General features: G+C 34.0%; 1 pseudogene; it reads left to right on the forward strand.

Annotated features, from left to right (window-relative positions):
• The first annotated feature begins 42745 nt into the window (after positions 1-42745).
• Positions 42746-43576, forward strand: LOC100464954 (annotated as a pseudogene).
• The last annotated feature ends 28513 nt before the right edge of the window (positions 43577-72089 follow it).

Below are 72089 nucleotides of genomic sequence, written 5' to 3' on the forward strand. Positions count from 1 at the left end.
TGGGTGGCAAAGTCAGTTAAGCATCTGACTCTTGATTTTGGCTCAGGTCAGGCTCTCAGAATCCTGAGATGGAGCCCCTATGGGGCTCTGCACATAGTAGGGAGTCTGCTTGGGATTCTCTCTCTCCTTCTCCCTCTGCCACTCCCTCCCCTCACATATGTGCACACGCTCTCTCTCTCTCTCAAATAAATAAATCTTTAAAAAAATATATGTATATAAATACAAATTAATACCAATCACATTTATCATAAGTGAGGAACTATTTCAATGACGAGGTGGTTGGATGGGGAATGAAGGAAGAAAGAGAAGAACAAGTATTTGAAGAGTTCATTAGAAGTATGGAAGTAGAAACCTCAAGTAAAGAAGATAATTTCTGAAAGGAGATAGAGAGATAGGCTGGTACCTTGAGAGGAAGAAAGAATCTGTGTTTTCACAAAATTTGCAAGAACTTTTGTGTTTAAATGTTGAAGTGATGAGCCAACAAAAAGTGAAAGGTTGAAGAATAAGACATTTGGAATAATTTCTCAGATTTTTGTGGTGAAGAGCCTGGCATAGATGGTAGGTTTGATCTGGAGCAAATGGTGGGAGACAATTTTCATCTGTTAGGTAAGAAAAAAGGATGGGTGGACAGATGGAAGGATAGCGACAAGCTTCCACAAGACCACAAGAGCACAGAGGAATGACAAAGTGCCTGATAGATTCTATCTTTTGTGTCAACTGGGGATCATCTATCCAGGGTGAGTAGAAAGGTAATGCATAAAGGGAATTGAGTAAGTGAAGAAGGTTTGAAGTAGCCTTGGAAATAATGGGAGATTGGACTTATTGGGAAAACAATGATTATCTGGTAGCTCTAAAGGGCCATGAACCTTGGAGACTGAGAATTTTTGGAGCTAACAATGCAGTATATATTCAATGGCATGTTTCTCTGTTTAGGTTTAGCTACCTTAGTAAGGGGGGAAATGGCATATATCTTGGTTACTCTGTCTTTGCAGTTTTGCATATTGAGGTTGTGGGTATAGACAGGGGTTTGGTTGAAGTGGCCCACATGGAGAACAACATATATTTTAAAAAGAACATATGGCAGGGTTTATAGTTTGAGAGAAAGGAGAGGAGTTAAAAACTGGATGTCTAAAAGTTAAAGAACAACTGTAGAGTGAATAATTGGTAAGAATTCAAAGAACAGTGTTATTGCCAGATACCAATTTTAATTTTAAGATTTCTATATAAAAGATTCACTCAAAAATCTTTATTGAGCATCTCCTCTCCATGAGACACTGTTCTTAGCATTGTGGAAACGAAGATGGACAGGTTTTCTGCTCTTGTGGAGCTGAGATTCTAGCCAGGTGAATAACAACAAAATAAATTATAATTGGGTTTGATAGTCCCTACTGCAGAGGTGACTGAGTGAAAGAGAGGGCTTCCAAGCTTCCTCCGCCAGGGCAGGTATCTAACAATGCCTTACTGACAGGGTCAGCTTTTCTGTGCTGTCCAATTGGGAAAGTCAATCATTAGCTTCTAACACAGGGAAGTATGTTTCATTGCCGACTAGAATGAGAGTTAATCCCAACCATCGCCACAGCATAGGCAGGACACTGTGTCCTGACCCTGGGCTTAGAACTAAGATCGGAAAGCCACCAGGTCACAAAGCTACAAAGGAGGGCGCCTTCTAAAGCTAACTGGTAGTAAGTGGCCAGCTATTTCATAGAAAGTGGGAGGCAGTCAGTCTGCTTACAATTAATTGATTGAAACTGTATTTTAGTGAAATTTTGTGATGTTTAGTAACAAAGACTGAGAATATGGGTCTTAGAGATGGGAGGGATAGCCCAACATAAATTTACATGTGGTAAGAAAATCAAAGAATGGAGATAAAAAGAGGAACAAAACTTAGAAAATACTTGAATGTGATCAGAATAGAGACATTTTCCTTTGGTGTACTATATTAGGGATTCTTTGCTAATTCCTTATTGAGAAGATAACTATAAATTATTATTAGAACACAAAGGTTTTTTTTTTTAGGATTTAATTTTTTTTGTTTGACAGAGAGATAGAAACAATGGTGGTGGAGCAGCAGGCAGAGGGAGAGAGAGAGGGAGAAGCAGGCTCCCCACTGAGCAGAGAGCCTGAGGTGAGGCTCAATCCCAGGACCCTGAGATCATGACCTGGGCTGACGACAGACACTTAAGTGACTTAGCCACCCAGGCACCCCAGAACACAAAGGTTTTGACTGTGTTGATTTTGGATATGTTTATGCTTATGTTATCGATACTGTAATGTGTTTCTAGCCCAAGTCCATTGTCTGTGTTAGTCATTCTCAACTACACTCTTTACCAATCCCATATCGCTAATCTCTTCTTGATATTTAATAGGTATCTAAAGTATGTCAACCTACCTGGCTTTTTGTGTCTAAAATGGGTATATCAGTATTTCTGGCTACATAACAAATTATTCCAAAAGTTAGCGGCATAAANACCCCATGTAGCTAAAAATTAGGATGAGCAGTAATTCTTCCTTTCCAAATCCTAAGGACATCTTCCTGAATGAAACAAAGCAGCACAGGTGGCAAGCATGGTATGACCAACCATTCCTGGGTGAGCAGGATTGCCAAACCTGAAGTCTGGGTGGTGTGTTGAACTTTTAAAAGTATAGGGAATGAACCATGAGAGACAATGGACTCTGGGAAACAAACTGAGGGCTTCGGTGGGGGGGGGGGGGGGGGATTGGGATAGCCGGTGATGGGTATTAAGGGGGGCACATATTGCACGGTGCATAGGGTGTTATACGCAAATAATGAATCATGGAGCATTGCATCAAAAACTGGGGATGTACTGTATGGTGACTAATATAACAAAATAAAAATTATAAAAAACACACACACACAAAAACAACCTTTTCTAATGCTCAGATTTTTGAGGGTAAGGCATTCAGACGGGGGACAGCAATGTTGCTTGTCTCTGTTCCACAAGGTCTGGGGGCACAGATTGAACTTGAAGCCTGGAAGCTGGAATCATGTGACTTCAAGTTAAGTCACAGGTTCGGATGTTGATGCTATTGGCTAGAGGTCTTCAGTTTCTCTTTTCATGTGTTCTCTTTGGGAGGGCTACTTTGGGCTTTCTCTCAGAATGGTGGCTATTCTCCAGGGGCAAATGTTCTGAGAGAGAGATAAAGAGAATAAGGGAAGGAGAGGGAGAGATAGCGAGAGTGAGAGAGGGCAAGAGAGAGCGAGAGTGAGAGAGCGAGTAGCCATAGCATCTTTATGACCTAAATTAGGAAGTAATATAGCATCATTTCTGTGTATTTCTTGAGGCACAGAATTCGGCACAGATTCAAAGGGAAAACAGATTCTGCCCCATTTCTGTAAGATCATGTAAGGTCGCAATATTCCTGTGGCCATTTTTGAAAAATGTAATCGGCCCCAGTGGCTAATATTAAGCAGTATTCCTTAGAATGAGTTATTTTAAGAAGTTAATTTCTTTTTGGTTTTGCCACTAGTTACTTAAGCTTTGTGCTATAGGAGAAGAGTGTGGAAATGCATCATTTTACCTAATGCCGTTGAATGTTTTAGAGTAGGTAATAACTGAGTGACCGGTCTACTAAAGGGAAATTTCGAGTTCATCAAGTAAAGAAAATGAATTCATTCTATCATCCTGTACATGTGTGAGAGAGTGATGGCCTGTTCAGAGAAGGATGACTATTTACAGTAAAGAAAAATGAGGCGGGAAGGTCACATGTAAGTCCATTTAAGCACTGTTTAAAAGAATAATCAATGACTTCTGCTTTAGTCCGGATATGCTAGGATTCACATATACATGCATTTTAGGTGGATGTTGTTATCACTATCTGATAATCTGAAATTAAAAAAAAATACTTCTTAGTTTCAATTAAGCTTTTTAGAATTTAAATGCACTATAATTAGTAAAAAGTAAATGTTTATTAAGGGTTGTTTGCAATTATCATGCATATCTTGGTATATATATTTTAATGGTAGAGGTGTCTAGTTATCAGTTTGCAATCTCCCACTCATGGTATACAATTGTAGCTAAAAACAACCAAGGACTACATTAACAAGCTTACATTTCTCATGGTTAGTTCTCGACCATGTAACTAGTTCTTATCACTGTCATATGAATAGAAGTCATAATGTGCTCTTCCAGTCTAAGGCTTTTGAGGAATAGCTGTGTTTCTTCCCCACAGCTGCATGCTGATAATAAGGCACTGGGGAATAAAAAACTGCATGGAGAAAATCTATATCCATGTATGAGTCAACATGTGGAATAGAGCCACCTACTGATCAGTAATCCCAAAACTAGGTGGCAATATCAGTAAAAAATCAATATGTATTATGTTTAAGCCAATATGCATTTTGGGTCTGTTTGTTATCGTAACTTTATCTAACTAATATAACTGAACCATAACACAAACTGAAGATTGTTCTAACAATGGCTTTGTCAATTCATATTCAGTTTAATTCTTAACAGTCAATTTTTATCTAAATTGTTGATCTAACATTTTTCTTTCAAATAATATTTTCTTCCTTGTATGAACTATTTTTTCAAAAGTATTTCTTTTGAAGATAAAAGACATCATTAAGATAGCATTATTTCCATTAAACAAAACTGAATATCAGTGGTGATTTTTCAAATATAAGCCGTGGAATCCTTCATAAGCATGTGGGATTTTCATTCCATAAAGTGATAGATGTCAGGAACAATCATGGTATCTATGTAATCAAACATTAAAAATTAAAAATTAAAAATTCATATGTAACAAAAAGAAAAGAAAAAAATGTAGTGACCATTTCATTCTCTTGAATGTTCTTCAGGATTTTGAGTTAAAAATATGAATAAAGAGGGGCGCTGGTGTAGCGCAGTCATTAGGCGTCTGCCTTCGGCTCAGGGCATGATCCCTGTGTTCTGGGATCGAGTCCCACATCAGGCTCCTCTGCTGGGAGCCTGCTTCTTCCTCTCCCACTCCCCCTGTCTGTGTTCCTTCTCTCGCTGGCTATCTCTGTCAAATAAATAAATAAATAAATAATCTTTTAAAAAAATACGAATAAAGAAATATCATGAATGAGGTAAGCAAAAAGTTACGTTCGAATTAAACACATATGCAGATACATAATGTCTTCCTTATAATTGTTTTTGAATGAATTCTTTATACTCACCTTTTTTTCTTGCTTTCTTACCCGCCCCCGTGCCCCGCTATCTCTTGTTTATCTTGCAAGAAAGGCATTTCTACAGGATTAATATTTGAAATAGAATGATAGTCTTGTTATAATTCCTGAAGCCTGTAGCAAATATAATACTTTTTTTAAACAAAATTTAACTATTTGTCTAAGTATAATAAACCTTTTGGTGTGCCTTCAATTAAATATCCAGGATTTAGATTTTTTTGAACTATTAGAGCTGAGTACTAAGCATTGGACTGTATCTACAGACTATAAACCCTAGTTTAAAATCCTCTGGTCTGTGGGGCAGCTGGATGGCTCAGTTAAGCGTCTAACTCTAGATTTCAGCTCAGGTCATGATCTCAGGGTTATGAGATCAAGCCCAGTGTAGTGCTCCATGCTGGGGGTGGAGCTTGCTTGAGATTCTCATCCTCTGCCCCCCACCATTCTCTAAAAAAATAAAAATAAAAGCCTGTGTTCTAGTTCCTATTCCACCCCTGATAATGTAATCCCAGGGAGGGAACCTCATTCTTAGATTCAAGTTATCTCACCTATAAAATGAACAGCTTATAGTAATATTGCTAATACTACATCTTGTGCTACCAAAAAGTGTAATGAATGTTAAATGAATATAAATTTGGAAAACAGTTAAACAAAGTTAAAAATCTCCAATTTTTTAGTCCTTAAAATTCTAATGTAATTATAAATCTCTAAAGTTAAAGAATACTATGTGGTAATTCCTGAAGTGTTATATTATATAATAACAAAGCAGTGTTTTCAAGAACACTGATATTATACAGACTTAAGTAGAAGTTCCATTTTTTTTCTTTAACTATAATATTTTGTAATTCCAAAAACAATTCTATTACGATAAAGTTTGGATTAAAGAAATTTACATAAAATTTAAACAGAAGGTTTACAATGATTTTTAAGAGTGATTTAAGTTTAAGATGTTTTCCTGGTATTATATTTATGTGTTATAGATAATTGAGAAAGCATACACATTTTCAAAATACAGTAAAACTCACTCCAAAATCCTACAACACAGATATAAACACACTAACATTTTTCTCAACTTCAATATATATTATTTCTAGTCATTCTTTTAGAAAATTGAGGCCTGTTGCAAATACATTTTATATCACGGTTTTCTTAAATATAATGTCAATGGCACTTTTGTATTTATAAAAATGTTATGTTAATTATAATATCCTATTTAATAAACTATTACACTAACTTTAGACGTATTTTCTTAGGAAGAAAAATGAGAGCTATGGAAAACACTATCACTTAGCTAAGTATTGGTTTATTCCACAGAGCTTTGAAGAGATTTGGGGGTCTGCATGTGAAGGAATTAGGAAGGGCTGAAGAGGTGGGGCTTAGGACAACTACCAGTGCTTTTACCAGAACATAGTAGATTTCATCTATTTTATTATGAGTTTCAAGTGACATTTTCTTTGAATGAAGGATTCTAGGAAACAATTAGGGAAAAATAATCAATGATCTACATATGTTGATTCATAATAAAAATTCAGCATAATTTTATTTTTCTTGCTATTTAAATTTTCTTCTATTGGTTATATCCATAATTGTATAAATGACATGTTAGCCATACTACTATTTTTATATATAATAAACTTTTTTTGAACTTTTAAAAAAATCTATGTGAACCAATACCTATTTTAATTATGCTGCTTTCTAAAGCAGTACTTTCCAGTTAAAAACGATAAATATGTTTAAATATAACTATTGACAAAAATATTGGGCTGGCTTAACAAAGAGAACTTAAAGATGACCTGAAGTCAAATTCTCAGCCAGGTGCTAAAACCTAAGCTAAATAATGAGAGCTAGCATAGAGGGGTCAGCTTGTTCACTCATGGACACAATGTTGCCGATTTAGAAACATTGATTCTAAAAAGCAAATACAAGTATCCCCAAAAACTGCAAAGGAGGAACTGCCTGTGTTCTCTGATGTTTTCTCTCAGACACTAGAACAGAGAATCAAACAAAGAGGGTAAAGAGGGAATATGGGAGAGTTCTCCAATCCTCTACCTCACTCTTTTGGAGCCACAATCCTATATTGTCCTGCAGGCAGGAAGAAGCTTCGTTAAGTGGACAGCTGTAAAAACTAAAAGCAATTGAAAAGCTATGAACTAGACGGATGTCAATAAGTAAATTGGCTTTCCACTGGGAAACAAAGTGCACATTACACGCTGATAGCAGTTATTAGGGAAAGATGAAAATAACAAAACAAATAACCAAAAAGCAACAAAAAACCCATCTCGTCCAAGCTGCAGCTCAATGACCTGAAACCCCTCCATCAAATCAGGTTTTACTAGAAATCAGTTAATGCTTCTCATGCAGCTGGAGGAAAATCTAAGCCCAGACCATGCGCCGCAAAACCCTAGATGATCTGGTCCCTATTTATTTCCCCAAAGTCATCTTGGTTCTTCTCCATCTTGCCCAATCTTTCTCCTTCTATATTTAAAAACTCTTATGTGTTTGCCAATTTTGTTATTTTATTCCCAAATTTAAAGAACAGTTGCAAGAATAGTGCAAGAAGTTCCAATACCTCCTTTTCCTGATTCATTGTTGCACCATTTGGTTTTTATTCTCTCTATGGCTTTTTCTCTTTTGTTCTTTTCCTTGGCATGTGTGTATACACACACACACATTCACATTGTATCTGTTTCTGAAACACTTTATGGTATGCTATAAGCCTCAGGCTCAGCTGACAACACCCACACCATTTTAGGGTGGAAACTCTAAAATAACCTATTTTCAAACAACCTAAGTCAATTCCCTTTACTTGTTCCTTTTTATTCTCTCCCTGGGAGATCCTGGAAAACAGGCAGTGTCTTTATTCCAAAATGATTTATATCATTTTGATAGATTTGGGCTCATATAGAGCTCTCATGCAGGTAATAAGAGCATAGAATCCATATTAGGGTGGATTTTTTGGTGGGCAAATGCCAAGTTATTTTTTTAATTATTCAACTGGCATGTTTGTAGTCACCTAGAAGATCAGGTACATTTCTACAACCCTGATTGAATTCTAGCTCCTACGAGACAAGTACATTATCCTCATACTATTTTCACTAAATTATCACTCAAAAATTCCAGCAATAATACCAGTACTATACCACTCTTTTTTTTATTTTTTTATTTTTTTTTAATTTTATTTTATTATATTATGTTAATCACCATACAGTACATCCCCAGATTCCGATGTAAAGTTTGATGCTTCATTAGTTGCGTATAACACCCAGTGCACCATGCAATACGTGCCCTCCTTACTACCCATCACCAGTCTATCCCCTTCCCCCACCCCCTCCCCTCTGAAGTCTTCAGTTTTATACCACTCTTTTTAGGATATATGCTCTTTTTTATTTTGGCGGCCGGGGGGGGGGCGGAGAAGATGGAAAAATGAGAGAGAACAAAAGGGAAAGATTTAAATCTGCTTCTTATTCATATGGAATATATAAACACTGGTAAGAATAAAGCTGATCAACTATTTTGATCAACCTTAGATCAGAATATGAAACACTGAGTGAGATAGAAGCATCTACTGTAAATATAGCAAAGAACTAGGAAAATACAGTGTACCCAAAGCCAAAGTAATGACAAATTCCATGGGAGAGAGGCTGTTGGATTTCTTGGACAATTATACAGGGGAAAAAGAAAAGGAATTGAAAGAAGAATGGAGATATTTAAAATAAACCACATTTCCCCCAAAACTATTAGCAGTGAGAAAAGAAAAACTATACCTTCAGCAATGGGATTAAGTATATTCCTTCTTTTCCTTCTTTCCTTCTCTTCCCTCTCTCACTTTTTCCTTTACCTCTTTTCTTCCCCACCTCCCCCTTGCTTCTCTACTTCCCCCTTCTCCTTTGTTCTCTCCTTCTTTCTTCTTCTCCACCTCCTTCTTCCTTTTCCTCTTCTTTTTCTTTCATATTTGTGCATTTATGAAGGCTAGTGGCTCAGGAAAGGGAGGGATTAAACATACGGATAGAACAAACTCCAGCACTGCTGAGAGGGACAGATATTGTTTGTTGCCTTCTGCCTGCTGGCCTCATATATAGATAATGCTATGGTCCCAGAAAACTGATTTATGGTTGTTATAATATTTTAAGGAGAGATCAATAACATATCACTGTAACCCAACATCATACTGATTTTAAATATGTATGAAAATTGATTTTCTACAACTGCTTATGACAGTATATGCTCCTGTCTTTAGTGTCAACATTGACACAGGTCCACAAAAATTAATATTCCCATATTAGCAAATTTTTTATAGGAACATGCACCTTTTAGGCACCTTTTTTTATACAGAACATAAAGAAATAGAAGATATTTATCAAGATATGAAAAAACAAATTCATACTTGACCGCTCCACAAAAAAATTACATTTTTAAAAAAATTACATTTTTTAAAAAATTACATTCTTTTAAAGTTTGGAAACTAAAGTTTCAAGAATTTGGGTTTTAAATAGGCTATTTAAAAATGTTATTTGGGGGGTGTCAGGATGGCTCAGTCGGTTACACGTCTGATTCTTGTTTTGGCTCAGGTCATGATCTCAGGTTTCTGAGATCAAGCCTGGCATTGGACAACACGCTCAGCACAATCTGCTTAAGATTCCTTCCCCTTCCTTCTCCCTCCTCCTCTGCTACTGCCCCCATCTCTCTTTCTCTCTCTCTCTCTCAAATAAATAAATAAATAAATAAATAAATAAAATCTTTTAAAAAATAAATAAATAAAAATGTTACTTGTGGTTGTGCTATATGCTTAAATATCAGCATTTTTCTCATGAAATTGAAACCTCTTTGGCTTTATCATATCCATATGAAGTTGGAAAATAGCCAGTTTTTATTCCTTTTTGTCTCTGTATTTTAAATTATATCATTCAGATATTATATACTATGCCTATTTTCTTCACTCTTGGTTTAGGCTCTTTCATAACTCTGCCATAATAAGACAGTACTAGAATTCAGGGCTTCTCCTCCTGTTCAGAATGGACTATGCTCTCACACAGACAAACGAATAAGCAAAATGACTGAATGAATTCCAAGTTGGTTTTTCATTTAATCTTCTCTGTGCTTTAGCCATAAAATACAGTTCATTTAAAGGCCTCTTTGTTGTTTCACTTCATTTATTTGTCATAATAGCAATAAATGTTCTACTTCGTGTGTTTCACAATAGTGAAACAGCTCCCGGCTTTACAATAAAACTGGAGGGGTTTATTATATAAGAGTAGCTTATTGTGCCACTGGAACATGTACTAAAGGTGTCATTGTTTAATATATTAGTGTTTGATAATAGCACACTACCATTACCTACCAGCGGGAAATATTTTATAAGCTCACAATAGAGACTTCAAGTGGTACAATATATATATTTGCGACTTGATTTCATATCATAACTTGTAGTAATTTTCCCAGAGGTGTTAGCACTTAATTAATTTATGGTTGAGTATATTTATGAAAAATGTTATAGAATAATAATAATAAGTCATTCTTTGAGATTATATGCCACAATATGAATAAAACATCTAGTGGTGTCTGGCATATATTTAGTTTCCACCTTTCTCACCTTCTTTGTGTTTTATAATGTTCAAGTTTTCTGTGTTTTCAAGAGTAACAAAAGCTAAAATAAACAAATGGGATTACATCAAGTAAAAAGATTTGCACAGAAAAGGAAACCATCAACAAAATAGAAAAGCAACCTATTGAATGAGAGAAGTTATTTGCAAATCATCCGTCTGGTAAGGAGTTAATACCTAAAATATAGAAACAATTTACCTAACTTGCTATTGAAAAACAACCTGATTACAAAATGGACAAAAAGGACTTGAATAGACATTTTTCCAGAGAGGGTATAGTCATGGTCAAAAACACATGAAAGATGCTCAACATCACTGATTATCAGGAAGATGCATATCAAAACCACAATGAGATATCACTTCATACCTGTCAGGTTGGCCATTTTCAAAATGACAAAAAAATAGCAAGTGTTGGTGAGGATGTAGAGAAAGGGGAGTCCTTGTACACTATTGGTGGAAATATAAATGAACAGTCCAGCCACTATAGAGAATAGTATGCAGGTTCCACAGAAATATAAGAATAGAAGTACTATATGATCCAGCAATTACACTTCTGGACATTTATCCAAAGAAAATGAAAACCACTTCAGAGAGATACATGCATACGTATGTTCATTGCAGCATTATTTAATCGCAGCAATAGTCAAGATATGGAAGCAACCTAAGTGTCCATCAATAGTTGAATGAATAAAGAAGATGTGGTATGTATTTTTATAATATTAGTCAAGTATAAAAAGAATGAAATCTTGGGGTGGCTGGGATGCTCAGTTGGTTAAGTGTGCAACTCTTGGTTTTGGTTCAGGTCATAATCTCAGCGTCATGGAATCAAGCCCTGCATCAGGCTTCCTGCTCAGCACAGAGTCTGCTTGGGATTCTCTGCCTCTCCCTCTGCCCCTCCCCCAGTTCAAGCACACTCTCTTTCCCTCCCAAATAAATAAATAAATAAATAATCTTTTAAAGAATTACATCTTGTCATTTATGACATGGATGGACCTAGAGAGTATTATGCTAAGTGAAATAAGTCAGAAATAGAAAGATGAACACTGTATGATTTCACTTATATGTGGAATTTTAAAAACAAAACAAATAAATACACAAGACAATAAAGAAACAGACACATAGTTACAAAAAAACCAAACTGTTGTTTACCATGTGGGAGAAGGGCTCAGGGTCAAGTGAAATAGGCAAAGGGAATTAAGAGGTACAAAGTTCCAGTTGTAAATTAAATAAGTCATGGGCATATAATGTACAACATAGAAAATATAGTAATAACTTTGCACCATGACAGATGGTAACTAGACTTATTGTGGGTTCATTTCATAATGTATAAAGTATCAAATCACTATAGTGTATACCTGATACTAATAGGATATTCTGTATCATTATACTTCAATAATAAAAAACACTTTATGTGTTTCATTTTTATTTATAATAATCAGGCAAATTAATGGATCAGTTGGTTTATGCCCCAATTTATGAGACATTTAACACATTTATTATAGAAAAAAAAGTATTTTAAAATGACGAATACTACAAAGAAAAAGAAATATTTCTAGTGACTATTATAATGATATATTTGCTTTATTATTTCTGTATCTTACTAAATTTTTTTTTAATTTTTGACCACTTAATACCCACCTGTAGTTGAGATGCGTCCCAGACTTCACTAACTTTTTTTAGAATTGAGATATAATTGACATTCTCTTAGTTTCAGGTGTACAACATAATGAATTGATATTTGTATATATTGCAAAATGATCACTACAATCAGTTTTCTAAACATCCACCAACACACATAGCTACATTTTTTCCTCTGATGATGAGAACTTTTAAGATCTACTCTCTTAGCAACTTTCAAATACACAATACAGTACTTTTTTTTTTCAAAGATTGTTTATTTATTTATTTGACACGGGGAGAGAGAGAGAGTGAGAAAGAGAGCACAAGCAGAGGTAGCTGCAGGCAGAGGGAGAGGGAGAAGCAGGCTCTCCGCTGAGCAAGGAGCCTGATGCAGGACCCTGGAATTGTGACCTGAGCTGAAGGCAGATGCTTAAGCAACTGAGCCACGCAGGCGACCCCACAATACAGTACTATTAACTATAGTCATCATACTACATATTACAACCCCAGAATTTATTTAGTTTATAACTGGAAGTTTGTAGTTTTGACCCCCTTCACTTATTTCGCCCACCACCACCTCCACCTCCGGAAACCATTAATCTGTTCTCTGTATCTGTAAGTTCAATGATAAATTTTAAATAAGATAACGAGAATTTTTAAAATATTTTATCAGTAGCTTAACTTTAAGTTACCTTTGCTACCTTTCCTTACATTGGTTATAGTAACTTATTTACTGATTTATGACAAATACACTGGATTAGCTTGTACCTTCATTAATTACAGCTTTATGTAATTCCTGCTTACCTGAACCCATGCCCCGATTCTCTGCCTGCCATCCTCGTGACTCGCAGCCTGTATAACCTTTTGGATGCTGGAGCTTTCTACTTGAGTTCAGGTTCTCTAAGCAATTGCTAATTCCTTGTTGTTAAAAACACATACGGTTCCTCACTTTTACTACCCAAACACTGTTATGGACATAATTATAAAGATTAAAATTGTTCAAGGAATTTCATCACTATTCTTCCTGCTAACTAATCTTTTTAAACCATTTTCTAGAATTTTTAAATTATCTTTTGTATTCTTATAGGTATAAATGCTCAATCATCATAGAGACTTTCTCAACTTAGTTCATTCCATAAAAACAAAGATAAAGATAGGCCATCTGACGTTTATGGAAGAGGTTACCTTACCTTACTGCAATTTTGATATGTAACGGTCTCTGTATAATGCATTAAATTTAAATTCAGCAGTTATTATATAAATCTTTAAACATATATTACACACTGTTTTCTTACAAAAAATCATTTGAATAATGTAACTCTTAAGAAGTAAGGGTTATAATTAGGAAATTTTGAGTAGGAATATAGATGCTGAAGAAACATTTTGGAAACGTGCAAAAAAGGCAATCCACATAATACAGTGGCAAAACATTTTATTAAACTATTACTTGAGAGAATTTTAAAGAATTTAAAAGTCATAACTCTGTAACTATAGGAAAAGAGTTAAGAAAACAGAATACCAGTGATATTTTTATTTTTGGTTATACTTGGGAAGGTGTTAGAGAAATAAAAATAAGTAAAGGAAAGAATTGGTAGGTTTGAAAGAAGAAATTAAATGGGATAGAAAAATGCAGAAATTGAGAGCTTTTCAAAGCTGAAAAAGCCAACTGATTTGAGACCCCTATGTTCCCCGAAAATTATTGAGAAAATTTTTGAGACAAACACCCAGTAAAATTTTAAACAAATAAAGTTGAATCAGGGCTAGTATCAGACCAAAAGTGTGATATCTGTTAGATCTTTTTAACCGAAAAAAAATATTTCAGGGCAAAGCCCTGATTAAACCTCTTCCACAGAATCCCACAGCTTTAAGATAGTCCTATTCATACTGAGAAAGAATAAACTGCCCCAAGAAAATAGGAGGAGAACCACAGCATGCATATTCAAGAACTAAGGTGTAAAAACAACTGTAAGGGTAGTTCCTGGCAAATGGAGATGCCAGGCATCAAAGAGACATAAATTCCACAGTATTTGTGTGAGAGTTGCACTTCCAGGAAAAAACAGGCTAGAGGTTGTGGTTATGACTTTGAGACTTAGAATTTTGGACCTCAGATCTCCTTTAGGTTGAAGTAATCTTAAAAATATGCAGGCCATTTCAAGAGTATATTTCCCAGTGCCTACGTCATCCTGAGTTTTAGAAAGCTAATGGAAAAAGGATTTCTCCCAAAGAAACCACAGAGAAAAATGAACAAAGCAGTGCAGAAAGCAGAAGTTGGATGGAATCAAAGATCGCTCTCTGCCACAGGGTTGCAGCCTTCACAGTATTTTCCCACTAGGAGGATTTCAGAACTGTCCCATTTCCCATAAAAGAGAGTGTTATGGTTATTCTGTCCTTGTCTGCTACCTTTGTGTGGGTGTGTATGAACTGGGAGCAGACTATTTATAGGTCTCACATCCACACCAGATATACAAATTATCACCACATAAAAATCTCTCCTTACTACAGCTGAAATCTTTATCACCTGAGAGTATCCCTTTTTGCTGAGAACACAATAGTACGTAATTCCATACACTGCAGTCTTTCTACATACTAAGTCCTATGTTCCTTACTTCCCAATCTTACCAAAACTTTTGCTACAAATATTTTTGCATCCCAAACAGTAAATATGGAATACTGTATGTTACTATTAAAAAGAGAGGGAAAAAATTAAAGGTACATAAAAAAGATGCTCAACATCACTAATCATCAGGCAATTATATATCATTTTTTTTTCTTTTGTAAGTAGGATCCACGCTCAGCGTGGAACCCAACATGAGGTTTGAACTCATGACCCTGAGATCAAGCCCTGAGCTGGGATCAAGAATTGGACACTTAACCAACTGAGGCACCCAGGTGTCTCTATATCATATTTTCTTTATCCATTCATCCTTGATGGTCATTTAGGTTGTTTCCATGTCTTGGCTATTGTAAATAATGCTGCAGTGAACATAAGGATGCAGATATGTTTTTGAGATAGTGATATTATTTCTTTCAGACAAATACCCAGAAGTGGAATTGCGGGGTCACGTGGTATAGTTATACTTTCAATTTTTTGAGGAAACTTCACACTTCTTTCCATAGTGATGGTACCAATTTTCATTCCTACCAATAGTGCACAAGAGTTCCCTTTTCTCTACATCCTTGCTAACACCTGTTATGGTTATATGGTTATAATGATATGGTTATATGGTTATAATGATAACCATTCTAAAAGGTGTGATGTGAAATCTCACTTTGGTTTTATTTTGCATTTCCCTGATGATTAGCGATGATATGTGTCAATTATATTTCAATAAAGCTGGAAAAAATTAAGCCAAATCACAAGATTGAGTTGGTAAATCCATGATTGTATTAAAACATTTACCATGCCTTTATTGTTATATATTAATAGAAAATCATGAAAAGTATAGGAAATTTAAATGACATATTATCATGTTTGCTCATGAATCTACATTTATTAAATTGATTTTATATTCCTGATTACACGTACATTGACAATTTTCCAAAACAGTCATATCTTAGGTGAATAAACACTTTCCATGTTTTGAAGTTTTAGAAGTAATAATTACCATAATTATCAAGGACCTAAAAAAAATGAAAATAAATAATAAAATATTCAATTAAATTGAAAAGAATGTTAAACACTGAAGTAAAATTTTGAAAATAACAAAATCAATGATGGATAGAAAAAATATATCATAATGGAAATTAAAACTATTAAAACTAAATAACAAAAAGTGCCTAATAACCAAACTCAAGGGATATCAGAAATATTTAGAGGCAAATGTGTAAATTTGATTTAAAAATGTATGTTGAAAAATAAATGACAAATCAATTAATTAGTAAAACAATAGAATTAACAAACATAATCACTGATTTTTTTGTTTGTTTAATAACCATAGATTATGCAAACCTGGATATATATAATTAGAAACAAACAAAAAGTCAAGTTAACTACTTAATAGTGAATACTTTGTAACTATTAGAATCTGTAGTTTACTCCAGCTATACCACATTGAAATTAATTTTTGTGAAAGTATAAGCTGCCTTCCATATCATATCATTCTTATTCTTGAATACGGACTCCAGTTTTCTTTCCCATTACCATTTGTTGAAAAAGTGTCCTTTCTCCATTGAATTATCTTTGTACCTTTGCCAAGGATCAAGTAACTAAATTTGTGCCACTCAATTTTTGGGTTATTTATTTGATTCTATTGATCTGTATGTCTATTTTTTCACCAACTCCAACTTGTATTGATACACTATGGCTTTGTAAATATTGAAAGCAGGTAGTGTAAGTAATCTTAGTTCTTCTTCAGTATTGTGTCGGTCATTCTCAATCTTTTGTGTTTTCATATAAATTTTGAAACCATTGTCAATATCTACAAAATAACAGAGGTTTTGATTTAGGAAACCCCCCCCCTTTTTAAATTACATTCCTTTTGTTTGAAATGAAAGGGAACTTAAGAAACGTGATTTAGAGTAAAGAGAAAGGTTTTCTCGCAATTTGGTTTGATCAGAACAGGCTATCTATGTTCTTTGAATATTCTAATACAGAACAAATTATAGTTATGCTTGTCATGTGCATGAGCCAAACTAAGAAAAATTAGTATAAAAAACAGCAAGTTGAAAACACTAAAAATAGGAATGTATAAAAAATGTTTTAAAACATCAAATCATGTGAAGATGTTTTTGCTTTTAACATTAAAGTATATATTTTGATTCGTTGCCATGGACGACACAGTTTTCAGATTCAGTAGCTAAGTAAAGTTAAAATGGATTACTTTTATCAATCTGAATGCATTCTGATACAATTACATGGCAAAACTAAAGAGCTGTCACTTATCTTGGATGGGTAACATTCATTATCTCCATGAAAACATTTGTAACTCATGACAACACACTTGCTTCCTAATTAGGATCACAAATTTGGTTAAGGAAAAAAGAAACCTTAAGTATCGGAATCTCAAATTTATAGATGCTAAACATCTCAGCTGCAACTATTTACTATTTAAATAATGTAGTCCCTCTTCAAAAAAAAATCTTGCTAAGTATAATTATCAAGTCAGATTTATTATCTTCATGTTATTTGGAAATTAATTTACCTCAAAATTCTCTTGAAGCTGCTTGTTTTCCTATATCTTTTTACCGTGTTTTTTTTTTATTGCTTATTCTTATTTCTATTTCCTAATAGCGGTAATAAAACTTTTTTAATGAAACAATTTTCTAAAATATCATGTTGATACTTCCAGTGAATATCAGTTGTAGCAATTTAGAGGAAAACAGTAACAATTCAACATTGCATTTATTATCATCATTAAAACATTTGACATTTTGCACATATAAACTATGTGAACATCAAATTAAATATTTTAATTCAGATCATTTCCATAGTATCCTTAGGCTACCACCCACTATTCAGAAAATACATTTTAGATTTCTGCCATTTGTGATCTATTCTCCTCTCCAAAGCAAAAATTGAAGTTGTGTATTAAATTCAGTCTTAGCTAACCTATTTTATGTAGGCATATTTGAAAATGCTACAATGAAATTGGAAGCAAATATCACATTGGAATGCTTACAGGCTCAACATGTGAAATATCTTTGGAAAATCGTTCAGAAACTGCTAGAAGATAATGACTTTGCTATGAAAGTGACTATAAAATTAGTCATAGCAGAGGTTATAGACGATTTGGCAACCATCCTAAAAGGAAAGCGAGGTCAAATATTAAACTGCATGAAGCTAGGAAATCTCACCAATAAACATTTTCACGGATATGAAAATATAGTATTAAAATAGACTCCTACTATTGCAATGGCTGAATATTCCAGTACATATTCATAGTAAAAGCCCAATATAAATGCTGAATTGTGCTCCCCCCCCCACCATTCATCTGTTGAAACCATAACCTCCATGTGACCATATTTGGAGATAGGTCTTTTAAGAAGTAATTAAGGTTAGATGAGGTCATAAGGGTGGAGCTCTAATCTTTTAGGTGGTCTTGTAGGAAGAGAGAGAGATCTCTCTCTCTCTCTGCCCCTGCAGAAAGAAAAGCCTGTGTGAGCACAATGCAAGATGGCAGCCATCTACAAACCAAGAGAACAGGCCTCAGAGGAAACCTATTTGCCAGCATCTTTATCTTGAACTTCCCAGTCTCCAGAGCTGTGAGACAATATTTCTGTTGTTTAAGTCACCTCATCTATGGTATTCTGTTATGGCAGGCTGAGCAGAATAATAGAATAAATTATACTAAACTTGAGTTTTAAAAATTAAACACATTAGTATGTAAAACAAAAACAAAGCCTTGATTTCCAGCGAGGATAAATGTATTCAGAATTTTTGGCTACCCATTCTAGAAAATTAAACAAATGTTGCTTAATGTATTATATGCACTTCGAAAAGTATTTCAAACAAAGTTTTGCTCTTTTCACTGCAAATATGTTACATGATTTATCTATATATATAGATGTTATGGATCCATGAATCTAGAAAGAAAATGAGATATTTTCTTTCTCGTTAGTAATAAAAATGGCAACAAGATGAAAGAGCAAGAAATTTAAAAGATTGTTAGAGTTCTAGAAAGAAACTGAGAGGTACTGTTTCTGGAAATCCAGACTGTGTGGTTCTGAGCTGAATGACATTATGAAAGCAACAAGTAGAAAGAAATAAGAATTTGCCATAAAAATTGCCAGATACATCTGATCCCAGGACTAAGGACTGTCTTCTTGCTTGTTTCTCTCAGGGTGACTCTTCTTCTCTACTAGTAAGGCACTGAGTGGAGATGGTAGTCCTGATTTCAGCTTTCCCCTCCTGGATCGGAACTCCCATCCTAAGAGTCAGATAGACTGAGAGCAAGCAAAGCCTGGTGTCCTTGGCCTGCCATGTCTAGGTTAGGGCTTCTACCTTACAAGTAGAAGTTGAGTGAAAGAAGAAAGCCTAATACATCTCAGCTGTACTTCCCTAAAATAATGCTTCTGCAACATGGGGCTGAGGGTCATAAGACATGCTGTTCACCTGTCCCTTCCACAAGAACCATCTCTGTACACTGGGAGCTGTGGGGGAAGGGAGCCTCACATTCTTGGCTATGTGGGCCTGGGTAAAGCTTCCATCACACTGAGATGAGGACAGTGTAAATCAAAGAGCATGCAAGATGGACTTAAGGCAGGAAAAAGCAGAGAATGTTTTTTAGTATGTCTGAAAGTATATTGGCAGAGGAAAAGGAGCTTAAATATTCAGGTATGGTAGGTAGGTCTGGTGGTTCAGATGAATGTAGGCCCTGTTAACAATGTTTGAGCAAAGATGTGACTGACTAAAACTCCCTTCCTACCCAGAATTTTAAAAATATTAATAAACTCCAACTAATTGAACAGTATAGTAAGAGTGAATTCTAGGTCAATAATAGCAGCTAATAAATAATTTGAGTAAAAGAAAGGCCTTTGACCATTCTAAAATAGAACAGAAAAAATTTCTCATTCCACAAAAATACTAGCTAGTTTTTTTACAATCAAATATAGTGATCAGTCCAAAGGATGGGAAAAAGAACCCTGGAAAGGGCTGAAGATAAATTTTAAATGATTTGTTCCAAATGGGAATTTAGATTCAGAATATATTCTATCTAGTGGAAAACATGTAGATTTATATGGATTGCCATATGTCTTGCCTCAAAAGATGATGGCAGAGCTACATACCTACTACTATATGGCAACCTTACATTATGCTGCTTTCCAGAGGACAATAATTTTTTCTATTTGTTCACTAAATCCCTTTTTTACTTTCTAATGTGATATTCATTCAATAAACATGTATTCACTGCTTAACTAGTGCAAATGTTACATAGGATAAAAAGATCTCTCTGATATGCATAAAGAAATTTCTAAATAACATATTAAGAAAATCTCATAAAGATCCAATTTGAGCAGTTTTGCCTAGGTACAATTACATGTTTGAAAACAGTAAATACATTCCAAGATATTCAGAGACAGAAAAAAATTAGTTAAGTTGTGATACTTTGTGCTAACAAAAATGGACATGAGTCCCTGTATTTGCATTTTTATCATGTCCTTTTCACCTCAATATCATTTTGAGATAAATTAGGCATGCCACACATGTGCAAGTATTAAGAATTATAATAAAGGTGATATAGGACAGTGAGTTGCCGTTGTAACTATGAGGTGGTGAATGTAGACCTTCAGTTGTTATGGCAACCTTCAATTAATGAAAGTATCATCAAAGTCATCTCTCTACAATATTTAATAAGCTATTTCCATTAAACATGATTGAATGTTCCTTTCTGAATCCAATGACACAGTGGAAGTTAAAAGCCATATTTTAAAAAATGAAAATAGATATATCCTCAATTGTTTAATGGAGAAAAATCTATCAAAAACTTTTCTTAAAATCAAATTTTTGTAAAGACAGCTACAGCTATGTTGCTAATAAAATATTAATGGCTTCTACATAGTTAGGCTTTCATGTAGATTTAGGGATCATTATGGATTTTCCATTAGGCTAGTGGGGACAGATTTGATGATGATGTAGGTTACTGGCAGAAAATTATTCCAATATTAGAAATGTTAATTGAGATATAAAATACTAACAGATAATTTTATTTTTATAAAAATAATCCTCTCCAACTCTCTCACAAGCCCATTAACATAAACAACAAGTTGAAAATCCGAAGGCTATTATTAACAATGGATGTAGTGTTAGGAAATAAAACTAGAATTTATAATTACTAATTATGGAATGACTTTTCATATATTACCTCAAATCCTTAACATATGTAGGGTAGATTTTATTAATCCCATTTTATCGATTGGAAAAATGAGACACCAAGAGCTAAAATTAAAGTATTATTTTAAAGGTCACATAGTGAGTATGTGGGTAAGACCAAGTCTGTCTAATGCCAAAATCTGTCCTCTTTCCATCAGATTATCCTCTCTTCTTATGTCCTACAATCTACTATCATAAAATTCCAGTGTTTTTATTTCACTACCTGCTGAATGATAAAAATGAACATTTGAGTTTATTAGCTGTAAGCTAATAATGTTTCAAGTTTAAGGCTCAATTCCTAAAATCTCCTTGAAGCACAGCCCAGGATGATGTAAAAAGTAACTGGAGCATGATTAGAGAAGAAAATATTCTGTGATTCAGTGATCAGCAATGTGAACCTTGGGAAAGAAATTAAAAGCTACAACTTGAAATAATAGGATTGTTTAGTGGCACAGATGTAAATAAAGTCTAGGAGGAAAGTTCTTGCAAATGATGGCAATTGGGACAGACTCCTCTTCCATCTGGGACTCCCAGAGATTCCAAAGTATCACACCAGTCCACTCAGCCCTCAAAAACTTGCTAAATTTTTAGTTATTTTATTCTTACATACTTTTTATGGTAACTACTTCTTCCTTCCATGATCTTCCCGAAGTGAAACAGTATGCATGTCTCTTTCCATACAGAGAGGCTTTGTCACCATTTGGAATTCAGTTCACCTTGTAAACTTGTGACTTTAGCACTCTGATGGGCTCAAAATATTATGAATTTGAAGAAAATTATGGTTTTCTTGTTTTTTAAATCAATTTTAGGATAGGACTGATGTTCCCTTGTGCCCTTCTAAACCCTAAACAAAAGCAAAACCACTTGATTTCTTATATTGTATTTTTAGTATTACATCCCTTCAACATACATGAACTAAGGAACTCCTAAAACCAGTAAGTCACACTACATCTGAAGCAGTTAAGTCTAAGAGTTTCAATCAAGAATTATTACATCAAACAGAGGGCAATATAATGGCTTAATCAGAGAAAACATTAGGAAATCAGATTTTAGATGGCTTTTAAACCTTCAGCTTACAGTATGTTACATTAAATTCTATTATTCTACTGCATAAAGATGGCAGCATGTCCAGATATACTTAGTTAAAATTGAAGTGAGATTTGTTGAATGATTGCTATGTCTAAGGAATACTTTCTTTTAAATTTTTAGTACAAATAGATAGTTTAGATAACGTTATATATCACTTCTGTAGATGTGAAAACGGAAGCAACAAGAATGTAAATAATACCCCAAATTTTATAGCTAGAAAGTTGTGAAGAAAATATTCAAATTCATACATTTTGATTCTATAGATGATTATAGCACTCTGCTCTACTACAATTGGCAGATAAATATGTTTCCTGTATATATGTGTGTGTATCTACAATATATAATCACATATATAGTCCACACATATAGTCACATATATATATGATATATATTGCTTACTCATATCCATGTATTATAAAATATATCCATAAAGGAATCTGGAAAAATTAATTTAAAATTTTTATCAGTATAAACTTCTGGCTTGGGTTACACTTTAATTACTTTTATAAGAGCAATTATTTCTCCCCAAACCAATATCCCATTTTCTTTTATCACAGTCCCTTATCATTCAAACTCTCCCAATCTCTTACTTCTCATACTTCTATTCCCCAAATCCATCTTCATTGTTTGTGTGTGTCTCCTGCTGACTACCTACTGTACCTACCATTGGTGGTCTCTTTAGCATGGAACATGAATCACTTTATCAAGTGAGCCTTTTTTCAGCCCTTTGCTTCTCTGTGTTCTAAGTGAGCAAAAGATTTAAGAAAGAAACAAAAGGAGAGGAGGGCAAGAAAGAGACAAATATAAAGACTTAAGAAAGCAAAGATGAATCAGTTTTCTAAAATACTTCTATCTTTACCAGGGAAAAAATTACTTTTGCTAGTAGGAACTTCTTATTCCACAAGAAATGTAGATTACTCAGCTAAAAAGTTAAGAAGAGAAGAGTTATCATAAGGATTTATATGGAGCAATAAATAAGCTTGGGCTAATTCAACATGAACTTTATGCCCCAGAGAGTATGAGATTAAAGGGTCATTCTAAAATCTGAAGAAATTTTGGAACCTCAGTAATTAGACTCTGCCAATGTTCATTCAAGCAATAGTGCTCTTAATCTGATCCAGCTGTTCTTTTCACATCTATCTCTAGTTTGGTCTTTCTGTTCACCCTTCAACTAACATGTGACTTTACCTCTCTCTACTGTGAATTTGTTATTTACTGTGATGTAACTTATTTAAAATTTTTTCTTAGTTATTACTTCAGCTAATGTGTGATTGGATTAAGTGACCACTTAATATTACTTCATCTTAATTTAATTAATTACATCTTCAACAACTCTATTTTCAAATGAGATCACATTCTAAGGCCTTAGGGTTTTAGGACTTCAACTTATCTTTTTGGGGAGAGACACAATTTAACCTAAAACACCACAGAAGTTTGTACATTATGGCCTCTCACAGAAGGAACCATAGTATTGGTAAGATCAATAAGTGAATCATGTTAGTAGTTCATTGTTCATAGCGTCATGAAATATTTGCTATGATTACTTCAATAAAACTGGACTCCCCATAAGCCTTAATTTATACCATCATTCTTCTTGGTGTAATTAAAAAAAATAATTCCAGGATTTTTAAAGTTTAATAATATGGGACCTTTTATATACTTACTTTTTAAGTGCATCTTTTTGATGGGCATTGAGCTACATTCTTTATATTCATTAATTTTATTTAATTATCAAAATGAGCTTATAACTACATAATGCTATTTTCCTTGTTTTGATATATTTACCCATTAAGTACCTGAACAAACATCACAATGCTGATAAACAGTAGGGCAAGATTTATAACATATATTTTGTATTCTATTGTTCATGATTCCTTTTGCCTAATGAATTCTTACTTATATTTTAAAATCTAAATTAATGTGTGTATCTTGTTTGTAGCTAGCTTCAACTATAATAACCAGAGTCCATTGTTCTGAGAAACAGTACATATCAGTGCTACAAGAATTGGCTTTAATGTCAGATAAAGTTGTGTTTTAGTTCCATATTCAACCACTTAATAATTTTGCAATGTTAGACAAATTACATAATCTTTCTGAGCATAGATTTTCTAGTTTATAAAACAGAAATAAAATCTCATAGAATTAAAGAGAGATTTGCAAGTGCTAATAAAGTGTCTGTAATGGAGAAAATATAAAATACATAAGAGCTCTTACTATTATTATTGGTGTTACTATTATTCCCTGTCCGTGCATTATGAATTACACATAACTTATCAATGTCGTTGTAATCTTATTTACATGATTTTCATTCCCAGAGAACAAGTTGAGTGTTAAATGGTCTGGACAATAATCAATAAGTTAAGCCCAGTATAATGAAAGTTAATTTTAATAGTTATTAATGTGTGTCACTCAGATTCAAATTCCGCCATGAATTACAACCATCTCAAAACATGATTGCAAATTTTGTGGTAGCTTGAGCCATCTTGCTCTAAAAAGTTTTAGTATAAATGAATGAGCAAAAGTAAATACATTATAAGTATATAAACTACATAAATATACATATGTAGAGATATTCATTATATATATAAAGCCATTTGGAAGCATATAATAGAAAATAATAATTTTTAAATTTTTTCTATATTCTAGTTTCTCAGTAAGCTGTTACTAATATAGGAATTAAAAATGCCTTACTGCCAATTTAAATAGATTTTATTTTTTCACTTTTAGATGGAAAATAAAGGATTTTATACCAATTTCAGTATCTTTGGTACAGGAGGCACGCACCACATCTGATGGCATTATTGGAAAATATTGAGATTATTAAAAGCAGAGTCTGGGAAATTTTGCCACAGCCTCATGGAGTGGTAGCATAGGAATGTTTCCATGACAACACTCTAACTACTCTTTCAAAATGTACTTGTAGACGTTCATATTTTGTGATGAGAAAATATAACATCTTTACCTTGAAAATTGTTTAAAAATTGTCAGTTTTATCCATTTTCACTATTATGGCTTGAAATTAAAAAAAAAACTCTACATTTAAGATACCTTCCTTAAAATAAATATACTTTAATAATAAATATACTGGGATGCCTACAAAAAACTGTGCCTAATGTGGGTTCATTTTTGCAGCTAATAATAAATAGATTGCACATAATTCTAGTTATTTCTGATAGCTTTAAATGTTATTATTCAAGCAATAAATGTTATTCCAGAGCCTAAATTAGGGCTTGAAACCTATAATCCAATTATTGGAGAGATGCTGTTTTTTCAAGTTACAATTTAAATGTCATATTTGTTAATATTTTGCTGTATCATCAAATTTTAACTAATCAGGCATTCTGTTTAAAAATCTAAATAGGATTGTTTCAAAAAAAATAGCAGTATAGCCTGAACTCACCAAATCCCATGGACAAACCACAACTACTGTTACTTAAGGAATAATTCCCTCTGAAAAAGACTACAAAACTAGTTAAATAGCTAGCAGGCTTCATGTTTACCACATATCCAGAGGCTACAAAGGTTCTCTTAGGGTATGCAGGCTGAGGGATGCCATCACTGTGCTGTCCCTCGGCCTTGCTGCAGCTCACTGGTACCTCCCAAAAGGGGCTTATATACTTGTCTGGAGCTTGTTTTGATATATTTACCCACACAATTTTTGCATCTATTATCCAGAGGTCACTTTCAGATTGCCTGGTCTGGAGACCAGCAGAGTTTATGATCCCATAGGACTCTATACATTTGTATACTTTAAAAGCTTTAGCCTGAAGTTCTGGCTTCCAATCAGCCTGAAATGAGATGCTGACTGAGATCCTTCTCTTTAGAACACTGACAGGTCTTGGCACACCTTCAAGAATTAGGGCCTAACAAAAATAAATCAGGCTACTTAGACAATCATGAAGGTTTGAGAGACAACAAAGAACTAGGGCAGTCTTGAATAATAACTTCCATCTCCTACATGAGGCCATTCTTTCATGACTGGAAGACATAACTTTCATTTCCTACATAAAAACAAACACAGAATCAAGCAATATGAAAAACAAAACAAAACAAAACAAAACAAAAAACACAGAGGAATATATGCCAAACAAAAGATAAAACCTCAGAAAAAATACCTTCATGAAACAGAGATAAGTAAGTTACCTAACAAAGAGTTCAATGAAATGGTCATAAAGATGATCACTGAACTCAGGAGAAAAATGGATGAGCACAGTGAGAACTTCAATTAAGAGATATAAAATATAAGCAAATGCCAAACGGAGGTCACATAGCTGAAGAATACAATAATTGAACTGAAAGATACAGTAGAGGGGTTCAACAGCAGACTAGGTGAAGCAGATAAAAAGGATCAGTGGTCCAGAACACAGAGAAATGGAACTCATCTGAACAAAGTAGAAAAAAGAGAGAGAGAGAGAGAACATTAAAAAGTGAAGATAGCTTAAGGCACCTACAGAATATCATCAAGTGGAATAGCAGTCACATTATAGGGATCCCAGGATGCAAAGAGAGAGAAAAGGGGCAGAAAACTTGTTTGAAGAAATAATGACTGAAAACTTTCCTAACCTGAGGAAGGACACAGATATCCAGATCAGGAAGCTCAGAGAGTTTCAATTAAGATGGACCCTAAGAGATCCACACTAAGACACGTTATAATTAAAATGTCAAAAGCTAAAATAAAGAGGGAATCTTAAAAGCAGCAAGAGAAAAACATGTTACATACAAGGAAACCCCCTTTAGACAGATGTTTCAGCAGAAACTTCTGAAGTCAGAAAGAAGTAGAATGGTATATTCAAAGTTCTGAAAGGAAAAAAAAAAATCCATCAAGAATACCTGGCAAGATTACCATTCAGAATTGAGTGAGGGATAACTAGTTTTCCAGAAAACCTAAAGCTAAAGGAATTTATTGCCACTAAGCCTATTTTATAGAAAATATTAGATATTATTCCATGTTCATAGATTAAATGAATTAATATTTTTAAAATGTTCATGCTCTTGAAAACAATTTACAGAATCAATGCAATCCTTATCAAAAGTCAAAGGGCATTTTTCACAGAACTAGAAAAAACAATTCTGAGAGAACAAAGCTGGAGACATCATACTTAATGATTTCAAAGGGTATTACAAAGCTATAGTACTCAAAACAGTATAGTATTGGCATAAAAACAGACACATAAATTAATGGAACAGAGTAGAGACCCCAGAAATAGATGCACACATATATGGTCAATTAATTTATGACAAAGGAGTCAAAAATACACAATGAGGAAAGGGCAGTATTTCAATAAATGGTGTTGGGAAAACTGGACACCCACATGCAAAAGAATGAACCTAAAATACTATCTTATACCATACATAAACACTAACTCAAAATGGATTAAAGACTTGAAAGTAAGCCCTGAAACCACAACACTTCTAGAAGAAAACATAGGCAGTAATCTCCTTGACATTGGTCTTGACAATGAATTTTTGGATTTGATTCCAAAAGCAAAAGTAACAAAAGCAAAAATCAACAGGCGAGACTACATCACGCTAAAAAGTTTCTGGAGAACAAAGGAAGCCATCAATAAAATGAAAATGTAATCTACTAGATGGGAAAAAGTATTTGCAAATCATATATCTGATACGGGGGTGGAGAGTGGGGGGAGGTTAATATACAAAATATATGAAGAACTTATACAAATCATAACAAAAATCCAAACATTCTTCTTTCTTTCTTTCTTTCTTTCTTTCTTTCTTTCTTTCTTTCTTTCTTTCTTTCTTTCTTTCTTTTCTTAAGATTTTATTTATTTATTTGACAGAGAGAGAGAGACAGCCAGTGAGGGAGGGTACACAAGCAGGGGGAGTGGGAGACAAAGAAGCAGGCTCCCAGCAGAGCATGGAGCCCAATGTGGGACTCGATCCCAGAACGCTGGGATCATGCCCTGAGCCAAAGGCAGAGGCTTAATGATTGAGCCTCCCAGGCGCCCCTGATACTACTTTCTAAATTCAGCTGGAAGTAATGGGTGAGTGCAGAACAGTAAGAAATTATATTAGTTTCCTACGGTTGCCGTAAGGAAGAATCACATATTAGGTGGCTAAAACAACAGAACTTTATTGTTCCTACAGCTCTGTAAGCTAAAAGTCCAAAATCAAGGCTTTTGGCAGGCCTCGTTCCTTTATTTATTTATTTATTTATTTATTTATTTATTTATTTTTATGCCTCGTTCCTTTATTTATTTATTTATTTATTTATTTATTTTTAAGATTTTATTTATTTATTTGATAGAGAGGCAGTCAGGGAGGGAACACAAGCAGGGGGAGTGGGAGAGGGAGACGCAGGCATCCCGCTGAGCAGGGAGCCCTATGTGGGGTTTGATCCCAGAATGCTGGGATCCTGACCTGAGCCGAACGCAGACACTTTACGACTGAGCCACCCAGGCGCCCCAGGCCTGGTTCCTTCTGAGGACTATGCTGTTCCATGCCTTTCTCCTACCGTCTGGTAGCCTTGGGTATTCCTTGGTTTGTAGATGACATTCTTCTTGTACTCTTTATATCATCTTTCTTGTATGACTCTTTTTCTTCATGTGGCATTCTTTTTTTTTTTTTTAAAGTACAAATCATTTTTTTTTTTTTTTTTTTTNCAGTGAGAGAGGGAACACAAGCAGGGGGAGTGGGAGAGGAAGAAGCAGGCTCATAGCAGAGGAGCCCTGATGTGGGGCTCGATCCCACAACGCCGGGATCACGCCCTGAGCCGAAGGCAGACGCCCAACCGCTGTGCCACCCAGGCCCCCCTTCATGTGGCCTTCTTGATATGAGGACAGGAGTGACACAAACTAGGGGTCTATTTACTTTAATATGGTTTCATTTTAACTAATTCTTTATGCAGTATTTCCAAGGTACTGGTGGTTAGAACTTCAACATATAAATTCAAACCACACAAATCAATCCATAACAGGAATCTGATTTCATTTCAGTTGATATTTTCTAATCAAATGTTACAATTAATAAAGCTGATATTTTCATCCTTATATACCCTCTTTGACTACTTTACAATTATATCACGACTTGTAGAGGTAGAAGGGATATGATTAGTATCCACAGCACCAACTATAGATAACTAAGTTCATGAAGATCTGAAGACCTGCAATTGTTCAAGTCCAACAAACATTACCATGGTCTTGATATATGTGATATTTCAAACTTTGTATATAACTGATAGTTTCATTATATCAAATGTGGCTGTTAGAAAAAGGCTATTATAAAATTGGTAATGGGGCCTGTTTTCAAATAGATGTTCTATATATTCGAATGCATCTTGAGTAAGGATTATTATTTTTTCCAGTGGGGGGAATCTGTTGGCAGTTTTTTTGTATTCATTAAAGATGCCTTCCAAATGCCAGAAGTATGGCTGATTTGTTCTCTGCACAGTAAAAAATTTACCTTTCAATGGCAAACACTTTGGCCACCATTTTCCAATTGTTTTGAAAATATATCACTTTTGAAATTGTATACTGCACTAGCCTACTACTATTCCTACTAAAATGAGAAATAAAAGATACTGCTTATTGTACTTTTCATAGTACACTGTTAAGTCTCAGATTTGAAATGTGATGATGATTTGAAATAGATATATTTTTGCACAGAAACATTTGTCTTCAACTTGTTGTTTCCTGTAACAAAAATATTTCATGTTTTTAACTGTCTTTTCAAAGTTTATTACAATTTTCATATTGTCTTAAATTATCTGCTAACTTAATATGGTGTATTATAATAATAGCTTCATGATACAGTCTTTCCTTAATTCTAAAATGTGCATTTTTAGCATTTTTAAGTTTCAACTTTACGGATATATCTTATAATTGATACAGAATTGCAATAGGGATCTTTATTTTCTTTCTTTCTCCTTGTTCTTATAACTGATGATATTGTTAAATGAATCCTGTATCTCACAAATAACAGTTTAGTTGAATCGGGGTATTATAAAATTATTCTTGTAGTCCTGGCTTGGAAGTGATGAATTCATCCATTCAGTTAATATTCTAACACTTCAAGATTACATAAGTATGGTGATCATATGTTCTGTTTTGTTCAGAAACCCTGAATTTTATGACTGTTTTCCTATCATAATCATTAATAGCACATAATTTTATTCTCAAATGTATCACAGTTTGGATGAGAAGTATATGTTTACCCTACACATAAGTAAGATTAATCTATAGTTGTTATTCAGTATTATCTTTGTCAGGTTACATCATAAACTTATACTTTGAACTGGGTCACTTTCAGTTTTCAGAAGATGATAAATATGTTTTTCAAATATATAACTTCTCATTGTTTATACAATGTAGACTGAATTAGAAAATCTTTAGCTCTTCTGTCAGAAAAGCTTAAGATTGTCACCAAGAACATTATAAGTTTGAAAATATCATGTAAAACTGGTACTTAAAATACAATTCTGAAAAGGACATTTTAGAATATAGTCTTCTGTTAAAAATCTGTGACAAATTGTTCATTTTGAAAAGATATACTAAGCTGTAACTATATCAGACTATTTTATTTGGCTATATCTCCAAATTCAGAGAATGATTTACCAAAGAAAATGTCTAATAAATCTCTCCTTTATAAATTCATACAATCTAAAACAAGAAACTTGTAAATGGAGATTCAAAAAAAAGAAAAAAAAACAGAAAAAAAATGTCCCTTATCTAGTTTTTCTCAAGGAAGAAATAAAGTATTATTAAATAGATTGTTGCATAAACTAAAGTTTTTATGAGGTGAAAAACATGTCAGTCTCATTAGAGAGAGTGGCAAGTAGAGAGGACTGGAAGAATGTAAAGCATAACATTAATCAACATGTTTATTTCAGGACTCAGAAACTGCAATCAAGGTATGCCACTGTAGGGGAGGAAAAAATAATTTTCCTTTTACTTTTCTAGGCTCCTGGCTGAGACCACCCTGTGATAGAAGACAGATTATAGGAGAAATATAAACAGAAGTTTAATAACATGTATACTTCCTGTATACATGGGAGACACCCAGGAAAACTGATTAACTCCCTGAAATGGTGTAAGCCTAAATACCACTCTAAATACCATCTTCTGCTAAAATCAAAAGAAAGATATTGGGGATGGTGGCCAGGGCAGTTATGAGAAGTTACTGGGAAAAGCAAGTAAATAAGATTATGGTTGTTATGCAGATTTATGTTGGTGCCTTCTCCATTGATGAGAGATTCTAGATTTAATCATCTTCCTTTTCCTAGTACAGAGAGAGACAGCCTCACAAATGGAGATTTCCTTCTAAATGTAAATGTGCCTTACAAAAGAGTAATTTCTACTAGGTTTTCAGAGCTTCTCCTCTGTCTGCTGTTTCTTAAAAATAAACAGTTCGAGGGGCACCTGGGTGGCTCAGTCAGCTAAGGGGCTGCCTTTGGCTAAATTCATTATCCCAAGGTCCTGGGATTGAGCTCCGAGTCAGGCTCCCAGCTCAGGGGAGAGCCCGCCCCTCTCTCTCCTTCCCACTCCTGCTTTCACTATCTCTGTCTCTCTTTCAAATAAATAAATAAAACGTTTTAAAAAAAAATAACCAGCTCAAGATAATCCTTATGCCAAAGAGTCATATATTGGGATGGCAAATTCTCCTCCCCTTCACCACCAGGAGACTTGTTTGCACCAACATCTGGGACCTTAGTGACAAATGTTGACAAGTGCATTTTCCAGTATCATGGGGAGTAAAACACACAAAGGAGAAGAACATAATTGCATAGTCTCTCAGAGGGTAGCAAAGAAACTACTTTGAGTATTAGGCAGCCCAAATTCATGTGACTCAACCTGGGACATCATTTAAGAACAAAGAGGAATCTGTGGGACAGTACTAACAGGTGCACCTTAAATATCCTAGGGAAAATCTTCTATGTATCCTGATAAACAGAATTTTAAACTGAAAAGAAAAGCTTACTTACTGAAAATAAGACTCACTCCCCTCAGTAGGGAGTTATCTGTTATCACAAGAAAAACTCAATTCAGATTTGATTAAAAGTCCTGCAATCATTAGAGCTAATGACTTCCCCCCAGTTCTAAGGCATTGCAGATAGGACAGTAAGGAGTGGCAAGAGGCATGGGTGTTCTGTGCTTCTGAGCAGAGGAAGCAAAGTTATATACCTATATTGGTACACATTCTGTCATCAGCAGAAAATGGAGCAGCGGCAGTAAAATGTCAGTGATAAGCAAGGAGAAGATGTTAGTTAGGACCCACTGTGAAGAGAAATTAGCTGGAGGGCTAGCAGGAATATTAGGGGGGTAGAAAACCAAGTAGGTGGGGACTGGGGATTAGATCCCAAATAGTATTGCAATACTATTCATATAGTTGACCAGGTTCCCTGAGGCCAAACTATATAGTTGTCTTGGGACTATAAACCATATATATGCTTTCAAAATTCTAAGAAATGCTCTAATTTCAAAGTTCTAATGCCTATTAACTTACTACAATAAGATTTAAACATAGCTAAATCAGGGAACTCATTAACATTTTAATTTACCTACATGAAAATACTTTAAACCCAATTTTTCTTAATGAATTCTCTTATGTTAACAATTTATCCTTGTTAAAAAGAAACAGGTCCAAAATGTAGTCGGTCCACCAAGACTTAATACCTAACCTAATCTCAGTGTCAGCCTCTCCTAGGAGTGGAATTTTAAACCAATTAGTCTAGAATTTGTGATCAGCACTTGTGAGGTAATCACAGGATAAGACCTCTGCCCTTCCCTCCAATGGTAGGTGACCTCTCTTTTCTTTAGCTAATAACTTCTTTGTCCTACCCCATTTGCGCTTATAAAAGCCTGCACGTTATACACCTCCTCAGAGTACCTTTCTGTTGCTGCCCAATTCATAAATCATTGACTAAAGCCGGTCAGATCTTTAAATTTACTAGGTTGAATTTTTATTCTTTAACATGTTTCAATGCACAGAACAATTTTAATTTTCTTTAATTTGCATTTATATCTAATATATATCTTTTAATTTTATCTGACACACTAACTTCATCTTATTTTTTGTTTTTTACTTGAATTTTCCAAACTGCTAAATTGGGACCCTCAGATTTTTTTAGTCAGTTATATTAATATATACTACCATATGTAGCTTAAATTTTTTGAGGTTTTTATTTGACAAGATCGTGCTGATAATAGTTTTAATCATTAGTAAACTACTATAAAATTTTGGGTTCTACAGAAAGGAAATTTGTGGAGTAGCTTTCCAGAAATATGCCTGATTCAATTAATAATATTTATTACTTAGCAAAATACCAATCCCTATACCAGTTATTAGAGATTATTTAAATATCTAAGTTCTAATTTAGCAGTTTAGCAACTGTGTTTATAGAAAAGTTTATCTTAGAATGGAAGCAAAAGTTACCACCCCAAAATATGTCTCTTGGGCATATGGATTATTATAGGCTGCCCACTTAAATAGCAGACAGGAAAAATTCTGAAAACTGTGTATAAGCTATCCTTTTGTAAGAGACATTTACATTTAGAAGGGAACTCTCCATGTGTAAGTGTGTCTTCCACTCTGTACCAAAATGAGAATCTATAGAAACTCTCATCAGTGGAGAAGGCAATGGCCTGAATCTAGGTAACAACCTTACCTCTTTTATTGTGCTTTTTCTGATAGCTTGCCATAATTGGCTCACCTGCCGCTCCCCCGCCCCCAACATCTTTTGCCTTTAGCTGGAGATAGTTTTTAAAGTGATAGTTTGGGCCATTTCGGGGACTAACTCAGTTTTTCTGGGTCTGTCGAATGTATACAGGAGGTATACCTGTTATTAAACTTCTGTTTGTCTTTCTCCTATTAATGGTCTTTTACTGTAGGGGTGGAACTTAGCCAAGAACCCAGAAGAGTAAAAGAAAAATTATTTTCCTCCCCCACACCTATATAAACAGGTTGATTTATTATTAGAAGTGTCCATATGCCTGATGGAAATCCTGTGAACAACCTGAGTTAATTATGATGGAACAAACGGTATAAGGAGCAATATCATATGAGTTCTAGAAGTAATATACTTTCCCAAATCAGTGTGACATTTTCTGCTGTCTTTTCACTGCTACAGTTTCAGGTCATATTTTTTTTTTTTTACCTTAAATTCAACTAATTTACACATAGTATATTATTGGTTTCATAGGTAGAGTTCAGTGATTCATCAGTCTTATAAAACACCCAGTGTTTATTACATCACATGCCCTCCTTAATGCCCATCACCCAGTTACCTCATCCCCCCGCCCCAGCAACCCTCAGTTTGTTTCCTATGATTAAGAGTCTCTTATGGTTTGTCTCCCTTTCTGACTTTGTCTTGTCTTATTCTGTCCTTCCTGCCCCCACAATCCTCTGTTTTGTCTCTTAAATTCCACATATGAGTGAGATCATATGATAATTGTCTTTCTCTGATTGCCTTATTTCACTTAGCATAAAACCCTCTAGTTCCATCCACATCATTGCAAATGGCAAGATTTCATTCTTTGGATGGCTGAGTATATATATATATATATATAAAATGTCTTATCACATAAAGGGCTAATATCCAAAATCTCTAGAGATCTAAAGATCCAATCTAGAGATCCAAATCTAGAGATCCAAAATCTATAAAGAACTTATCAAACTCAACACCTGGAAAACCAAATAATCCAATCAAGAAATGGGCAGAAGACATGAACAGATATTTCTCCAAAGAAGACATACAAATGGCCAACAGACACAAGAAAAAAAGCTCAACGTCACTTGGCATCAGGGAAATACAAATCAAAACCACAATGAGATACCACCTCACATGAGTCAGAATGGCTAAAATTAACAAGTCAGGAAATGACAGATGTTGGTGAGGTTGCAAAGGAAGCGGAACCCTCATACACTGCTGGTGGGAATGCAAGTTGGTGCAGCAACTCTGGAAAACAGTATGGAGGTTCCTCAAAAAGTTGAAAATAGAGCTATTCTATGACCCAGCAATTGCACTACTAGGGATTTACCCCAAAGATACAAATGTAGTGATCCGAAGGGGCACCTCCACCCCAATGTTTATAGCAGCAATGTCCACAATAGCCAGACTATGAAAAGAGCCCAGATGTCCATCGACGGATGAATGGATAAAGAAGATGTGGTATATATATATACACCAATTACTTCTTAATTCCAAAACTGAATTATTTTTCTTTAATCCTCAGCTTTCTTGATTTCTTGTAGCTTTTGAATATGTTAAATATTACCATTTTCCTTAAATATTTTCTTAACTTTTCCTTCACCTTATACTAAAAGGCTGCTTCCTTTTATTTTTTTTCATCAATGATTTTTTTTTTTCTTTTGTAACCAAATGTAGCCATTGTCCTAGATTTTCCCCTTACCTTCTTCTAAAGAGAAAAGTCTCTCCAGGTTCTCTCCAGGTTTCAGATATGATCACTATGGAAAGACACTTGGTTTCTCCGAATTTGAAATTCACTCTTGCTGGTAACTGTTTTCTATTTGTTTTTTTATCAGTTACTACGCCTTTTAAAAGGTGTTGGCTCCATCCCCCTCTCTCTGAGGATTAATCATCAGTCTTTCACTTCTCTACTTCTGTCCTTTTTCCTCACACTGACATTTCCTAATTAGTGGTCTTATTTTAGCTGCATTATTCTTCAATTTCTCAGTGTTACTCTATACTTTAATTCTATATTCCTTTTTGCATGATGAAGTTAAATTATTTTCCCAGTCGGCCTAAGAATAATAAGATTATACAATATTAGAGATCCAAAGCACATTAAAGCAAATATTGGCCAATCCCCTTACTGTTTGATAAGGCAATAAAAATAGCATTTATTAGCTTTATAATACAAATACACATTAGTGGCTTAGTCAGAGTTAGAAGCCAGAGTTACAATCATTCCAGGCTAGTATCTTTTTATTCCTACAAACTAGAAACTATATTTTTCTATTTATTTCTATTTATTTCTATTTATTATTTATTTATTTATTTACTTACTTTCTTATAGATGGGGGAGGGTTAGAGGAAGAGGGAGAGAGAGAATCTTAAGCAGGCTCCACACCCAGTGCAGAGCCCAACATGGGGCTTAATCTCACAACCCTGAGATCATGACCTGAACTGAAATAAAGAGTTGGCTGCTTAACCGACTGAGCCTCCAGGTACCCCTGAAACTATGTTTTTCTAAAATAGTCAAATGAAAAATTCTAAATCCAGCATTATAAAGCTGACCTATTTGATAGGTTGACCAGTAGCTACATTTGGGTTTTGTGCATGTGAAAGGTGTGTTGTCTGAATTGAAATGAGCCAAGATCATACCCTATTTAAAATTCTTATTACAAACTGAAAAAAGCAAATGTCTCTAAGACTTTAAAGGCTTTGATTACCCACTTAAATAATAATATATGAATATTAATGTGGGGTGAAGAAAAATATTTTTCACCTACTTTTTTTACTTTTTTTAATAATTGAAAATTTTATATTTGGCTCATTTTTGTAGCTTAGAATATAATTCTATCAGATAGTGTTTTTCTAGAAACTCCATTAGTTAATACTTTAACTCAAGACTCCACACACAAATTTCTAGTCTAAGCAGACCAGCCTGCCTTAACATTTCAACATGCAGTAGTTCATATCATTGTCATGTATGCTCCTCTTTCCTGTCATCTGCAATATCCCTGTGGATACGCTTTCTTCCCATCTCTATATAGGTGTATTTATTTCTTCAATGAGGCTTTGTTGCTTTTTCCCTTCAAGAAATAGAACCCATTTCTACATTCTCTTGCATTACGTCTTTCTTTGACCAGTGAAATTCAGAGGAAGCAAAGTTGTGGGAATACTAAACCTAGGTCTTTAAAAGTCTTACAGATTCTATTTTCTCTTTCTTGGAATGCTGCCCCAAACACTAGCTGGGCAGATGCGGATCTAGTGTACTAGAGGGTAAGGAACTGAGTGGAGCAGAGACAAACCAACCCAGATAAACTTCCTTATATTAACCATCTGACAGCAAGTCCCAAGCATCGGACATGTGACTGGGAATATTTTGGACAATCCCATTGCAATCAAGCCTTCGTATGTCTGCAGCCACACAAGTGACTCTAGATGATATCAGGAAAGAACCATCCAGGTGAACTCAATCCAAACTGGCAACTCACTGAATCATGGAGAATTTGAATGAATTCTTTTTAGCATGGGGCTGTTTTGTTATTCAGTAATTGATAATAGGTACCACTGCATTCCTTTTAATACTCCAAACATGGCACTCCATTTAACGCTATTTGAACAGATAAACTTCATACAGACTTTTCTAATTTCTGTAGACTTGTAGACCTCTGACTACTTTCCTTTAAATGGATTGATACAGGGGCGCCTGGCTGGCTCACCTGGTAGAACATGTGACTTTTGATCTCAGGGTTACAGTTTCAAGCCCCGTGTTGGGTGTAGAGGTTACTTAAAAATAAAATCTTAAAAAAATAATAAAAATAAATGGATTAGCATAATCTTTGAATATGTAGTTTTTCTATAATTTTAAAATTATTTCACAAATATAATACTTGTCTTCATAACAGTTAGTAGGGCCAAGGTCTGAGAATGGCCAAGTTACCTGATGCTAGAACTCATATGCTCTTAACCATTTCAGGCTAATGCTTTCTTGTAAAACTACTGCATAGCAAAGATCTTGCCTAAGGGAAACAATGTATTCCAAATTAAATAGTTGACATTGTCTATATTCCTAACCAAAGTTTTGTAGTTTTCCCTTCCCCACGCCCTCCACTATTTTTCTTTGTCATCTCTTTGCATAGTGGGAATTAGCAAGGCTAATTCTAAATTCCCAGATTTCCTCAATCAATATTATATTTCTGAAGGAGACCATACCTATAATCTTAATTACTTACTAATGTCAGTATTTCTCAAATTTCTATCTCCTAATTAGGCTTCTCTAAGTTCCATCATCTTGCCAACTAAATCAATCATAACTCCATGTGCTTCTGTCAATTTTCATTATACCAATCAAATAAAAGTGATTATCATCCTGAGCTTGACTGCCTTATTCACCAACAACATTTTTAATCTATTATCCATACTGTAACAAGATATAGCTTTCAAAAATACTGATCTAATAATGACATCATAACATTTAGCTGCTGAAACCCTTGTAAATATTTAATACATTGACTGTGTAGACTGGTTACTGTGTATTTCTCCAACTTCAACATTTGCATTTCACCCATGCTGTCTTTTTCTTTGCTTCCTATCCACACTGGACTTTTATTTACTCAAATAAGCCATGGTCCTCACCAGTTGAATGACTCTGGGCAAGCTGCTGCTTTTGCAATAATAGAAATTACCATAAAGTAAAACAAAAAAAATAATAACAGTAGTCTAAAACAAAAGTGACCTAAGTTTTGTCTATTTCCTGTAATTCTAGTTGCAAAGAGAATGGGAAAAGTAGCTGAAAGAAGATAGGTGAATTAGAGGACTGGACTGGTTGTCCCTGGCTGACGTAAAAGCTTATTGTTGCATTCACTATTTATGCATACTCCAGTACTCCAAAACACAATGGTTTTCCCAAGGGACTCTGGCAGTTGAGAGAAGAGTAAAATAAGCATATATGCCCCCTATCCTCTGACCTGATATCCCTTAGCTATGTAGGAAGGAAACACAGAGGGGGGCCTGGGTGGCTCAGTCAGTTAAGCATCTGCCTTTGGCTGAGGTCATGATTCTAGGGTCCTGGGATCAAGCCCCACATTGGGCTCCCTGCCCAGTGGGAGTCTGCTTCTCTCTCTCTTCTGCCTACCCACCCCCTTCTTGTAAAACTACTGCAACTCCCCCCGCCCTCCCGCTCATGCTTGCTTGCTCGCTGTCTCTCAAAATCTCAAAAAAACAAAACAAAACAAAAAAACAAAAAACAAACAACAAAAAAACCCCATAATAAAGCCCATCAGCCCACAGTCTTCAAACTGGTACTTTGAAGTAATTGTACAAAAACAACTTGTTATGGTAGTAAACACAAAGAGAATACACCAAAGATATATTTGGTGAGAAAAAATATTGAATTAAATAAAAAATTACCAGAAAAAAGTAGCAAACACACAGAAACAGTACAAAATATTAAAAAGTAAAAAGTAACATAAACTAAACAAGACAGATCAACAACTTTTTTTTTACGTACAGAAACAAATAACAATAAATATACTCTCTTAGGAACATTAAAGGTTAAGAAGATAACAAATATAAGATTATTTAAGGGCTAGGAAATGTGACATTGATGAGTAAGATCCAAGTTGAGGAATAGCTAAACTGAAGGAAAACTATTATAGAACTTAGAAATAAATTTAAAAAAATAAAAAGAAAACCAGGAAGAATAGAAGAAAATCTAATAGTGAATCAATGACATGAAGAAAAGGTCTGAAATAAACAAGGAGACTATGGAGACAAAAATCATGTAGATGAGAAGATTAAGGTATAGGGATGGTTGTGACAAAAGCAATACCACAAGAACTCATTTAACTCAAGTAAAGAAGGAAAAGATGACCAATTGACAGGCTCAAAACCGAAACAGAGAAAAGATATTTCCTTTTCTTTTCTTTTCCTAAATTTATATGTGATAACGAGAGAAAGAAATCTGTTGAGAAAAAAAAAAAATAAATGATCCAAGAAAAAACTACACAGAAAATCAGCAATATGTAGGTTTATTTGGGTGAAGTTATAAAGCTTTGAAACATTGGGACAAAATAAAACTATCAGGGCAAGAAAGACCATGAAGCATACCAATGACAACAGGTAATAAAATTGATTGACCTCAGACTTCTCCACAATTATATTTAAAGCTAGGAAATAGTGGATCCATTATATGTATTTTTTGAGGGGTAGAATGTGTACTCTAAGAAATTAATATTTATCCAACTTATAATTCATAGAAAAATATTCTAATGTGTTTAGCACCTCAGGGAATACAGGTAGAACTCATAAGGATTTCTTGGAAATAGTAAAGATCTTAATAAAGACATAGAATCTGCCTTATTTGTTTTATACATAATGTAAAGGATGTTTCAGGAATCCAAGAGATGGGCTTTCTGTTTGTAGTAATTTAAACAGACCATTTGTTTCCTTTTCAGGTAAATGCTAATTAGATGTTATTAGCACTGCTTTTGGCCCTCTACCACAGGAGAGAATTTCCAAGTACTCATGGCAACCAAACTATCAGAGCTAACTTTAATAAATAAGTGGACAAAGAGGGATTTATCTACATTTACTCGACAAGCTCTCAAGGTAAGTCTGGGAACTTCTTTCAAATTGGGTACGTTTTTTGATACATTCTTATAAAATTCTTGAGACAGAAATGGCAGACCCCAGGCATCACATACTTCCATTAACATTTGGAATGGATTTATTAGTGAAATCCTATCACAATTTGCCTATCTCGTTTGCAAGATTAAGTGGAACATCCTATTCTATAGTAATACACACACACACAAACACACACACACAATCACATACATATTTACACCAGAATTGTGACATTATTATCATTCTTTCCCTTGCCACACAATTATTTGTATATTTTACTTAATATGTATCAGTTATTAATCCTATATTTCCCTCAAGGATAACAAATTAAAAGTCATTATTTGAATGGCAAGTGATAAGATATAGATGCCCACAGCCACAAAATGAAATTTTCCCATCTATCTCCAGTAAAACTCACAAATTTGATATCTAGACTTTTTTCTGAGTTCTATCCATAAATATCAAACCATCTACTCAAAATCTCCACCTACATCTCACAAAGATACCTCAAATTAAACATGTTAAACTAGACTTACTACCTTCTTCTAAATCTTCCCCACTTCCAGTGTTCAGTTTAAATAAATGTCATCATTATTTACCCAGTTGCTCAAGCTTGAAACTTGTGAGCCACGCATGATTCCTTCTACTCCATCAACCCCAAATCTCACAAATCTGCTTAATACAGTCCATCTTTATTGCCACAACCATGGTCTAGGTTACCATCATTCTCAATTTATTGGCAATCTTCTAACATCCATTTGCTAGTAACATCTTTCCTCCTTCAATCCAGTCTCTACAATGCAGAGCAAATAAACGTCAAAAAAATATAATAATAATGGAATTTCTCTATTAAAAACTAGGCAGTGGCTTCTCATTGTCCCCAGAATAAAAGACAACCTGTTTCAGATGGTAGAAGACACTGCTTGAATAGGGCTTAGATACCTTTCCAGGAACACCTTGCATTACTCTGTCAGTGTCATCTTCATTCCAATGCTGGGATTTTACACTTTTTTAAATGCATATTATTCCAGTTTTGCATCTTAGCCAAAGCTATTGTCTGTTCAAAATGCTATTTTATTCTCTATCTATTCATTTTTTGTCTCAGCTTAAATGTTTTTCTCTGAGAAGTCTTCACAAAATAGACCCTTCCTTCCATATATGGGTAGGTATACTTGTTATGAGTTGTTCTGTACTTGAAACTATTTGATAATACTCTGAATACTTGAAAATACCTTTAAACTAAAAAATGTCTACTCTTCACCATAGTACATAACCTATGGGATATACCTGTTTTTTCTTTTTTCTTTTCTTTTTTTAAATAACCACTGAATTCTTACCTCTGGCATGTTACTGAAAATTGATATTTCCATGGGTAGTATTGAATTTGACTGAGTATATTTTAATATTCTGAAACTTTGTACCTAATCATTATCTAAAAAATTGTGCAATCTCTTAATTTCTAAGTCAAAACTTTACAGATCTGCTGGTCTCATACTGTCATTTACACAATTCATATAATACTAAATTGGCATAATAGAAATACTTTGATTATTGTACAAGCTGTTGACAGGTCAAACTATGTTCTGTTATTCAGTTTTTAAAACAACAGCAATTATTTGTATTTTTGCTAATGCTTATGATAGAAAATTCTAAAAGATAGGGCTCTTGGGTGGCTCAGTCAGTTAAGCATCTGCGTTTGGCTCAGGTCATGATTCTGGGGCCCTGGGATTGAAACCCCCGTATGGGTATCATCTCTCTGCTCAGGAGGGAGTCAGTTTATCTCTCTCCATATGCCCCTTCCCCCCCACTCGTGCTCACTGTCTTGTACTCTTTCTCAAATAAATAAATATCTTAAAAAAAAGAAAATTTTAAAAGATAGAAATGTGCAAAGAGTGAGATATACCTACCTATATCCTCTTCTCAGAAATAAACACTATTAACATTTTGCTTTACATACATCAGCGACAGATTTCATTTGTGTATGTGTGTCAGTGTGTGTTTGTGTATTCTCATTGTGCACTTGAGTGGGAGGTGATATTTCATAACCTTTAAATATTGTTGTTGTAATTTAATTACTCATTACAGTGTAAACATTTTTGTGGTGTGATTCTATCCTGCACTGCCGCTCTCTAGAACAGTAGTCATTTTATCTCTGCCCACCTTCTATCTCACCTGTGTGCCACTACCGCATGGAAGATTCGATGGATGTGGACATGAGCCCCCTGAGGCCCCAGAACTATCTTTTTGGTTGTGAACTAAAGGCTGGCAAAGATGATCACTTTAAGGTGGATAATGATGAAAATAAGCACCAGTTATCTTTAAGACCAGTCAGTTTGCGGGCTGGTGCAAAGGATGAATTGCACGTTGTTGAATCAGAGGCAATGAATTAGGAAGACAGTCCAATTAAAGTCACACTGGCAACTTTGAAAATGTCTGAATGGTTTTCCTTGGAGGCTTGAAATAACCCCACCCATGGCCTAAGGTTGAAATATGGTTCAGGGCCCCTGCCTATCAGTGGACAGCACTTAGTAGCTCTGGAGGAAGATGCAGAGTCAGAAGATGAAGAGGAAGAGGATGTGAAACTCCTTAGCTTACATGGAAGTGGTAGCAGGTTTCCACACAAAAAAGTAAATCTTGCTGCTGATGAAGATGATGTGAAGATGACGACGACGACAATGACTATGATGATGATGATTTTGATGATGAGGAATCTGAAGAAAAGTCTTCAATAAAGAACTTTGTACGAGATACTCCAGCCAAAAATGCACGAAAATCAAACAAGAATGGAAAAGATTCAAAACTATCAACACCAAGATCAAAAGCTCAAGAATCCTTCAAAAAACAGGAAAAGACTCCCCAAACACCAAAAGGACAGAATTCTGTAGAAGACATTAAAGACAATATAGAAAAAGGTGGTTTTCTTCCCAAAGTGGAAGCTAAGTTCATCAATTATGTGAAGAATTGCTTCCAATTCTTAAAGATATCTTAAAGATATCTGGCAGTGGAGGAAGTCTCTTTAAGAAAATAGTTTAAACAGTTTGTTAAAATTTTCTCTTATTTCATTTCTGTAACAGTTGATATCTGGCTGTCCTTTTTACAATGCAGAGAGAGAACTTCCCCTACCATGTCTGATAAGTATTGTCCAGGTTCCATTGCCAAGAATGTGTTGTCCAAAATGCCTGTTTAGTTTTTAAAGATGGAATTCCTCCACTCTTTGGTTTTGAACATGTATTAAATGTTAAGATAGGACATAGTAGTAGTGGTAGTTAGACAAATGGAAATGGTGGGGACACATAAATATACCTGTGACATAAACTCAGTATTTTAATAAAGTAAAAAAAAATAACAAAAAACAATGTAAACATTTTCTCTATGTGATTTAATAGTCTCTTCTAAAACACACATGGACACATGGTGTGTTATATGGATAACTGTATTTAACCATTTGGCTTCTTTACAATTTTTCACTATTAGGAAAATCGTCAACATGTGACTCACCATATTTGTATATAAATCTTGTACATCTCTGATTATGTCCTTAGGATAAGATCCTAAGAATTGAAATATCTGGATCAGAGTATGATTTTATTTTATTTTATTTATTTTAATATTTTTAAGAGGAATATGATTTTATTTTTAAGGCAGTAATTGATTAATAAATGGACTAAATTTCATCTAAATAATTTCAAAGTAATTTTACACAAAGTTTAAGTATTTTAAAAGAATTTTAAGTACATACAATAACCGAATTCTCAAAAAAATTAATATTGGTAATCCTATGAATGTATGAAGGAAAAAATCCATTAATAATTACCACCTTACTTGAACTAGTGATAAAATTTAGTTTGTAATTTTAATATCTCATCAGAAAGAGATGTGAGCAGATCTGTAATAACACACATATAGATGTGGTATTTAATTTTTATTCTGTAAAATATCTGTGATTATCACTGTTGTCTACAACTTATATTTGCAAGTATGACACATGATGGCAATGCTTCAGTGAGCTTTGAAATGTTTCCTCTATTACACCAATGATCTAGAGTGCACATTTAATAGGAATCTTTTTCTAAGTGGGTATGCATAAAGCATGAAAATGTCTGAATGTTCAAAGGAAGCAAAACGATCTCTCTTCCAATTCTTGAAATATATTCGTGGGTTTTTGCTCTAGCAACTGCAAAGTCAGGCATCTGTTACTGTTTGGTGTGGTGTTGAATTTCATGGTTTGTTAATTTTGCAGTTATGTCTACAAAGCTAATAAAAGGAGAATGGATCTTTTATACTGCAAAATTCGGACTATCCCTTGGGTAATTTTTCTTCATGAAATTCATTTCACATTTCTCTTTTAAGTGAATGAGATAAGTTTCTTGCTTTTTAAGTTATCGAAAACTATTATGGGTTACTCAAACTTTAGACCTGTTAAAAATAATAAAACTATGGCTGCACACCATTAATTCCCCAATATTATTGGTTACGGATTCTTTTACTATATAGAGGGCAGGATAATATAAAATTTTATGTAAAACATATCTCTATACTTCCCCAGTCCATGTGGATACTGTCATAACATCCTTTTTTATTATTTTCAAAATATATAGCATAATAGTTGACCCCTGGGTAAAAATAAATTCACTTAATGCTATAAACATTTCAATAATCATTCAATAGACACTAAATGAGCATTTACTGGTGCCAGGCAGAAGCCCAGCAGTTCCAGAGACTGAGATCCAAAGGTAAAGATCTCTGTGTTTAAAAATTGTGGGTTTAATAAAAGGAACTATATATGTAAATATATAGAGGTGTGGGGAAACACAGTAAAAACCTATGGATGCACCTGAAGTAGTCTTACATAGTCTGATAAAATCTGAAAGTAGATCTCGAATTGGGGCTCCACCAGGAGGAGCAGAAAATATTATTTGCATTTCAAGTATACAGATTGCATACAGGGGATTAGAAACTTAACTCACCCATTATATGGGTTGGATGGAGTACAGATCAAGGAAGCCAGAGGCTATCATTAAAGGATTCTTCCTGTAGAAACAAATCAGGTGGTTTCACAAGAGGTCTTCCACAGCAGCTGTTTTAAATATCAAAAAAAGGGGCGCCTGGGTGGCTCAGTCGTTAAGCATCTGCCCTTGGCTCAGGTCATGATCCCAGGGTCCTGGGATCGAGCCCCGCATCGGGCTCAGGCTCCCTGTTCGGCAGGCAGGAAGCCTGCTTCTCCCTCTCACACTCCCCCTGCTTGTGTTCCCTCTCTCTCTGTCTCTCTCTGTCAAATAAATAAATAAAATCTAAAAAAACAAAACAAAACCTCTCAATGTTAAATAAATAAATAAATAAAAATCAAAAATACATTTTCTTAGCCACGTAGTATGAATAATGTAGGATCTTAATATAACTTAAATTAATTCTAATGATAGAGTTGAGATTAAGTAGTATTTAGAGACTATAACTTTAATATATTCAAAGACACCTGCCAAAATTGAAAAAATGTAATTAATTTTCTTATTAATAATTTTATTTTCTCTAAACAATGAAAATACTTTCTCAAGTTCTCAGTCACTAGGATATGTATGAGTGAGATTTCTTACAAATAGACTTTGGCAATGTCCATTTATCTTCATTTCCACTGTTCTAGTCCAGACTGTAATCGTTTGCTGGATAAAATACTGAAATTAGCCTGCTATCTGGTCCTTTTACAACTATCTGTTCCCAAACATCCCTTCAACCTGCTTTCCAAATTAAAGTTAGAATGATATTTTCTTCTTTTTTTTTTTTTAAAGATTTATTTATTTATTTGAGAGAGAGAGTAAAAGTGGGGGTAGGTGCAGGGAGAGGGAGAGAATCTCAGGAAGATTCCCTGCTGAGTGGAGAGCCCAACACGGGGCTCCATCTCAGGACCCTGAGATCATGACCTGAGCTGAAATCAAGAGTCACATGATTAACCGACTGAGCCATCCAGGTGCCCCTAAAGTGATATTTTCAAATTGCACATCTGATGGTGTCATATCCAGACATATCAAGTACATTCTTAGAGAGATACACATTTTATTAGAGAAGTTTAGTTCAGCATTTTCAAAAACTTTCCTCTAACATTGTTTTGTAATTTGCAGTGCTGCCTGCAATTTACAAATTTCTCTGCACTTCTGACTCTATTTCTAAAATAAAGTTACTGCCTCAAAGGGTAGTAGTAAGGATTAAGTTGAATAAGCACTAATACACTGCCTGACAGATATTTGTTCAATAACCGTCTTTTAAAAAAATGTCTTTTGTATGCTTAAATATCTCTTTAAAAAATTGGTGATTATTGGATGCCATAAATCAAAATAACAACATGAAGTATGCTTTTTTGCCATTATTATTTTAAAATTTTTATAGATCGAAGTATAATTGACATGCAATAAACTGTACATATGTCCCAAGAAACCATGCCCCAAAATATCAAACACATATCTTTGCCCAAAGATGTGATCTTTCTTTCTTATCTCCTAATTATAAGACAATGATTGATTTCTTTTCGGGCACTCTAGATTAGTTTGTAATTTCTAGAATTTTATATAAATGGAATCAGCAGTACTTGTTAAAAATATTATACCTTCTCTATTGTTACGCTTTTGCACTTTTGCTAAAGACCAACTGACCACATTTGTGTGGATTAATTTTTGGACACTATTTTTTTCCCATCTACTTTTTGACCATACTTTTGCCACTACCACACTTTCTCGATTACTATAGCATGTAGCACTATCGGTTGTTTAATATTGGTTAGTGTGAGTCATTTGACTATATTTTTATTTTTCAAAAATGTTTTAGTAATTTTGGTTCTAATGAATTCCATATAAAATTTGGCATTAGCATGTAGATACTTAAAAAAAAATACCTAGCTAATTTTTATTGTGATTCCACTGTATTTATAGATTAATTTGGGGACAACTGACTTATTCAGTATTCTGAATCTCCCAATCAATGTACATAGTATATATACCTATTTATTTGGGTCTTTGATTCCTTCTTTTTGGCCCACATTTCCTGCACATGTTTTGTAAGATTTGTAATTTAGCACTTCAATTTTTTAACCTATTATAATTAGTATCTATTTAAATTGTGGTTTCTACATTTTCAGTGTGAGATATAGAAATAAGATTTTAAAATGTGTTTGTAAGTTGTATTTTATGACTTTCCTAAACTCATATATTAATTTCAAGAACTTTGTAGATTATTTAGAATTTTTAAGATAAATCTTAACCATCTGTGAATAGGGACAATTTTATTTCTTTCCTTCCAATTTGCTTGCATTTATTTTTTATTTCTTGCCTTAAAGCACTGTTAAAACTTTTAATACAATGTGGAATAGAAGTGATGAAAATGAACATTTGTACTTTGCTGCTGATCTTAGAGTTAAAACATTCAGTCTTTAATCATACAGTATGATGTTGAGTGTGAGTATTTTTTAGATACCCTTTATCAGGATAAGAATGTTTCTTCTATTTCAAGTTTGCTGAGAATTTTTAACATGAATATGTGTTGAATATTGTCAAATTTTCTTCTAGACCAAATGATATGATCATAGTTTGAGATATACAGAAATATTATGAAGATAATGTAGAGTTTCTAGATGGCTACACTCATTTTCCTTTATTAACATCTTACATTAGTTTGCTAAATTTGCCACAGCTAATGAATCAATATAAATACAATTATTATTTAATAAAGTCCATCTGTTTACAAATTTCCTTAATTTTTATCTGATATCCTTTTTTGGTTACAGGATCTTATCTCCATATTACATTTAGTTATCGTATCTCCTAAAGCTCCATTTGGCTATGACTTTTTCTTTTTGATGATCTTGATAATGTTGAAGAGTACTGATCAGACATTTTCTAGTATGTCCTTCAACTGGGATTTGTCTTATGTTTCCTCATAAGTAAATGGAGAGAAGACAAAAAGACTAATTTCTATTCTCATCATATCACATTAATGTACATGTTATCATGATTTTTCAGGTTGAATTAGTTTTGTTAGATTTCTCCATTGTAAAATTATTCTCTCCCTCACCCCCTTCTATAAATGGGAAGATATGCTACACCTGCTTGTGGGAGGGATATTTACATAAATTATTTGGAATTTTTCTGCACAAAAGATTTGTGTATTTTTCAGACTTTTATTTATTTAATCATTTTTATATCAATATCAATATATTTATTTTATAGTAATATAGTAATGTAATGTAGTGTAATACAATAACACATTATTGATATTGTTGCTAAAATTGTTCCAGATTGGTATCTCTATCAATTGGCCCTTGTGTCTCTTTGGCATAATCTGGTCATTGTGTTTTATTTTGTTTTGCTTTTGTGAGGGGTGGGGACACTTCTTTATTTTCTGGCATTGTGCAAGAAGTCCAAACTCATCTTGTATATTCCATACCCTAGTCCTAGAATAAGCCATTTATTCAAAGGCCCGTGTTTCCTTTTATTGAAGAATGATTTTTTAATTTTAATTTTTGAACATTGAACCAGGCTTGCTTTCTATTATGAGTCCTACTTACATGTGAGGTTTTTTTATACTGCTAGATTTGATGGACTAATTTTCTTTTTCAGAATTGTTGGTCTATACTTGTGATGAATATGGGTCTATGTTTTTCTTTTCTTATGCGTTCTTTGTCTGAATTTAGTATCAGGGTAAGTCTGGCCCCACAAAATGAATTAAGAAGTATTCCCTTCTTTCTATTTTTCTGGTGAATCTTGTAAAGAAGTGGTGTATTATCTATATTTTAGTGCTTTGTGGAATTCACCAGTGAAAAATCTGGACCTAGAATTTTTTGGAGTGGAAGGATTGTAACTGTGAATTTTATTTCCTTAATACATATAGGCCCAGGGGTGCCTGGATGGCTCAGTCAGGTAAGCATCTGACCCTTAATTTCAGCTCAGGTCATGAGCTCAGTGTTGTGAGATTGAGCTCCGCATCAGCTTCTGCGCTGGGCAAGAAACTTGCTTAAGATTACCTCTCTCCCTTTCTCTCTGCCCAATGCCCCCCTTCTTTCTCTTTCTCTAAAAAAAAAAAAAAAGAAAATAGATACAAGCCCAGTCATATATACATATATATGCAATATATGCTTAAATTATATGATATATAATACATAAAGATATATAAATTATATAATATATAAATATGAATTATATATATAGGGTATATATATATATATAAAATTTGTGTCTTTCAAAAAATTTGCTCATTTCACCTACGATTAAATTTATGGGCATAGAATTGGTTGTAGTATTCCCTTAATACCCTTTAATATCTACAGAATCAGGAGTGATGGCTGCTTTTTCATTCCTAATATTGGTAATTTGTGTCATTTCTCTTTTTCTTGTTAAACTGGTTAGAGATTTATCAATTTTATACAATTTTGATTCCTTCAAAGACGGCTTTTTCTCCCTCATTTCTTCCTTCTATACCTCTATTGGACAAAGATAGAAAAAAAAAATCCTAAACAGAAATCATATTTGCTGAAATTCAACAGCAATTTATTTCAGCAAATATGATTTCAAACTATATTGAGATGATTGCATGGCTTTTTTCCTTTGTTTTTAAATGTTAAATTATCCACAAATTTGAAGAATAAACCCTAATGGTCATGTTGAATTATTTTATTTTACATGTCAAAGTTTTTCTTAAATTGCTACTTTATATAATACTTTATTTTTTTTAGGATCTTTCCATCATGGCCCATGAGAGATACAGATCTTTAATTTTTCTTGTAATGGCTTTGTCAGATTTTGATTTTAGGTATGCTGGATACATAAAATAGCTGGAAAGTATTCCTCAATATTTTATTTTTTATTATATATTTTTTATTACTGGGAGGTTTTTAGATAATATTGGTAGTACTTTCTCCTTAAATGTTTGGAATAATTTACTGGTAAATTAATTTCATCAGGGATTTTGTTTATGGATAAATTTTTAAGAATGTGTTTAGTTGCCTTAAATGGTAGAATATGCAGATTTTCAATTTTCTTTCTGTCAGTTTTGAAACATTATATTTTGGAGAAATTTTCCATTTTAACTTCATTGACAAATTTGCTGCCAAAAACAAGTTCATAATATTATCTTGCTTTTTAATGTCCATAGATTGTGTGGTGACTGTCTTTTATCTTCTTGATTATAAGAAATGTTTTATTATTGCTTTATTTCTAAAGTAATAGATCTAGGGAATTTATTAATCTTTTTGAAGAAGTAAGTTGTGGCTTTGTTGATTTTATATATAGGAATATGTATTTGTTTCACTGATTTCTGTTCATATTTTATATTTCCCTTATATTATCCATTTTATTTTATTATATTTCTTCATCCAATGTTTTATTAATCAACCAAGATCACAGATTTCTAGTCTCTTTTTATTTTCATATATACACACACACATTATATATATATAAAACACTGTACATTTAATTAATAAACATATGATATAAAAAGACTCAGAGAGGTGGTGCCTTTTAAAAGCGAATATATCTACTAATCTGTATAATTAAGTAAACTGATATTATATTTAAATTCATTAAAATTAAACATAATTGGAGAGGAGGTATTGCTATTTATTTAAAAAATGGAAGATAAGGCTATTACATTTCTTGAAAGTAAGTGGCATTTTATTTTCTTTAGCATTTTATATTGTCTTTATTTTTCAAGGTTAATAATGCTTGACCTCCATGTTATGGCCTCAGAGAATATGCTGAAGAAACTATATGATAAATTTTATATTTAAGGAGCTCATATGTCTAAAGCATTCATTGTAATATGACATATTAAAGCTCTCGGGTGATATATAAAAAGAATTATGCCATCTGTGATTTAGCTTTTCTCTATACTAATGCTAAAATCTAAAAGTAGTAACCTTTTAGACGATTTTTAAAAGATAAGCTCCAGATGTTGCAGTAGGCTATGACCATCAGTAATTTGAGATTTTGCACTGTAATTAACACCCGTGATTCTTCTCTCTTGGTGTACTTTATATACTCCAGAACACTCCCACAGGAAGCATCGCTGATGGTCACTGGATTGATTTACAAAGGACAAAAGTACAATGAGCAGAAGAGGAAATAAGCACTTTTAGGAAAACGGTGAGTATAAAGGAGGCATATGAAAAGACACTGTTAAGAAAAATATTTCTGTGAACAAAATATGGATACAGAATTGTGAAGAAGATCTTTACAATAACAGTCGTTTAAATTCTAGATTGTTAACATGAATATCCTCCCAATATTCCCTCACATTTTATGAGTTTCCCAGTCCACTTTATTTATGCTTTCTCATTCTATTAACTTCTAGCAATTGGTAGAAAGGATGTCAGGCCTAGAGAAAAATTTTTACCGAGCAAAGAGTCATTCATATACAGTTTATTTACATAGACTTGGGAAATCAATATTTTCACTACAGCTCTATGTTATTTTAATACTTTTCTTATTAATTAGATTTATTCCAGTAATAATTCATAAAATGGTATATATGGATTGCAGTATGATATGCCTGTCGCCCCTCCTCTCAATTTTACATTCTGTGGCACTTTAACTGTCAGACAACAGTAGTGATATCTATATTTCATCAAAAAAGATGCATATAGTGGGGAGGGATGTGTGTATGCATATAACATGTATCTAAATTTATTTGCTTAATTCTCAGTGACTACTTCTCCAGTGGGTGTTCTAAGTTGGACTCCTGTTTTTTTTTTTCAACACAGTTCAAGCATATTTGAAAACAATTTTGTTTTCTGACACAATAAAATTGAGAGTTATCTTCTTTCGTCCTTGTTTGTGCTGGTATGCCAACATTCCACCAAAGCTCTGATTTCTATCACGATGTAAAAGTGAGTTGGCCAGAGTTCGGATGCTATGCATATATTGATAAAATAATAGAGGAATTTCCAGCAACTATTTTCTTGTGTCACTGATGGAGTATTCGCATAAATTCTTACAGTCATTAGATCACATTGATGATCTCAATTGATTTATAATGTCTCCTTACACACACACACACACTCCATAAAATTGGGTATTGTGCATTATATACTGATAAAAATGTAATTAAATTGCAACATAAAGGACTCAAACTACTTGATTTAAAGACATATTATAAAGGTTATATAATCAAGACAGTCTGGTGTTGGCCAAAGAGTGGACACGCATATCAATGGATGAGAGTAGGGAATCCAAAATTACTCCTCTGCACACAATTGATTTTATACAGTGTGCCAAGGTAATTAAATGAGGAAAAGTTAATCTCAATAAATGGAAATGGTACTGGAACAATTGGGCATCAATATATAGGAAAATATAGCATAAAATTTGACTCAAAATGGAAAATAGGTATGAATCTAAAATATTGAACTGTAATAATTCTATAAGAAAACATACGCAAATGTTTCTTAAGAAACAAAAATAACAACTCTGGTTATCTTAATTGGTTCATAAAAAATCTTGAAAATAGAAACTTTATTTTTACCTTGATAAAAGATGTCAATAAAACCTCCACAGCAGAGTACTTGATAATAAAACATTGGAAGTATTACCATTATGGTCAAGAATAAACAAGTGCCCCCACTATTATCATTTCTACCCAGCATTGTACTACTTAGGAAGCTATGAAAAATGTATGAAAATTAAGGATGTTAGAAAAAAAGGGAAAAAAGGCAACGCTGTGGAGTTCCCTACTAATCCCCCAAATTTTCCAGAATAGCAATGTCATACACAGTCATTGTTTGTTCGTGATGGAGTGAGACAAAAACATAATCACTCTGTAGCAATGTTTATGAAGACAAAATTAGAGGATAAGCTTTATCATATATCCTGATGTATTAGAAATCTATAGTATAAAAAAAAGAAATGGCATATTATGCAAATAGAACAATTAAATAAAACATCAAGCCAGAAGAAAACCACCTACATATGAACACTTGTTATGTGACAGATGGAGTTGCAGATCAATCAGGAAACATGAACTTTTAAATAAGTGATGGAACCATAGCCAGCTATGTGGAAAAATAAAATAGAGTTCTACCTCTCATCATTCAAAACAAATACATTCCACAAATAATATATTACTAAACATTAAAAAAGTAAAAGTTTAGAAGATAGGAAAATTTCTTTATGATATTGGTGTGTGAAATGATTTTTTAAAATAAAATCCAAAAGTGTAAACAATAATTGAAAATACTGATGATTTTGATGATATTGATAATGAAATTCTGTTAATCGAAATCTATGTTCAAACAATGAAAAGGTATTTGTGATACGAGTAACCAACAAATGGGGCGCCTGAGCGGCTCAGTTGGTTAAGTGTCTGCCTTTGGCTCAGTTCATGATCTCAGGGTCCTGGATTCAAGTTCCTCATTGGGCTCCTTGCTCAGCAGGGAGTCTGCTTTCCCCTTCCTCCCTCCCTTCCACTCATGCACTTTCTCTCTCTCAAATAAATTAATAAAATCTTAAAAAAACCCAAAAAACCCCACAAACAACCAAGAAATGATAAATGTCTATAATATACGGAAATACAGAAGACATGAGTCAAAAAAGTTATGACCTAATAGAAAGTGAACCAATAAAACACACAGATTTTTTTAAAGATAAGCAAACTATCAGTAAGTATTTGAAAATGGAAATGCAAAATAAAGTCACAATATAACAAAATTTTACAAGCAAGTGACAGGAAGAAATCAGATAATTAGGAATGATGGTAAGAATGAAAACTAGTGTACTCTCTTCCCCTGCCAGCCTAAGTGTAAATTGATATATTCATCTTACAAAATAGTTTGTCATTCTAGTAACGTTAAATATTTGCTTCCCTTAAAAGCTATAATAACACATGGACATAAGAAGACATATATAAAAGGATTTATATCATTATTGTGTAAAGTAGAAAAATATTATAAATATTGATAGTAGACTGGAAGAATAAATTAGGGCATCTATAGGAAAGAGTAGTCTATAGTATTAAAAAAAGGACCACAACCATCAATCTCAAAACAAGATAAATGTAAGTCAGAAATAGATTTCATTTATATGAACCTCAAAAAGAGGTAAAATAAACAATATACCTGAGGAGGAATACACACAGTGATGATAAATACTATAAAGGAAAGCAAGGAAATAATTCATAGAAAATTCAAGATAGTAGTTGTTATTTGAGGGAGAAAGAAGCTATTCTGATGGGGAGGACACCTCAGGGTCTTCTGAGATATGGTAAAGCTCTCGTTCATAGGTCTGAGTATAAACAGTAGAAGGCCCAGATATTATTATTATTTAAGTTGCATAAAGTTTTTCTTGTGTGTATGCTATGTCTATTTCAGTTTCATAAGACAGTATAAAGCAAAGTACTGGTAGAGGCAGAGATCTGGAATTAATTCTATATATTTGACATAAATATCATCCTGGGCATAAGTTCTGAGAAACTACATTTTGGAGACTGTTTCTTAGAGTTTGGGTAGTTATTAAAATAACTATGTAATACGAGAAATCTTTCCATTATACAGTTTAAGGGCAATCAGATACAGACATGACTATTACATTATAAATCAATGACATAAAAATCACTAATTTATTGCTAGTTTCGTGCAGGAAAAGGCATACACAAGAAAAGCAAAGCTGAAAAAAAGACATGCTTTCAGGAGCAAGTTTAAAGATTATAATCAAGGATGATTTGACAGATTATGGCAACTATGATAAAATATGTAGGAGACTTTGAAAACATCATGTGATACTGCACCATCTCTCCGTACCTCCTTCCTGTTGCTCACATTCCTTGCAACAGAAACACAACTTCCTTTCAATTTGGCCAAATATTTCTATGATAAATTCAGAATTTTTTTTCCTAGTAATTTAATAAGGAAACTCGGACCCACTATCAAGGGATTAAATAGGTGTAAACTGAATTAATCTTAATCATAATAAGATAATATTAATTCCTGTGGGTTTTTTTGAAGGACACAATATGTGTGACATATGTTTAGTTATATGAGTATTCATAATATTTGCTTTATATTTACACATTATTCTCAGACATTTTTAATCTACACCCAAAATGCTTTACATAGACAGAGAAACTGTCATATTTGTTTTCCTGAGCTCTCCAAAGTCTTTGCAGTTCATAATGCAGCATTCTTTAGTAATAGTACTGTCATGCTGAGATTAAAAAAAGACATATTTACTTACTCAACATTAAACACCCCCTACATCCACATATGCAGACACAAATCCAATTACCAAATATAAAATTATGCTACTGTAATTGAGATATTCAGGTAAAAAAATTCACCCAAAGGTTAAAAATAATAATTCTCTTGGTTAAAAATGTCTTGTATTATTTCCACCTTTTATTTTTAATTTAAAATAAAATCACTTATTGAGGTAATTATTTCTAAATAAGGGAGGAAGTTGTTTCGTCTCCTATCCTTGACTCCTTGAGCCACCTTGCAAGATTCAAAGAGGTGTAAAAGTATTTACCTAACTACAGAGAGAGAGCAGTTAGACAGCAGACAGAATGTGTTCAACGTTCCCTACTCTTTACCTGTGGTTGATTTCCAATGCTACAGATCAATAAACTCTGCTTTAAAAGGAAAAAAAAATCCTTACTGAAAGGCAGGGGAAATTATTCTTGAAACACAAATGATGACGATACTAACAGTGGCAGCAGCAGCATCAACAAATCAACTCAAAAATCAAGAAATTATGGGTGAAGTGCAAAAAGAAATTGCCAACAAAGAGGAAAGTTACGATTGAATAAAAAAATAAATTAGTGATTAAGCATATTTAATTAATAAAAATTTAGTGAAAGTCCATTTCTTCTCCAGTTAAATTAATCCACTAATTACAGTAATCATGTTAGTGCATGTAAAGTTTTACTGATCAAGTCATAGCTCCATCTTACCCAAGAGAGGAAGGTGAGAAATTATAAATGTACACAAACAGCTAAGGAGAAGATGCAGAAGATTCTGAGCAGGAAACACATGAACCAAACACAAGCACAGTTCACGGTTTTATGGTGAGAAAACTCATAATTTTAACAATGAGGTTTTCTTTCTCCAGTAAAGCAGTGTTAATCGTTCATTTGTAGGTAACTTTCCCAAATTAACTATTTTTAAACTCTGCAATCTCTTACTATTGGATTTTGTGAACAAATTTAGATTTTTTCAAAGGTAGGGTTTCTCTAAGAGAAACATATTTTGCCATTAAGGCAAAAAAAAAAAAGTTAAATTCACAGTCTTAAGCAGATTCTTGTAGAATCAAGGAAAATAATATCGCTTGCAACTAGTCCAGGTACCACATGAGAGCATTTTTTAAAATACTCTTCTGTGTTCTTCTCTTTGTTAGTTAGCTACATCAAAAAGGTCAGTAAAACATTCCCTTCTCTAATACACTTTCCACTTTTTTGCCCTTGATCTTTTGATCCAAGATTGGCAGATGTGAGACCCTGAGGCAAAGCCATTGACTTGGAGAATCCAACAGAGCTTAAGAATCATACATTCTATTTTTGGAATGTTAAACTTCCCAACTGGGTCATTTACTTTGGTGACTGTGATCTGTGACATACAGAATTCACCCCGGTATAACATGAGGTAGATTTTCTATTCCATATCCACCAGGGAATCCCAATTCTTCCTCTATCATGTCCTATCTCCTGGTTTGCTTTTCTTGCTTACTCTCAGCAATGGTTACCTGCTATTGCCCCTTCTAGCAGTCACCAGTACCTTTTTTTTCCCCCTGTGTTTGGATGGTATGTATCTGTTATAGGATTTTCCTACCTCATTTTCGATGATAATTTCTCTCATAGCTGTGATTGGGTCTCAAATGGGTTGTCCAACCCCACCCCCATGAGGAGTATGTTCTTTGCCTAAACATACACAAACTAGTCACCCTTTCAGAAAACTCCCACACTACTTCATTCCCAGTCTCCCTAATTGTCCATTATATATATATTTTTTCAATGNATTTTCAATGGAAGAAGTAACTTATCTTTTTAGCCTTCTCCTACTTATTCCTTAGCATCTTCTTGTTTTTCTGGCATATTTTAATTCTTCAAATAACCAGTCCNTTTTTCAATGGAAGAAGTAACTTCTTTATCTTTTTAGCCTTCTCCTACTTATTCCTTAGCATCTTCTTGTTTTTCTGGCATATTTTAATTCTTCAAATAACCAGTCCATAAGCAAGGCTAATCCTCTTAAAAGTCCAAGGCCACTAACTTTTGTTCTCTGGGTCCTAATTTTTTGACAGTTCCCCTGGGAAATATTCCTGTTAATCATGTGTGGGATCTCGTCTCAGTTATAACTGACCAAGTGTTAAATATAGAATATATTTTCAAGAAACTCCAATATGTACTAATGATTTGCTCGCTCTGGGAGCAATACTATCAGAAGTTCTGAAGTGACACCAAGAAAAGATAGCTGCTCACAGCTCCAGGAAACAAACAAACAAACANTATATTTTCAAGAAACTCCAATTTGTACCAATGATTTGCTCCGGGAGTAACTATCAGAAGTTCTGAAGTGACACCAAGAAAAGATAGCTGCTCACAGCTCCAGGAAACAAACAAACAAACAAAAAGTATAGCATGTGCTTTTCAAGGTTCAAGAGCATCTCTCATGTCCCTACTTACAAAACAGAATATTAGAAGCTTTTAAAAACATTCCTGAGTCAGTGCCACTACATACCGTTCTGCCCAATGCAACCAATCAAGGCAGTGTAAGCTTGGACCACAGCATGCACGTATGTAGATCAGGCTAAGAAGCCTTAGAAATCTTCAAATACTGTCAAGGCCCGAGCTTTCTTTATTCCCACCTATACTTGGGCAACTCACTCCAAGAACTTAAAGGACTTTACCAAGATACTGTAGCTACCAAATTTTAAATTCAGAAAGTCTACTTAAACATACTTCTTGAATTTACCTACATCACAGAGAGCTGAATCCATCCCATGTAGGAGATAACCTGTCAGGGACCTTAACGGAAGCACTAAAAGCTTGCTTTACGACTCATATTTTATTTCATTGCCTGCTCTTTCGCTATGATGTGCTCTCCAAATGGTTATCATGAACCTATATCCCAACTCTCTGACCATAATTTATATATATAGAAGGAGATATATTAAATAGTTGACATGATATAATATATTATTGACCTATTCTAAGCGTAAGGCAGCACAGGTGATGTTAATTTGCATTAGATGTGGACTCTTTATTCAAGGAGCATGCAGTCTAATAAGAAAGATCGGATTGGTGCATTCTTATAATAGAAGGTAAAATAATATAAAGCTGCAAGTATAGTGCTATAGATTTCAAGTCAGGAAGGAATTCCTTCTAGTGTTACTACTAATCTCACTTCTTAGTTTTCTTGATAGGAATAACTAATCTGTCGATAAGCTGTATAAATTAAAATACTCAGTATAATTTTGCTGTTCATAATTTTGAAAAAAGGTTAGCAATTTATGATGTTAATAATATCAATTTCATATGAACTTTACCTTGAATATTTCAGTTGTCTTTTAAAATAATGACATCCAACTAATTCTAAATAAGAATGTATGAATAGAGTAATCTTAGAGTTCATTATAAGAATGTATTTATATATGTGTACCTAGTATAGTTTTGTTCGTTGTTTATTTCTTTTCTTTTTTGAGGAGAATGTAAGAAAATCAATATAGTCCACTGGCAAAAATGTGGAACTGAATATAGCACAGGCAAAGATTTAAAAAAATAAATAAATAAAAGACACTGCCATCATTGCATTACCTATAAGTTAATCATCTCCTTGGAATTTATCTCAAGTTTTTCTTCTTCTAAGAATTTTAAAAGTCTTTATATGTTTCTTAAAATTATTGTTCCCTTGGCAGCTACTAAATGAGATGGTTGCAGACAGGTGCTATTATCCTTACTGTAGAAAACACAGTGTGGAATATTACCCTAAACTCTGTCTCCTTTTCCCCACTGGGTGAGAAATTACTCAAATAAAGTGCATCTGTATACAGCATTTTTCTTTTATCTAGAGTTCCTAATGATCCATTACATAGGTGAGGAAGGGGACAAATGCCAACCAAACATATGAGTTTCGAAAGAGCTGTCACAGTTTTAGTCCATAAAGAAAATCTAGACAATAGTCAAGGTCAAAGAAATGAATGAATTGATAGAAATTTCTCCATAGCAGGAGATAATTTCTAGGCATGGCATGCTCGGGTTGTAGAAGAAATGATGGCTGGAAAGCATATAGATATTATCCTTGGTGTCAAATATATCCTTAGGCCTCTAAAGCATTAATAAAAAAAACGAGCCCAAGATCAAATCATGTGTACAAATGCTTCCATTGTAAAAGAGAACCCAAGTCAGCGGTATCAATAAGACAAAGCAGATTTTGTTTGGCTGAAGAAAAGAGTGATCAAAGTTGGTGAGATTAATTAAATACATGTTCATGGTTAGTCCATAGATAATAGAAGCAAAAGCCAGCAACTGGTATTTAGAAATTGTTTAGAAACCAAAACCACAGGTGTCTAATGTGCCTGCCTTACTAGGATATAAGAAAGTAGATTGGGAGCTGATATAGTAAAAGTAGGATATAAAGGATGAAATTTATAACAGACATATGGTAATAAGCCTGAGGCACCTCTGTCTCAAGAGATTAATCTGAGACTCAGACTTGTAAACAAAAAAAGGAGTATATTTGACCCAATTTTCAAAATGTGATGTTTTTGATCCGCAGGGTTTTGGCCAGGCTATTAGCCTCCTGCAGTGAAGTAGCCAGAGAGCATGGGACTTAGAGAAGTTAAAAGGCTTCAATGATTCATTGCACTCCAGTGCAATTTCAGAATTTCAGAAACTAGGAGGTAATACTGAACTAAAAGTTTAGGATGAAAGCTCAGCCTCAGTTAGGTGGCACAGTTGTGCAAGTTACACACATTAAAAATATCTTTTCCACATTGCTGCTAAGTTATTTTCATCAATAAAGGTCTCCTAATCCAAACACTTGACAAAAGGGTTGTTTCTCCTTTTGAGAGATAAACACAATATGCATTGTTAGAAGACACAGACAGGTCGTAAGTACTCTAAATAAAATACTANGGCTTTTAAAAACATTCCTGAGTCAGTGCCAGCTACATACCATTCTGCCCAACGCAACCAATCAAGGCAGTGTAAGCTTGGACCACAGCATGCACGTCTGTAGATCAGGCTAAGAAGCCTTAGAAATCTTCAAATACTGTCAAGGCCTGAGCTTTCTTTATTCCCACCTATACTTGGGCAACTCACTCCAAGAACTTAAAGGACTTTACCAAGATACTGTAGCTACCAAATTTTAAATTCAGAAAGTCTACTTAAACATACTTCTTGAATTTACCTACATCACAGAGAGCTGAATCCATCCCATGTAGGAGATAACCTGTCAGGGACCTTAACGGAAGCACTAAAAGCTTGCTTTACGACTCATATTTTATTTCATTGCCTGCTCTTTCGCTATGATGTGCTCTCCGAATGGTTATCATGAACCTATATCCCAACTCTCTGACCATAATTTATATATATAGAAGGAGATATATTAAATAGTTGACATGATATAATATATTATTGACCTATTCTAAGCGTAAGGCAGCACAGGTGATGTTAATTTGCATTAGATGTGGACTCTTTATTCAAGGAGCATGCAGTCTAATAAGAAAGATCGGATTGGTGCATTCTTATAATAGAAGGTAAAATAATATAAAGCTGCAAGTATAGTGCTATAGATTTCAAGTCAGGAAGGAATTCCTTCTAGTGTTACTACTAATCTCACTTCTTAGTTTTCTTGATAGGAATAACTAATCTGTCGATAAGCTGTATAAATTAAAATACTCAGTATAATTTTGCTGTTCATAATTTTGAAAAAAGGTTAGCAATTTATGATGTTAATAATATCAATTTCATATGAACTTTACCTTGAATATTTCAGTTGTCTTTTAAAATAATGACATCCAACTAATTCTAAATAAGAATGTATGAATAGAGTAATCTTAGAGTTCATTATAAGAATGTATTTATATATGTGTACCTAGTATAGTTTTGTTCGTTGTTTATTTCTTTTCTTTTTTGAGGAGAATGTAAGAAAATCAATATAGTCCACTGGCAAAAATGTGGAACTGAATATAGCACAGGCAAAGATTAAAAAAAATAAATAAATAAAAGACACTGCCATCATTGCATTACCTATAAGTTAATCATCTCCTTGGAATTTATCTCAAGTTTTTCTTCTTCTAAGAATTTTAAAAGTCTTTATATGTTTCTTAAAATTATTGTTCCCTTGGCAGCTACTAAATGAGATGGTTGCAGACAGGTGCTATTATCCTTACTGTAGAAAACACAGTGTGGAATATTACCCTAAACTCTGTCTCCTTTTCCCCACTGGGTGAGAAATTACTCAAATAAAGTGCATCTGTATACAGCATTTTTCTTTTATCTAGAGTTCCTAATGATCCATTACATAGGTGAGGAAGGGGACAAATGCCAACCAAACATATGAGTTTCGAAAGAGCTGTCACAGTTTTAGTCCATAAAGAAAATCTAGACAATAGTCAAGGTCAAAGAAATGAATGAATTGATAGAAATTTCTCCATAGCAGGAGATAATTTCTAGGCATGGCATGCTCGGGTTGTAGAAGAAATGATGGCTGGAAAGCATATAGATATTATCCTTGGTGTCAAATATATCCTTAGGCCTCTAAAGCATTAATAAAAAAAACGAGCCCAAGATCAAATCATGTGTACAAATGCTTCCATTGTAAAAGAGAACCCAAGTCAGCGGTATCAATAAGACAAAGCAGATTTTGTTTGGCTGAAGAAAAGAGTGATCAAAGTTGGTGAGATTAATTAAATACATGTTCATGGTTAGTCCATAGATAATAGAAGCAAAAGCCAGCAACTGGTATTTAGAAATTGTTTAGAAACCAAAACCACAGGTGTCTAATGTGCCTGCCTTACTAGGATATAAGAAAGTAGATTGGGAGCTGATATAGTAAAAGTAGGATATAAAGGATGAAATTTATAACAGACATATGGTAATAAGCCTGAGGCACCTCTGTCTCAAGAGATTAATCTGAGACTCAGACTTGTAAACAAAAAAAGGAGTATATTTGACCCAATTTTCAAAATGTGATGTTTTTGATCCGCAGGGTTTTGGCCAGGCTATTAGCCTCCTGCAGTGAAGTAGCCAGAGAGCATGGGACTTAGAGAAGTTAAAAGGCTTCAATGATTCATTGCACTCCAGTGCAATTTCAGAATTTCAGAAACTAGGAGGTAATACTGAACTAAAAGTTTAGGATGAAAGCTCAGCCTCAGTTAGGTGGCACAGTTGTGCAAGTTACACACATTAAAAATATCTTTTCCACATTGCTGCTAAGTTATTTTCATCAATAAAGGTCTCCTAATCCAAACACTTGACAAAAGGGTTGTTTCTCCTTTTGAGAGATAAACACAATATGCATTGTTAGAAGACACAGACAGGTCGTAAGTACTCTAAATAAAATACTAACATACCTAAAACAAAAAGACCATCAGAAACAATGCTGGCACAGATAAGGGAAGGTTAGAAAAGTAAAAATAAATAAATAAATACACAAGTAAATTAAAAAAAAAATGTAGTGTCTCTCCAAGCCCTGATTAGGGTGGAGGGTGCTCTAAATATGAGTATGTGGCCATTTAAGCAGCTCTGCATCTTCTCTAGGATCTGTGAATAGAATAAACTTTGTTTTCTTGTGCCTCTTCTTGGTCCCCTTTTGTGGTTGTACTTGACTGACCATTGCCTAAAAGAACACAGAAAACCATTCCTTTGCCTCCAAGTTTGCTGAGAAATCTTCTGATTAGAATTAGACTTTCTATGTGAATATGCCCACAAAGAGAAAATAAACAAACTGGTAACGTGGATATCCAGTCCATTCAATTATCATGCTTAACTATGTATAAATTCATAGTCAGTATTAAATTTTTATCAGTCTCTTTGAGTTTCGTTAATGTAAATGAGTGAGTACTCCATGAAATTCTAATAATCTCTTGACATAGTAATAGCAGAATTCTTGAAACTGCAGAGATGAGGTCCAGCTCCTGGACTCTAACAGCCCAGTTCAGCATAAGGTAATGTCACAGGGGTGGATCAGTGGGCAGCCAGGCAGCCAGCTTCCTATAGGTAATGCTCTTGTCTTGGTTAGACATCATATTCAAATAAAACTATAGTTTTAAAACCCAGCAAAACAAAATTTGACTAGGCAAAATGTCATGCAGTAAGTTATTGTAAAAAGACCTAAATTCAAGAAGGAAAAATTGAGCCTAAAGATCCCAGAAATTCACAGAAAGAAAGAAAGTCCTGGAGCTGGATTCAAGAGCTCAACTTAGCTAGTCTATATTGAATGTAGACTATGTTGAATTAACTCTATTAGTCATTCTCTCTTTCTAAATGTTCAGTATGCTTTAAATTGCTACTAATAGAATTATTTAATTGCTACTTATAGAATTATCTTAAATATGTTTGGAGAAAAATAATAATAGTTATTTTAAAATAATAATAATAATAACCTTAAAGTATAAGCTGTAGGTATAAATGTGCTAGAAAGAATCTACAAAAGGTGTAAAAAAGAAGGGCTATAAGCCTTCTTAAGAAGCTCCTTGAATGACTATAGGAAACATTTAAGCTCTCTGAGATTTACTCATATACCTACAAAATAACATGTGGCCTTAACTTCTTAAAGTGCTAAGTTAAGTTATCATGTAAATTCCTTTCTAACTACATCCTAAAACTTTATGAAAGTATAGTGGGAATCCAAGTTTAGCTGGGAAGATTTAGGACAACAAAACGTTTCCAGCATATATCAGGCTATCCTAAAGCAATGATTTAATAAAAACGTTTTTGGTTCCAAATTGTCTAATTGACTTAGTTTTCTATTTTAACCTGTATTGGGTAAACCTAGCCAAATTATAGAGCCCTTAAATCCTCCTACCCTCAGGAGAAAATATTATTTTGGAAGAATACAGTCACATTTAACCATATCAACTTTCAAATATTAATCCACGACATTTTGGAACCAATTTTGTTAATATTGTCACTAAGCACAAGAAATATATAAACCTGAGGTTTCTTCACAAGAATAACAAAACAGAAAAAGGGAAGATAAAAATGAGGTAAAGGCATACAATTATTGGTAATGAAAGCTGGCCAAACACTGGATCCTGTGGCAAGATACCTCACAATTTATAAGGGAAGGTAATGCCACAAAATAATAATAATAATAATGTAATAAATACAATAAATTAAAATAAGTACAACTAGAATGATAAAAAAAGATCAAGGTTTTTAGAGTTTGGAGTAATAACAAGGAATAAAAGTTACACTGGGGGGCGCTTGGGCAGCTCAGTGGGTTGGGCATCTGCCTTTGGCTTAGGTCATGATCTGAGGGTCCTGGGATGGGGCCCGCATCAGGCTCCCCTGCACGGCCAGAAGCCTGCTTCTCCCTCTACCCCCACCTCATCCTCTTTCTCACTCTGTCTCTCAAATAAATAAATTCTTTAAAAAAAGAGTTATACTGGGAGGGAAAAATATGAAAGAGACAGGTAGGAAAGAATAAGAAAAAGTAAATAATTTCGAGCACGGTAGATCAGTAGCTGGAAGATGTACAGCACCTATCCTAAGGAATAGGACAGAAAACTGACTTGTAACTGAGACAAGGTATTTAAGAAGAAGTTGAGTAAAAAATTGAATACCTGACCTTAGTGATTTCAATGTTTCTTCAGAGGGAAGGTGCCTTTAACATCCTCTGTGATTCTAAGAACCCTGAGGATACCAGTTTGGCCTCAATTTCATTTAACTGGTATCTGGACATACAAAAACATAGGTATAAATATGAGGTGTGATGTATCTTTAATTTTCACATATACCTGAAATAACTATTTAAAAATTTATGTAAGGTTGAAATGAGACACTTTCTAATTTTTTTAATATACACATATTTGGTGTGGATCATTATTTCAATATTTGAGGATGGGAATCTATCCCATAATACTTAAACCTGGTTGTCATTCAGATCATCTGGCATGCATGTCCTTAGGCCCATCTGTTAGGTTGTCATGGTGCCACACTGAGGAAGTGGCAAGCTAGTTTCAAGTNAGTGCATCTGTATACAGCATTTTTCTTTTATCTAGAGTTCCTAATGCTCCATTACATAGGTGAGGAAGGGGACAAATGCCAACCAAACATATGAGTTTCGAAAGAGCTGTCACAGTTTTAGTCCATAAAGAAAATCTAGACAATAGTCAAGGTCAAAGAAATGAATGAATTGATAGAAATTTCTCCATAGCAGGAGATAATTTCTAGGCATGGCATGCTCGGGTTGTAGAAGAAATGATGGCTGGAAAGCATATAGATATTATCCTTGGTGTCAAATATATCCTTAGGCCTCTAAAGCATTAATAAAAAAAACGAGCCCAAGATCAAATCATGTGTACAAATGCTTCCATTGTAAAAGAGAACCCAAGTCAGCAGTATCAATAAGACAAAGCAGATTTTGTTTGGCTGAAGAAAAGAGTGATCAAAGTTGGTGAGATTAATTAAATACATGTTCATGGTTAGTCCATAGATAATAGAAGCAAAAGCCAGCAACTGGTATTTAGAAATTGTTTAGAAACCAAAACCACAGGTGTCTAATGTGCCTGCCTTACTAGGATATAAGAAAGTAGATTGGGAGCTGATATAGTAAAAGTAGGATATAAAGGATGAAATTTATAACAGACATATGGTAATAAGCCTGAGGCACCTCTGTCTCAAGAGATTAATCTGAGACTCAGACTTGTAAACAAAAAAAGGAGTATATTTGACCCAATTTTCAAAATGTGATGTTTTTGATCCGCAGGGTTTTGGCCAGGCTATTAGCCTCCTGCAGTGAAGTAGCCAGAGAGCATGGGACTTAGAGANCGGGCTTTGGCCAGGCTATTAGCCTCCTGCAGTGAAGTAGCCAGAGAGCATGGAACTTAGAGAAGTTAAAAGGCTTCAATTGATTCATTGCACTCCAGTGCAATTTCAGAATTTCAGAAACTAGGAGGTAATACTGAACTAAAAGTTTAGGATGAAAGCTCAGCCTCAGTTAGGTGGCACAGTTGTGCAAGTTACACACATTAAAAATATCTTTTCCACATTGCTGCTAAGTTATTTTCATCAATAAAGGTCTCCTAATTCAAACACTTGACAAAAGGGTTGTTTCTCCTTTTGAGAGATAAACACAATATGCATTGTTAGAAGACACAGACAGGTCGTAAGTACTCTAAATAAAATTACTAACATACCTAAAACAAAAAGACCATCAGAAACAATGCTGGCACAGATAAGGGAAGGTTAGAAAAGTAAAAATAAATAAATAAATACACAAGTAAATTAAAAAAAAAATGTAGTGTCTCTCCAAGCCCTGATTAGGGTGGAGGGTGCTCTAAATATGAGTATGTGGCCATTTAAGCAGCTCTGCATCTTCTCTAGGATCTGTGAATAGAATAAACTTTGTTTTCTTGTGCCTCTTCTTGGTCCCCTTTTGTGGTTGTACTTGACTGACCATTGCCTAAAAGAACACAGAAAACCATTCCTTTGCCTCCAAGTTTGCTGAGAAATCTTCTGATTAGAATTAGACTTTCTATGTGAATATGCCCACAAAGAGAAAATAAACAAACTGGTAACGTGGATATCCAGTCCATTCAATTATCATGCTTAACTATGTATAAATTCATAGTCAGTATTAAATTTTTATCAGTCTCTTGAGTTTCGTTAATGTAAATGAGTGAGTACTCCATGAAATTCTAATAATCTCTTGACATAGTAATAGCAGAATTCTTGAAACTGCAGAGATGAGGTCCAGCTCCTGGACTCTAACAGCCCAGTTCAGCATAAGGTAATGTCACAGGGGTGGATCAGTGGGCAGCCAGGCAGCCAGCTTCCTATAGGTAATGCTCTTGTCTTGGTTAGACATCATATTCAAATAAAACTATAGTTTTAAAACCCAGCAAAACAAAATTTGACTAGGCAAAATGTCATGCAGTAAGTTATTGTAAAAAGACCTAAATTCAAGAAGGAAAAATTGAGCCTAAAGATCCCAGAAATTCACAGAAAGAAAGGAAGTCCTGGAGCTGGAGTCAAGAGCTCAACTTAGCTAGTCTATATTGAATGTAGACTATGTTGAATTAACTCTATTAGTCATTCTCTCTTTCTAAATGTTCAGTATGCTTTAAATTGCTACTAATAGAATTATTTAATTGCTACTTATAGAATTATCTTAAATATGTTTGGAGAAAAATAATAATAGTTATTTTAAAATAATAATAATAATAACCTTAAAGTATAAGCTGTAGGTATAAATGTGCTAGAAAGAATCTACAAAAGGTGTAAAAAAGAAGGGCTATAAGCCTTCTTAAGAAGCTCCTTGAATGACTATAGGAAACATTTAAGCTCTCTGAGATTTACTCATATACCTACAAAATAACATGTGGCCTTAACTTCTTAAAGTGCTAAGTTAAGTTATCATGTAAATTCCTTTCTAACTACATCCTAAAACTTTATGAAAGTATAGTGGGAATCCAAGTTTAGCTGGGAAGATTTAGGACAACAAAACGTTTCCAGCATATATCAGGCTATCCTAAAGCAATGATTTAATAAAAACGTTTTTGGTTCCAAATTGTCTAATTGACTTAGTTTTCTATTTTAACCTGTATTGGGTAAACCTAGCCAAATTATAGAGCCCTTAAATCCTCCTACCCTCAGGAGAAAATATTATTTTGGAAGAATACAGTCACATTTAACCATATCAACTTTCAAATATTAATCCACGACATTTTGGAACCAATTTTGTTAATATTGTCACTAAGCACAAGAAATATATAAACCTGAGGTTTCTTCACAAGAATAACAAAACAGAAAAAGGGAAGATAAAAATGAGGTAAAGGCATACAATTATTGGTAATGAAAGCTGGCCAAACACTGGATCCTGTGGCAAGATACCTCACAATTTATAAGGGAAGGTAATGCCACAAAATAATAATAATAATAATGTAATAAATACAATAAATTAAAATAAGTACAACTAGAATGATAAAAAAAGATCAAGGTTTTTAGAGTTTGGAGTAATAACAAGGAATAAAAGTTACACTGGGGGGCGCTTGGGCAGCTCAGTGGGTTGGGCATCTGCCTTTGGCTTAGGTCATGATCTGAGGGTCCTGGGATGGGGCCCGCATCAGGCTCCCCTGCTCGGCCAGGAGCCTGCTTCTCCCTCTACCCCCACCTCATCCTCTTTCTCACTCTGTCTCTCAAATAAATAAATTCTTTAAAAAAAGAGTTATACTGGGAGGGAAAAATATGAAAGAGACAGGTAGGAAAGAATAAGAAAAAGTAAATAATTTCGAGCACGGTAGATCAGTAGCTGGAAGATGTACAGCACCTATCCTAAGGAATAGGACAGAAAACTGACTTGTAACTGAGACAAGGTATTTAAGAAGAAGTTGAGTAAAAAATTGAATACCTGACCTTAGTGATTTCAATGTTTCTTCAGAGGGAAGGTGCCTTTAACATCCTCTGTGATTCTAAGAACCCTGAGGATACCAGTTTGGCCTCAATTTCATTTAACTGGTATCTGGACATACAAAAACATAGGTATAAATATGAGGTGTGATGTATCTTTAATTTTCACATATACCTGAAATAACTATTTAAAAATTTATGTAAGGTTGAAATGAGACACTTTCTAATTTTTTTAATATATACATATTTGGTGTGGATCATTATTTCAATATTTGAGGATGGGAATCTATCCCATAATACTTAAACCTGGTTGCCATTCAGATCATCTGGCATGCATGTCCTTAGGCCCATCTGTTAGGTTGTCATGGTGCCACACTGAGAAAGTGGCAAGCTAGTTTCAAGTAGACATAAATGCCAACCAAAGATTAATTTAGCAGGAGAGCTTGTTGAGTGCAAAAAGTGACATCTCCTATAAGAGGAAACTCTTGACTAGCAGCGCCAAATTGGGGCCTTGTGCTCCATTACATGTGAGTGCATCTGCTGCCACTTGCAGGCCTAATGCCATAAGAGAGAATGACTTTCACTGTGAAAGCTACTTTGAAAAAATAGAAACATAGGTAATTGCATTTTTTAAGAAAGATGGACCTAACTGTTGCATATCTAATGAAGTTGCTGAGATGGACACTTCTGAAAAGCTGATGAAATAAATGAAGGTACAATATTTCCTTACAGTTTAAAACATTTGATCAATAATTTAAAGGGAGTGTTAAAAGAAAAAAAGTGTATAGAGGAATGTGTAGTTATCAATGCTATATTAGAATTAGAAAAATGGGTAATATATGGAATGGATGTTAGCATGATAGAATTACATAAACACCATGCTAAAAAGAGAAGGATACAAACAACGGTATAACTTAGGACATCACAACTTGTGAAATTTGTGCATTTTGGAAACCGATATAAATCATTTAAGATGCCAAATGAATGAAGAAAAGGGTTAGTTGGAAAATTAGACCCAAGAAATATACAAAGGTAATAGATGTCTATTTTATTTTGTAAAATGCAAGATTAGTAAAGTGTTTAGAATGAAATTAACAGAGTAAAATTCAAAATGTCATAGATTTTATGAATATGGCAAAGTTCAGAAAAGTTTACCTCTTCAATTCACTGATGATAATTTATTGACAGATTCCTTCTGAAATATTTAATGAATGCCTAGAAGGTGTCAAACTCAGTGATTGAGTTACCTTAATGACTGAGCTGAAGTAAATCTATATTAAATGATTTTTTTTTAACTTCTAGGTGACAAGTTTTCTCAGACTTTTGTAAAGATAGGTAGCTATTGTTAAATGACAAAATAAGTCATAACCAAGTGGAAAATAATAAAATATTTTCCCTCCTTTGGTTTCTATAAACTGATGCTTTAGAGATTTGCATTTTACACTATTATTCTCTTAAAATTACCTTAACTTTGACTTGAAATCTCAAAAAAAAATTTTTAGATTTTATTTATTTATTCGACAGAGATAGAGACAGCCAGCGAGAGAGGGAACACAAGCAGGGGGAGTGGGAGAGGAAGAAGCAGGCTCATAGTGGAGGAGCCTGACTTGGGGCTCGATCCCATAACGCCGGGATCACGCCCTGAGCCGAAGGCAGACGCTTAACTGCTGTGCCACCCAGGCGCCCCTCAAAATATTTAACTGGAGAGATCTATTGGCTCCATATCATCATACTTCTCTATTAACAGACATGTATCATGTGACAACTTTCCAGATAAGAACATGCTTTCTAAACCTGGCATCAAATTCACAAAAATGCTTTCTTTTTTTTTTTTTTTTTTTTTTTTTTAAGAAAAGTGGTCTTTAAGAAATATGCCATAGAAGTCGAGGCTTTTTCATATGCATAAAATACATAAACTAATAATTTTGAGAAATAAACCAAGAGCTCTGATTCCCACCTTTCCAAAGTCATAAGCAACTTCATAATTATTTAATACTGGAAAGCTTCATTCCAAGTCTTTGAAGTTAAGAATCCCTTTTTTTCGTATGATGTCTTTAAATGTATTTGAGGGCAGAATTATTTCCTTTAGTAATATAGCAACTCTCCACCATACTTGCTGATTAAAATGAATGTGTTTCTCTGAAATCAAGGCAACTCTACATAATGGACCATCTTGAAATCATCCTTATCCTGATCTCAGGAGAGCTGTTTCTACTTCCTAAAATCCTCATGCTGGATTCAAGTAGTTTATTTTCTGATTTTGATTCTGAAATCTCATCGTTTTATTATATAGAAAAAAATAATTGAAACTTTCCATTTCCAGCAATACTGATTACCAAGTATTCCAATAATATCAAACATTATTTTATATAAGTTAATCATGCATTTTTCACAGTTAAGCCATGATGGAGTTACTATTATTTTTCTCTAATATACAGATGAAGAAACTGAGAACATTGGAAGTTTTATAGTTTGTTCAGGGTGTTATAACTGATAAATGGAAGAGGTAGGATTCAAACCTAAGCAATCTGGATCCATACTATTCAGCTAAATTAAATCTTAAATGATGTGCTGAAAGACTTCGGCAACCACATTGGATAAAGTACAAGAATCATGGCTTTGACTGTATTACTGTGTTGTAAAAGAAAGCACAAGGAAATCAGAGCCCCAGAGCAGCATGAAACCAGAAATAAAGGGAAAGGAACTGCAAAGAAGCTGGCAGTTGCCCTGGGGGCATCTGCTAATTTCTGGTGACTTTCCCAGACTATTGTTTTCACTGGGAGCAGAAGACAAAGCCTAGGGCCAAAACAAGGACTAAGCTTTGGTTCTGTGGTTCTCCAATCATAATTCACCTTTGGTGTATAAATCCACCAAAACACACACACACACACACACACACACACACACACACACACACACACACACAAATCCTGCTTTACTGAGGGTGATACCTGTTTCACACTGGGCTCTAGGTGAAGATGGAAAAATAAGTATCTCCCT

This window comes from Ailuropoda melanoleuca, chromosome 10 (genome assembly GCF_002007445.2).
Source record: "Ailuropoda melanoleuca isolate Jingjing chromosome 10, ASM200744v2, whole genome shotgun sequence".
Taxonomy (NCBI): Eukaryota; Metazoa; Chordata; class Mammalia; order Carnivora; family Ursidae; genus Ailuropoda; species Ailuropoda melanoleuca.